Consider the following 72,089-nt stretch of genomic DNA (forward strand, 5'->3'; position numbering starts at 1 on the left):
TACATAAAGAGAAAATCTCATAATCTAGATCTACTCATTCTAACCAAAACAGGTTTAAGGCTGACAGTACTATTCAAACCAGGGGGTGAGTCACCCATCAATCTAATTATCCAGTTGTATTCTTTAATTTCTAATTTGTTATTGATATCACCACCTCTGGGTGAGGGTGAAACATGGTCTATAGCTTTAAATTTAAATACATGCTGTTCACCAAAACATAGCCTGTGTTTATATAAAGCATTAGTGTCCACACATCTTCGGATTTCAGACTTGTGTTCTGTGATCCTATCTTTAAGTTTACGCGTGGTTTTACCCACATAGAAAGAGTTGCATAATACACAGGTAGCAAGGTAAACCACGTGGGTGGTAACACAAGTAGCAGTTACATTGAACCTAAACAGCCTCTTACTGACTGGGTGTTCAAAGATACCTAAATGTTCATCATCAATGTCATCACAGAACGAGCAGTTATAACATTTTCGTGCCCATAATGCTGGATGGATGTGTTGTGATATTTGTAGGAAAATCTTTGTAACAGAGGACACTCTTGAGGGTTCTCATGTTACGATATGCAAAAATGGGACATTGCCCAGCATTGCTTTTAACTCTTCAGATGCCATCAAGATTAGCCAATTCTTATGGATAATACGTTTAATACATGGTGTTTTGTACTAAGCAAGTAACGTATCTTACTTTCATCTCATTCTGGATGGACACATTGGGCAAGCCAACAGCTTGTGTTTCTATGGCGTCATTTAACATAACAGGGCCACCCTCGACTTTCTTTCCTCTAGCACATTTAGTTTCTCATTATTTAAGGTGGTAGCATCATAACCACTGTTAGTGAAATCGGCTATCATCTCATTCAACTGTTAGAAGCTAGGATCTTCCGTGTTAAACCTACTGGCTCTATAAAATTGAGACCTGACAGTACCTCTAAAGACATGTGGCATGCATACTACTTGCATGAGTGTACCTTCCTGCACAGACTTCCTTTCTATGGAGGCTTGTTCTAAGTGTACCACCGTCAAAACTCAAGTTGATATCTAAAAATTAATAGTAATTTCAGATGAACACATTTTGAACTTCAAAAGATGAGATTGAATTGATGTACAGCATAAAATCATTCAAATCCTGTAACGTGCCCCCAAATCAAAAACAGTCGTCCACAAATCGTTGAAAGAACTTTACATTATCTTTATATGGATTCAAACCACTAAATAAATGTTTCCTTTCCACTGGTATAAAACTAGGTTGGCATAAGTATTGGCTACAAGTACCCATAGCCACACCTGTGAGCTGAAGATACAAGGATTCATTAAAAGGAAAACATTATTTCTCAACACCACATCCATGAGAGTGCATATTTTTTCAATTTTGTGGAAGTTGGGATCAGGACATGAGAGTAAGAATTCCCTCAACAAATCCAGGCCAATATCAGTTGGAATGACAGTAAACAAAGATACTATGTCTAGGGTTACCAAAAGGTACCTTCTTAGATGTAGAGACGCCTTCTCTATGTTATACCATTGCTTAAGCTTCTGAACAAAATCAATGGTGTCACGTAAGATAGAGTCACATTGACTAAGATATGGTTGAAGTTGATCATGCAAATAAACTGAAAGCGGCTCTGTTACCCAACCAGCACCTGAAACAATTGGCCTCATTGGTGGATCAGTGAGGGATTTGTGGATCTTAGGGATGCCATATAACTGTGGGGTAATTGGGCGCGATGCGGTCAAATAATTAAATAGATCTAAGTCTATGTCACCTTGGATCTGTAGGTCATAAATTACCATATTCACGTATGAGATACATTTTTAACATCCAAAGGGTGATTTCCTTAAATGCAGTGTCATCACTAAGTAAACTAGACATAGCCAAAAATATTTGTCTCTATTCATAAGCACAACTGCACCCCCTTATCAGCTTAATGACAATATTTATATTAGATTGCAAGTCTCTGTATGCTTAAACTCTTCATAGCTAAGGTTAAAACATTTTCTATCATTATATTTCTTAATATTTATATCAAACATTTGTCTCATTTCTGCTTCACATACATCATGGAACGCTTTAACAACAGGTACATTGACAGGGATGATGTATGTACTAAGGCCGTTGCAGCCTTGAGTCAACATCTGTGTATTGCCAAATAACAGTTTTAGATTTAACAGTCTCAGTAAACCTTTTCAGATCTGTCAGTGTCGAAACTAAATCATCTGCACATGTGGGGATGAAGTTCAAGCCCTTAGAGAACAGAATAGTGTGTCTCGGTAAAATGAAATCTGACAAGTTTAACGTACCTCTGTAAACTGCGGCTCATCTTGCCTGAGCCTAAAGGGCTATGCAGTTTTCTTTTGTTCATTCTATTTGGTGTTTCATTCCGTGTATTCAAGAATCTCTCGTGTTAATTACCGCTCTCTAACCGCTTCTGGATGGTCCAGACTGAAGCGTTTATTAGAAAAGTTTATTTTAGTCTGCTGCATCTGCGGCGTTTTTGTATGCATATGTATTCCCAGTAGTAGCACTAGCATGTCTGCCTGTGAGGCTCTCAGAGGAGCCGGCAATGCCTCCTGTTGGCGTTGAGGGCGTAGTGCGGACAGAACCATCAGCTCCGTGTACCAAGGGGTAGTTGACTTTAATTCGAGTCATTCTGAGTTAACTGAACACTACTCGAACCAAAATCATCAAGAGAGTCCAAGCCATCATCACGAACATGCACAGGGACAGTTACATCAGTTTTTCTGTATTTATGACTGTTGTCTCTAGGCCAAGAGAAAATGTTACTTCTTGTGAAATCATTTACATCTCGGAGAAGCTTACGCTTTTGGTAGCTTCCATCCTTGAATCAAGTAACTGCATTTTTTCCACCATGCTCATAATTACTAGATAGGCTCGTAAATGCAGGCATATTAACTAAGTCATTCTCCATTGACATAATCTCCTTCCTGAGATCATCTTCAATAGTCTGGAAGAAATCATTCATCAAATGCATGTAGTCTATTCCTAGTTTAATGTTTAGCTGTTGCCATTTCTTAAGTAACTCAGGGTAAGTGTTCCCATAGGAGGGCATTTTCAGGATTCTCAGCCCTCTGGGAACAATACCTTTGTTAATATAGGCAATAAAACTAAAGCGCTGCCATTGCAGCCGCTTAAACAAACTTGTTTTCCTCTCCAATAATTGCAAGGATTTGTTAAAATCCAAAATTACATCCTGGGCAGGTGCAGGTACATCCAGGTGCAGGTGGTGTTGAGAAATAATGTTTTCCTTTTTAATGAATCCTTGTATCTTCAGCTCACAGGTGTGGCTATGGGTACTTCGGTAGCCAATACTTATGCCAACCTAGTTTTATACCAGTGGGAAAGGAAACATTTATTTAGTGGTTTGAATCCATATAAAGATAATGTAAAGTTCTTTCAACGATTTGTGGACGACTGTTTTTTGATTTGGGGGGGCACGTTACAGGATTAGAATGATTTTATGCTGTACATCAATTCAGTCTCATCTTTTTTGAAGTTCAAAATGTGTTCATCTGAAATTACTATTAATTTTTTAGATATCAACTTGAGTCTTGACGGTGGTACACTTAGAACAAGCCTCCATAGAAAGGAAGTCTGTGCAGGAAGGTACACTCATGCAAGTAGTATGCATCGCCACATGTCTTTAGAGGTACTGTCAGGTCTCAATTTTATAGAGCCAGTAGGTTTAACACGGAAGATCCTAGCTTCTCCGAACAGTTGAATGAGATGATAGCCGATTTCACTAACAGTGGTTATGATGCTACCACCTTAAATAATGAGAAACTAAATGTGCTAGAGGAAAGAAAGTCGAGGGTGGCCCCTGTTATGTTAAATGACGCCATAGAAACACAAGCTGTTGGCTTGCCCAATGTGTCCATCCAGAATGAGATGAAAGTAAGATCGCTACTTTAGTACAAAAACACCATGTATTAAACGTATTATCCATAAGAATTGGCTAATCTTGATGGCATCTGAAGAGTTAAAAGCAATGCTGGGCAATGTCCCATTTTTTGCATATCGTAACATGAGAACCCTCAAGAGTGTCCTCTGTTACAAAGATTTTCCTACAAATATCACAACACATCCATCCAGCATTATGACGAAAATGTTATAACTGCTCGTGCTGTGATGACATTGATGATGAACATTTAGGTATCTTTGAACACCCAGTCAGTAAGAGGCTGTTTAGGTTCAATATAACTGCAACTTGTGTCACCACCCACGTGGTTTACCTTGCTACCTGTGTATTATGCAACTCTTTCTATGTGGGTAAAACCACGCGTAAACTTAAAGATAGGATCACAGAACACAAGTCTGAAATCCGAAGATGTGTGGACACTAATGCTTTATATAAACACAGGCTATGTTTTGGTGAACAGCATGTATTTAAATTTAAAGCTATAGACCATGTTTCACCCTCACCCAGAGGTGGTGATATCAATAACAAATTAGAAATTAAAGAATACAACTGGATAATTAGATTGATGGGTGACTCACCCCCTGGTTTGAATAGTACTGTCAGCCTTAAACCTGTTTTGGTCAGAATGAGTAGATCTAGATTATGAGATTTTCTCTTTATGTATATGATTGTACATGTGATTTTTAGGTTAAAACTTTGCTTTTTTAAAATATACATTCTTCCTTTTTAAAATATACATTCTTCCTTTTTAAATGTTTTTTGTTTTCATGTATGCATTATGCTGTTGCATTTTTTAGCTTTGCATATTTATTTATTTCTACATGTTTTCTTTTAATGATTGGGTCATGTGACCTCTTGGCTGCCGGTCATATGACTTTTTTAGACCTATATATACTCTGCATTTGCATTTGTATTTTCAGTATTGATAAAGGATTTTATCCGAAAGCTTTGCTCCTCACATTAAAGTGGTTTTTCTACTGAGAACGTTGTTTGTCTTGCTGGACCTCTTGGCATTTGTGTTTGGATATATTCTGGACACACCAGATTGTTTAGGCCAACACATACCCACGGTCAGTGCAGGGTTTAGAACATTCATTATTTTCCTAGCTGAGAGCATATTCCTTTAGCAGTTTAGTTGCTTAGTCTGTTTCTTGTACGAATTATTTATTTTATATCCAGACATGAGCGCTTTAGGCAATTGTTACATGCAGTATGGTACATAGTTATTTTCTACAATCACAGGACATTTGCCATTGTATCATTGATGGTCAGGATACACCTACCCAAACAGTGACTGTCCCTCACACAGTGGGTCAGGAGGTACCCTGTTTATGTCAGCGCCTTAATCACCCTATTTCCAAGTGCCACTATGTGAATGTGTACAATATATTCTCTCAATTATTCATGTGGGGAAACGTGCATCACGGGTAGGTGTTTGATCCTGGGTAGTAGGTTCTGCATGACTGTCTAGGGCTGGACAGTCTCGTGCACCACTACTGCACATTCAACTTGTGTCCAGATGTCTAAAGGACTGGACATCATGTCCTGATACCCAGTCTGATGTTTACACAGGCTACGTATCCCATGAGGGATATCCAAAAATTGAACTAGACTAATACCATCCATTCTTTTGGCTTTATGAAAATGTGATGGGGTTTTACATGCAAGGGATACATAGTTTGCAATCCTGAAACTGCCTAGGGTGACACTGCCTACTACATATGGGTAGTGGTCACTATGTGTAGATATGGCTGCGCCAAGCTAGTAGGCCGAGTATGGCTGGATTTGGTGGACGTTCAGGTATGGGGGCAGGTTGTGTGCTGTGGAGGGGATGATGGGTATTCAATTATGCATCCAGGTGTGTTGCATTTGAATGGGCCGGTTCCATCCAGACCATTCTGTGGGTATGTGCCGGTGACATTTCTGTACATTTGTATCGCACATTTTAATATTCATATGTTTGTGTGATTGTGTTCTACAGTATGGCCTGTCAGGTTGTATTGCAGATGTGTATACTTGTTCTTTGTGTTTCTTTCTGATTCACCCGCTGCTCCCTCATACACCTCCAGTTCACCTGTTCTGCATCCAACACAATCTCGCCTTTGTGGATTATACCATTACCCATCCCCCCCACACACATATTCCTGACACTCCATCCATCACTTCTTTGGTTGATGGCCCATGACACGGTCAGGGGAACACATTGCATACACTACATACGTCAGGTACCTGTATGGTTGTGTGGACTACCCTGGCATTTTTCACCTTCCACATGCTGTACATCATGCACATAGGTACACGGCCATACTTAACTTTCATGACATGGTTGGTACACCCAGGTAATACCCGTTCAACTGTGACACATCCTTACAAGTACGGCTTGGACCGCATATTGGCGGATTTTGGCCGACTGCTCTGACCATTTGTAGGGTGCCACCTTTTCATATGTCCAGGATGGGATATATTCCGGACACATATCTGATTTTACAGGACAACACATACCCATGGTCAGCACTACGGATAATACTTTTCCTTTCTGCCTACATGTTAGCTTATTGTTGTAGCAGTTTATATGCTCCTTCTGCTTCGTTTTCTTGCTTATTCTATTTCTTGTCACATGTGGTATGTTACATACGGACATACCTATTGTATGTGACTATTACATGCGTTGTGGGATATAATTTTGTCATACAGTCACTAGATATTTACATTTATCATGGTTTTGGTATGGACACATCTGCCCAGCCCAGCTGTGTACTATCACTCACAATGTGGGACAGCTGGTAACACTGACCATTGGGCTAGACGTAGCTATTGGCGGGGTGCTAACATGTTGCGTTTCACTTCCACTTGGTATAACTATCTACACTGCGTTAGAATACGGGCACACGGTTTTCAATGTCATTTGTTCGAGGGATGGAGACTCGATATTCCCTACCGTGCATTTGTGTTTGCTTCTTAATTTTGTGTTCGCAAGAACTGTCTTGCATGCTTTGCATACGTTTCCATATCCACGGACACTGACAGGTGTGATTACTATTGCAGGCAAATTGTTATATGCAAGCATTTTAGGTTGCACATCGACAGCTGGCATTTCCACACCTCCGTGTGGCACTTCGACATGCCCTATGCACTCGCGCTCATTTCCTATGCATGTGGCTGTGGTGACAGCGCGCCTTCATTAATATGCATTTGGCGCTACTGCGCTATCTACACACCGCACGATCGGCGCAAGCCTAACGCCGGCCTTGCGCCAAGCTTCATAAATCCCGGGCATTATTTATTTCACCCCTTTAGTTTGTAAAACATAACATTCCACAGCTAACCTGGTAAATATAACTGAAACTTAAATAAAACATTTTATTACTGTTAAACGTCTCCATTTATTTTATAAAATAATAAAATAAGTCTATAACTCTCTACAAGAAGCATAGTTCATCAGCAGTTTCATGCTTCCCAGCCCTTGATCCCTTAATGAATATTTACAACCTTTCTCTAAGTGTTAGTTAGCACAGAGTATTATTTATTTATTTAGTTATTTGCTTGCTTTTTTTAACCGGGAAAGTCCACTGGGTCAGCAGAACCCATTTTCAGTGGAGGCCCGGGGAGAAAAGCTCCACAGTGCAAAATGTAAATACAATAAAATTGCTAAGAAAACTGCAATTCAATGAAAAAAAAAACACAGTACAAGATGAGAATACAACGAAATTGCAATGAAAATACAACTCAGTAACAAGGAAATAATATATACAAGTGTTGAGATGAACCTGGAGTAGGAACATCATTGACCAATAGGGAGCCTATACAATCAGGTTTGGGTAACTATATACATGGCTAATTGTTACTATGACATCTATATACAGTGGTATATTCCATAAAACAAAAACACATGAAGACAATGATGTCAAGAAATACAAGTCTACATATTTTAGGGGAGCTTGGTGCAAGTACATTTCCAGCATGAACAGAAGTGGATAAGAAGGGAACCTTTGAAAAGGGAGGGGTTTGGAGTTGTTCTGATGGTTAGAGGCAAAGTATTCCAGGTTTTGGCTATAGAGTAAGAGTAGAGAAGTTGGCCGGGTGAGAGGTTAGGTTTGTGAACTTGTAAGAGCTTTTGGTTCTAAGGGTTCTATCTGGGTGGTAGTAGTGGAATGTAGAGCTAAGAGCAGGACAGTCTTGGGGTTAGAAGACTGTTCTGTGCACTGCGGTTAGTTGTAGATAGGAGAGGTAGTTAGGTAGTTCTAGCCAGTTCAGTGATTTTAAGGCAGTGCAGTGATGGGTGGTGTGTTTGGAGTTGGTTGCAAATTTGGCGATTTTGTTGTAGCATGCCTCGAGTTTAAGTTTAGAGGAGCTTTGGATGTTAGTAAGTAGAGGGGCACCATAGAGGAGACAGGGTAGTAGGTATGTAGAGGCTAAGGTTATTGTTATGGATGGGGTTAGGAAATGATTGTGCCTATAAAGGGTACCACGTTTACAGTGTGTTTTGCAAATGTTTTGTTGTATGTGAAGGTCGAATTTTATGTGTTCGTCAATAGTGACTCCGAGGAGTTTTGTGTGTGTATGATGACTTCTATTAATGATTTGTTAAGAAAGAAGCTGATGAATTCAATCTTGTTTAAGGGGGTTGTTTTCTTGGAGGTGAACAGAATGATTTTGGATTTGTTAGGGTTTAGAGCGAGGTGGTTGTTATGCATCCAGGATTCTGTGGAGGAAAAGGCATTTTGAGTTAGTACAAGTAAGTCGGAAAGAGAGTCAGCAGAGCAGATGATAGTGGAGTCATCTGCATACTGTATGACAGTTCCTTGAGACAGTGATGAGTGGAAGTTGTTTATGAATATGCTAAATAGGATTGGTTCAGGTATGGAGCCTTGGGGAATGTCGGTGGTGGTATCAAGGAGAGGCAAGATGGCATATTACCATCTGACCGCTTGTTGTCTTTCATGTAAGTAACTGGAGAACCAGTTTAGGTTGGGGAGTACACACCAATTTTAGAGAGTTGGGAGATTAGAAGAGGCTGATAAACAGTGTCAGAGGCTTTGGATAAGTCAAGAAAAAGATCTGAGACAATTTTTCTGTTATCACAGGCTCTGTTTACTGTATCCATAAAGAAGAGAAAGGCAGTGGTGGTACTATGTCCAGGTCTGAAGCTCTGAGCTAATAATGAACTGTTTCATGTAGAGTCCCTCAGCCTCTGTTTGCTTACTGTGCATCTCTGACAAGTCATGTAACCAGACTTTGCTCCTGTGTCACCTCTGAAAAAGGACACGTCCAGTGGGATTACTTGGTTAACAAATAAATTAAATAAGTAAATCCTACAGTTTTAAGCTTGCAATAATACTACCCTACCCAAAGGTTCCTTCTTCATTATATATTACTAATATCCCCATTGCTGTAACATTGCTATCCCTTGCCCACTAGCACAATTCCTGGAAAAAATAAATTGTGATTAACTGCTTGAACTTATCCAAAAGTATGATATATCTGCAGTCCAACAACATCATGGGTTTTTTACCTAAATGTAGGACATTAACAATAAACTTAATCACTTATCAAGCCATCTTTTTAGACCAAAAAAATGTGCATTTGAGACTGTAGGTCATATTGTACTACTAATTCAACTAAATGGCTGCAGGGACAGATCCAACACTAAGCATCTAGGTAGCAGCCCAGGGACAACTGCTGGCTGCTGGGGTTTGGAGGGCGGCTCACAACAGTAATGTAAAAAAGTACAGTTTTCTTGCTGCTCTTGCTGCTTTAAACTGTTACTCTCAGAACTGCATTTGTGTGCATGTGTCCTATTGCTTTAAAAACATCCAACCAGTTCATGCATGGACAACTGATTTCACAGCCAGGAATTTTGAACTTGCAGTTTGTAACTGCAGCAGTGTTATATAGACAAGCTACTATAGGAATGAGAAATCGAACAAATTACAGGACCGACTGCAGCAGCCTTATATGGACTACTGGAATGAGAAATCAGTTGGGAATTTAACTTGTAGAAGTATTATGGAACCTGGTGAACAATACGAGCAGTTTATGGATGGGAACTTGCAGGTACTCGTGAGAACGAATGTCACGGTGTGTGTGTGTGTGTGTGTGTGTGTGTGTGTGTGTGTGTGTGTGTGTGTGTGTGTGTGCCCTAAACAGATAGGGCAGTTTAATTAAGTGACTTGCTCAGACTCAAACCCTGTATCTTGGCTACAGGAATCAAAAACCTTAATCCTCTACATCAACTGCCAGACCCTTTGGTCTTGCTTAATGAAAAAAAAAAATATTCAAAAGTACACATTTAAAATACACTCTAACAAATGTTGCTGTATTAAACAAGAAATGCATTTAAAACAATCAGGAAGATGAATCACAGAACACATGCATTTACGCATGGTCCTAAAAATATATGCAGGGTGCCCTTGGTTTGAAAACAGCCCAGGAACCAAAGTACACTTAATCCAACACTGGCCAGGTGCATTTTCAACAAATGTGGGTTTCAATAGATTTTCAAAGTATCTGAGTTTCAATTTATTTTCAAGAATGTGAGCTTCAAAGGAAGAGAAGTTTACTGTTACTCATACCACATCTGGTTTCATGTGCAACTCTTTTGTTTTATTTAGCAAATGGCCATCAGTGCTATAAATTTTAAAATCAGTTTTAGTGGTGCAGCAGGTAAGCACACTTGCCTTTGGTACAGAAGGCTGGGAGTTCCAATCCCACACCAAGTAGATGGATTGCTGATACTACAGTGCTGTATAAGGGTGTGCTGCTCTCCTGAGTGTGTTTTCCTTTAGGTGACATGTCAAACTGAGGCCTCATCTGCCTGTTCTGGTGGTAGCTTGGGAGAATGTAAAAGATCTCACAGCATGTATTGAAAAGAGGAAGGGAAGTTCCCTGATGCCCTGGCTAAATTTCCCCCTAGTAATATAAGAACCACCTTGGGTCTCTCCTGAAAAGATGCTACTAGCTTAGTAGGACTAACCTGGTCAACAAAGTATATGTATATTAAAAGTTTGAAGTTAAATCCACATCTCTCTAACCATTTCAAAAGTAAAGAAAACAGTATGCATACTGACAGTTTTGAACAGTGTCTATGGTATCTGGGTGGAGAGAGGCAAGTAATGGGACACTGGGATGGCTGCAGGGGTGGGACTGGTCCATTACCCCTGAGTAGGGCCGGTTTTGATCATGATCTGGCTGTGAGTGGCTGTAGTCATTCTCAAGAAACTAGTCAATGGTTCTTCATCCACTTACTTAACAGAACATTTAGTATTATATGCAGCAGTGCACAATCTGAAATCACTATTACAAGGTCCCAAGAAAGATGATTTGGACAGCCCTCTAATGGTTCAAAGCATTATTCTAAACAAAGGTGTCTCCAAGGATCTATGTTTAATCTTTATTAACAACCTCCCTTGGGCATAACCACAGATCAACTGCTATACTACCAACTGTTATACTACCAAGCCTGGACTATACACTACATATAACAGCCCTGGCATCACCACAAAACATTGCTGCAGTACAATCTGCTGAAAACAAAACCCCCAGTCATGTAAATCTGTCACACAGTACAGGATACCACTGCCACAGCCTGGAAAAATAAGTGGCTTCCAGTGACAGCCGTGGCAATTTTACAAGCAGTTCACTGAAAGCTATTACCCTCTTCAATAAACAAAATTCAAATCAAAACAACAAACTAAAAAGATCATCCTTTGCCCTAGAGTAAGCAAAAACAGAGTCTTCTGAAATTGCTCCAGCTAGTTAAAACATCTCCCTCAAAAATACAAGGAAATGAACACCATAGTTCTGTTCTGGATAAAGTATATTTTTATTAATGTATTTATTTAATCTTTGTTGATCATGTATGTGAACTGTTCCTGAGGCCATTTTTAGCCAAAACCCAGGTGCAATAGTATTATTTTTTAGAAAAGAAAGTCAAGTGATTATACAAGATGGTCACAATTCTTATATCAGGAAGTACTTTCCTAGACTTAATAAAAAGCGTGTGGTTATATATGACTTCATTTCACTGTAGACTAAGCATGTAAATGTATAAAATAACAGCTAAAAGAAAACTACCTCAAGATGACCATAAGTTCCAGTTTTTGTGTATTAATTATTTAGACCAATGACCTTGGGGGATAATCGCATATTTCATTTGTTTTAAATTAATCATCTCATCTTAATGTTTATCTATGCATACTGTCTACTAATACATCTGTCAAACAACTTGTACAGTTTGTAAATAAACGTGCTTGTACATGTATCCATTAATGATTAGCTATCTGACTAGGATATACTTACAAAGTTTACAAAGTAAATGCAGCTATTGATGCTCTGCTGTTATTGGCATGTATGAATATATGTCTGCATTATAATAAAATACAGCATGCTGTGATGTACTACCCAGAAAACTGGCAAAGTCATGCTAGCGTGCCCTGAAGTAGACTAGCTATACATGCAAAGGCATGTGTGCGCTTGTATGCATCTGTGGGTATGACTGTTAGTATAGTGAAACTCTTAAAACAAAATGTTTATAAAAGGATCCTTTCTGTTCGTATATATATATATATATATATATATATATATATATATATCTATATATATATATATATATATATATCTATATCTATATGTATATATATATATATATATATATATATATATATATATATATATAGAGTTCACTTTTTAATTTTGAAATGCCATACTGTCGAGATTCATAAAATCGAACCCTGAATCTCGACATTATGAAATTTCAAAATCAAAAAGTTTATATAAAAAAAAACACATGTTAAACAAGCTTTTTGCAAGGGGGCAAGCCCCCCTGCACCCTCCACACCCCCTGCACCTTAAATATACTAACTCCGAGATCAATTCCGCACTGTCTAGCGATCCCCATTACTGTTCTCTTCGCTGTAGATTAATCTCAGAGTTAATATATTTAAGGCGCAGAGGGTGTGGGGGGTAGAAATATACTTGTATATTTATTATTTATTTATTTATTTATTTATTAACATTTGATTACCAGGAAAGTCCAATGAGGTAGAAGCCCATTTTTAGCATAGGCCTGGGGTGAAAAGCTCTTAATTATTTCAAAACATTTTAAGAGCAATAACTTTACAGTCTTCAGAAGTAAAACAAACACATCTACAGTTTAAATAATTATAACAAATTACATATAATGTAAAAACATTGGTTAAGAATTGTTACAACTTATATGACAATCATTTAATATTTAGAGAAATTTTAGACAGTTTGTATAGAAATTAAAGTTAAATTAGACTAATACAAACAGGAATTGCGATATGAAGTGAGGGAAAAACAGATTTATACTATATTTAGAAAGACAGGGAAGAGAATTTGATAGAAGTCAGGAAGTAAGTGAAGAAGGGAGAGTAAGGAGTTAATATGGAAAGAAAAGGTACTTGTTCATATTTAGGGATATAGTTTATCCTGGTTTTGAAAAAGAACAGAGCCAGATTTTAGATAGGAAATCTTTCAGAGTGATTTTGAAAGATGGAAGGGAGGGTATTGACCTGATGGATACAGGCAAGGAGTTCCAGGTCTTAACAACCTTGTATAAGTACAGACAATGCCCAGCAGATTTGATAGGTTTGTAGACAGATAGGAGTTTTTGGTCGCTGGATCACAATGACCTATTGGAAACAGAGTCATGTGGAATGTTTTTAGTGCTGGAGAAGCAGATGGATGCTGGATAGTTTTATAGGTGGTAAGAAGCTGTATATATGTTAGTTGATTAGGCAATTCTAACCAATTTAGGGTTTTTAGTGCTATGCAATGTTGAGTTCTGCAAGGGGTATTAGTTGCAAATTTAGCAACTTTGTTACAGCATTGTTCAAGTTTTTTTGTGAAGCCTGGAGGTTAATGAGGATGGGAGTGACATAAAGACGTATGTGGAAGAGATAATTAGTGTCAAATGTAGTTTTAGTTATGTCGGTCAAAAAGCTTTTGGTTCTGTAAAGCCTCCCTAGTTTTTGCTGAGTTTTTCTTATGCAATTTTGTACATGCAGGTCAAATGTAAAATTATCAGCCACTATAACTCCTAATAATTTGCTATGAGAGGTGATTTCAATGGTTGTATTATCAAGTGAAAGGTCTTTAAATTTGTTTTTTTTTTCATGACAGAGGGATTTGGGGCAAAAAGTAATAGTTTATTTTGGTAGTAGTTTGCTATATTTGTGTTAATATTCTGGGCCTCGGTAATGCTGTCCTAATCTCTTTGGTTTTAAAAATCTGCATTTGCAGTGTGCCAAACAACAAAGTGTTAAATATGTATTTAGAAAAAAATCCAAAATGTCTGAATAAGTCTGAGCTTGTGGATGAAACACTTAGCGCTAGTAAAGCTGTGTGTGTGTGTGTGTGTGTGTGTGTGTGTGTGTGTGTGTGTGTGTGTGTGTGTGTGTGTGTGTGTGTGTGTAGACAGAAAAATGTGTGTATGTGTGTGTGTGTGTGTGTGTGTGTGTGTGTGTAGACAGAAAAATGTGTGTGTGTGTGTGTGTGTGTGTGTGTGTGTGTGTGTGTGTGTGTGTGTGTGTGTGTGAATTATTTCTCAGTAATAGCAGTGTGAAATTAATGTTTTGCATTTTTATCCATTTTTTTGATGACACATGCATGCATATATTGCACTTTTTAGACCCTTGAATTTCTTTCTGTAACTTTTTGTGCATACTGGTATAGCACTATGCCTCTAAAACTGACTGACAACATCAGAGAGAGTAGTATACCTATAGAAATGAATAAAGTGGTACTAAAAATTCATTTTTGTTGTGTATGGTTGTACTGTACTCAGCTTATGATTTGCAAGATCAATGTGATCCACCCCCTTCAAATAAATAGCACTGCAAAATATAGCAAGGCTTCGTGGACATTAATGCATCCGGCTTTGTATCAGTTTTACTGTTAAGACCAGGGAAGGGAATTAAGACATTATACAAAAACTTTGATATTTTTTAGTTTAGTGATTTGGTAAGAACTATTAGGCACAAGAGCCTCTTTTCTGAATTAGTTTTAAGGTATTGTTCACCCATTAGGGTGCTGTGCATTTTTGCTGAATATACCATAATGCTACATAAGAAAAAAAAGAACTTTGCTGTATGGCTTTGTGAACTTCTTTCCCGCATACCTTTAATAACTGGCAGTGTAAAACTTGCCTTTTATCTTATTTACATTATGGAATATGTTTTTGAGTGGTCTGCTAGAATGTGGCTGTAAATAAAGTAATTTTATACATGGTTAAGCAATATGCACGATCAACTCAGTGTAGTTTAAACAGTTAGAAGTAAAAGGTAGATATCTATACCAGTTATAAAAAATGTGTTCACTGTAGTACACAAGCAAGAGCAAAAATGTTTGGATAATGGCCCACTCACATTATGCAGGAAGAGCATGGAGGCTTCTGGCACTGATTGTCTTTCCTGAGAGGAGGTGGGATCCTGGCATGCAAATTGTAATATGATACCTGTATGGCGCGGATAACTAGAAGCACTTCCGTGTTGTTCTTAGACATTTGTATAATAGATGTACCTTGGAATTTGTATAATAGCTGTACCTTGGAATGGGCTTATGTGTAGCTATTAGAATGTGCATTATCCATCCTCATCAGTGCAGCCATTAACGATACACACAGACTAAAATATCTAATAAATAAAGCATGCATAATCATCTTGTAATTCCTACAGCCATTAGAAAAGCCATCTGACCTCCATTCCAGGGGCACAGTGTAAGCTTCCTCTTTAAGTTAATAAATGAAGGATGCTGCCACACTTTATCCTGTCCCCCCTTACTTTAGGACATTATATTCTACCTCAACTTAAGAAGTGTTTGTGACTTTTCTCTAGTACAGGAGGGATTCAATAAGCCAGGGGTCTGCTATGTGTTCTTGAAACTGAAGCCACATGTGAATGACCTGCTCTTCACATGTTCCACCACTCTTTCTTGCTGCTACAGTACAGCCGTGAATACTGTCAGACTTAAAGTGTTCTTGCAGGGGAGAGATACACTGATTAAATTTTCTCTGAGTTAGTGCAGCTGGAGGGGTAGTTTACATAAGGGTTGGGGATGCATATCTCTTCTGTAAAAAAGCTATATCACCATATCAAGTTCATTAGTATATCCCAGTGGTCTGCTGGATGGTGCTAAGATCATCCATGGGTACTTTGGAAGTATTATATTTGACTTTGGGATGCTTAGGTGCATCTTAGACAATGTATTCTCTTTTAACAGTCTGCTACGTTAGATTTATAATCAGAGACATGTATTCACATGTCTTTCTATTATCATTTATGAGTCTTTAAAAAACATTTCTAGTGAAAAATGGCAACTATACCTTCCCAACTGGTATAATAACATTTTATATATTGGCTTTGTCTTTTATCGGTTTGTTAAATGCTGTATTTGCTCTTTATTTTTATTTTATTTTACATTTGATAATCGGGTGGATACATTGGTCCAAGGATGGAGTCACAACCCAAGCCAGAGACCGAGTAAAAAGAATTTACTGAAAGTTATATAAAGTTCCTTTGAAATATATGGATCAATAGACCAGTAGGACTGATTCACATCATTAGAGTACAAAAGTTAGAAATATGTTTTAAAGACAAATACAAGTATTTTTAGAATATATAATTTTATAACTGCCAAAGATTCTCAGAATATTTAAATGAATGAGCATATTTCAGCTTTACCAAATGAAATTCTGTTACAAATATGCCAGCTATTAACAACTACTGCAACTATTAACAGTGTAGCAGTTTGAAAGTTAGTATGAGCAGTAAAAAGGTAGGGCATGGGTATAGAGAGAGCGAGAGCAAGAGAGAGAGAGAGATGACTTTGTGAAAGCTGAGGCAGCGATGCTCACTAGGGTTACAGAACATGATAAACTGATATATTTTGTTAATCTGCTAGTTCTCTCCTCTTCTGCTCTTTTACTAGCTTGTTATTCTAGCATTTTACCAGACTTCTTGTAGCAATTATTGTAGCACACAAAAGTACTACCAGCACTAAATGTTCTACAAGGAAACAGCTCCAGTACTTATTATTAATGCCCACCCCTCCAGGCATATCTAAAGGTAAGTTCCCTGTGGTTTCTCCTATTAACCTGGTGAACTTGGGCATCCTGAGGCAATGTAGCAACTGCCTCACGTACACTGACAACCCTCTCCTCTTACCTCCCAACACTCAGACTTGCGAGAGATGCACTTCTATATCCAAAGTGGAAGCCACACACTCTTCAGCCAAGACTGGGATAGCTGGTCAAGAGGAGAAGGTCAACACTTGCACCACACCACATGGAACACATAGCCCTCCAGAACACACACCAGCACTGCCTTCACATAAAAACACAAACCACACACCAAACTTCATGGAGGCTCTCAATAAAAATCTATTGAAACAGCAGAGACCTCCAAGGCACAAATGCACTCAACCACCACAACACAACACTAATCAGGAGACACATAACTCTCCTAAACAGTGCGCCACTCAACCAAAGCTGCTAAGGCAAAACAGCATACCCAACACACTCTTCATAGGTGACTTGATAGTGTGGCACACTGATGTCCCACTCACTAGGCTGAATAAGGAGAAAGTAACAGTCAACTGCCTGTCAGGTGCCAGGATCCTCCACATACCCCACGCACTCAGGTCCCTCAACAACAGGTGCCAGTGTGACTCTGTCATTGTACATGTGGGTGTGAATGACCTGAGACGTACCACCCTGGACTACATGAAAAGAGAGCAGCATCCTACCATCACCCAGAATGATACCACAGTACAAGCAGAAAATGACTGATTTCAACAATTGCCTAAGTTTCTGGTGACATTCTAAGGGGATCCAGTATCTGTCTGCCTGGGATGACATGACTGATAGACCTCGATGCTTTGCCAGAGATGGCCTGCATCTGTCACCCCTTGGCTTCCAGATACTGGCCAAGGCTCTTGCCACCCCTATAGTGGCTTTTTTAGGTGGTATTCTAAAGACCAAATTGCCACCATAACAGCTACAAACAAATGCAATCTGAGGGTCATGCTGCTCAGTGCTAGAAGTCTAAATCTCAAAATGCACTCGCTCAAAGCACTCCTTAAAAATGGAGAACATCAACATTTGTGCTGTAGCAGAGACTTCGTTCAAGGCAGCAGAAAGCACCCCTGTACTACCAGGCTATAACTCATTCCACACCTTTTGGCCCTAGAACTTGGACCGAAGCTCTAAAGGTGATGGTGTTTCCATATTCATAAAGGATGCACACACCTCCAGACTGGTAGCCCAACATAATGCATCAGAGATACTTCAGGTGCAGCTAACATTTGGTAAGACAGCGATTCAGGTCGTAGCCTGCTATAGGTCCCCAACCATGTCCCTGGACTTACTATCCATATTCCTAAGCACCCTGGAGAATGTTAGGTTCCAACCTAACACACTCATACTGGGTGACTTCAACTACCCCTCCATTAACTGGGAAAATTACTCATGTACCAATACACTTGCCCAGCGTTTCATTTCATTAATTTCAATGCCCTGGAACAGCTCATTCTTACCCCCACTAGAGGTAGCAACATCCTTGACTGGGTCATTACTAGCATGGAGGACCATTGCTCTACACCAATACCTCCCTGGTTAGATCTGACCACAAACTAATCATCTTGGAAATCCACATCCCTCCCACCCCCCACCCCACCCTGCGAAGGTAACCACCATGAAAAACTTCTCCAAAGCTAACTTTGGGCTCCTAAAACAGAGGTAGCTAACTTCATGGCACCAATGCAAATGGAGAATAGTTGCATGACCACTGAATCATGCACCAATGCACTGTACGAACACGTACACAAATGCATGGATCTTGCTATACCCAACAGAACCAAGATGCTCTCCTCCAAAAAAAAGAAGACAATCTGGTGATCTCCTGCCATAGCAAACTCTACAACAGAAGGATGAAACTGATGTGGAATAAGGTGAAGTCCCAAGACTGGAAAAACTCCCTTATCAGCCACAATAAAAAGTTGAGATCCCTCATCAAATTTTCTAAAGCTAGCTATAAAAACAGAATTGCAGCAGATAGTAAAGACAACCACTAGGCCTTCTATAGTTATGTAAAGAATCTCTACAGCAATACCCAGATTTTCTCTGGCTACTGCACAATGGTACCTCCTATACCGAGCCAACAGATATTGCCAATATACTGGCAGACAGATTCAGTGCCAAATTTATCCCCCCCAAAGGACCAATCACAATACGAGTAGATTCCCAGACACCTAGTATTACTGCTGTACAGGTTAAAACAGCACTGTCCAAGGCCAAGAATACAGCTTCTGTGGGACCTGACAATATCCCTGACTGTGTTCTACATGAACTACAGAGTGAACTGGCACCTCACCTGTGAGCCCTGTTCAATCACAGCCTCACGTCAGGCTTTGTCCCTACCGAATGCCACACTGCTACAGTCATCCCTCTCCACAAAGGAGGAGTGACTACAGACCCTGGGAACCTTTGGCCCTTTAGCCTGATGAGTCTGATATGCAAAGCTATGGAATGCATCATCATGCACCTAATAAACAAGGATATAGGGAATCTCCAAACTCTGGATCCCACACAGTTTGGTTTTGTGAAGGGTAGATCATGCCTGTTCAACCTGGTTGACTTCTTTGAGTCAATCACCAGAGCTGTGGATGAAGGCAAGGTGGTTCATACAGCCTACCTTGATCTGGCCAAGGCCTTTGATACCATTCCCCAGTCAGGAATCATAGAAAAACTCACTAAGCTAGGCATCAACCTCTGTATCACTAGGTGAGTTGCAAACTGGCTCACAGATAGAACCCATAGTCTGAAAGTAGCTGACTCCATGTCAGACTGCTGACCAGTCACGAGTGGAGTCCCACAGGGTTCGGTCCTGGGTCCTCTCCTGTTTGGTCTCTACTTCTCTGAAGTCCAGGCCAACATGAAGGGACTCTGGCTGACAAAGTTTGCTGATGATTGTAAGTTGGGAGCTGCTATTAACTCCACAAGTGATGTTGACATCCTACAGAAAGGCCTCACTGAGAACAACGACTGGTGTCAGAAATGTGGCCTTACGCTCAATACCAAAAAATATGCCGTCATCCCCTTTGGGAAAAACCCAGTTCCCATGAATTACCACATTGATGGTAGCCCACTGAACACAGAAGGTGTTATAAGAGATCTGGGAACACAGATTGACAGCAACCCTCTTTGTGTGTGGTCAGAAAGTACTTCTAAGTGGCACAACTCATTACTAAGGGTTTTGCATCAGTCATTGTCTCCTTGTACTCAAATTTGCATACATAATTATGTAACCCCACCCACTCCAATGGAATTGTGGGATACCCGCTTTCAAACACAAACTGAAGAACAGACAACCAAAATATGGCACCAGAGTCCCCCTGCAGCCATGCCAATGTCTCATTACCTGGCTATTTTGTCCTATTTACCATAAACACTAATGTGTGCATACTGCTTTACTTCTACAATGATTATTTGGATTTTATTTTTATATTTTACAGCACAAAAATGCACAACCACTAAGACATCTGGTAAACAAAGCAATACTGTCTCACATCGACTTGGCATTAAAACTTCTCTGCCCTTGAAACTCACATTCATTGAAACAGCATTGAAACCCACACCACATCCAAAGAAAATGCATCTGACCAGTGGTGGATAAAGATTACCTTTGGGCTGCTTTCAAATCGTTGGCCCCTTGCACACAAAACAAGAAACATACGTGTTGTTTTCTTTGATACACCTTCCTGACTTTAATAAATGATATTCCTTGTATAATACAACACACTTGTTAAACAGAGAGCATTTTAAATTTATTGTTTTAACATTTTTCCAGTAGGCTGTACTGTAGGCAATGAAACAAAATGCATGAACCAATAATGACAAAACTGCCCAGTTCAGAACATTTCTATCATAAAAGTCTACTTTCACATCCACACTATAAATAGAATGACAGTAGTGTAAGCCATAGGCATGCACAGCTTCTCGCACTTATTTTCAATTTCATTTTTTTTTGGGGGGGCAAAAAGTCAAAAAACAGGGACACATTTTAAACATTGCTTGTATAATTTTGTAAAGTTGCTAGAATAAAATGTTGTGTTATCACCATGCATTTCACTGGCAAGTTTTGATCCCAGGTCCGTATACACTACAGTCAGAGCAACATGCCACTATGCCAAATCAGCAGCTTCCTGAAAAACAGGAAGACTGAAACTTAATGGCTATAATTTAGTGAATTCATTTCTCACTTATCACCATAGCTCTCAACCTCTTAGCACAAAAAGCCTGGACAAACAAAGCCAATAATGGGAGAATACAAATTCAGTTCTCACTTCTCACCATAGCTCTCAACAAAAAAACCTGAAAAGCTCACAAAGTGGTGTGTGCTAGGACTTACTGGGACACATTATTACATTGCTTCTGTATAATTTTGTAAAGTTGCTAGAATAAAATATGTTACCACCATGTATTTCACTAGCAAGTCTTGGGCCCTGGACCCTATGCACTACAGTTAAAGCAACATATTACAATGCCAAATCAGCAGCTTTCTAAAAAAAAAAAATATGAAGACTGAAACTTAATGGCTATCATATAGTGCATTAATTTCTCACCACAGCTCTCTTGTGTCTGAAAAAAACATCCCTATTGTCAGGCACAGTCAGTGGAATATAGACTTTGTTTGACACAGCCTCCTCCTCCATAGACAACCAACCTTCCTCAAGGCACTTTGTCTGGTGTTATAAGATATCATTGTCTCATCTTTAATGTAAACATACACAGAAAAAAAGTAAAAACAGAGATGCCTTCAACCACCTTTCATTTCACTGCACCTACCAATAAACCTCTGCTCTGTCTTACAGTTCTTTTGCCACATCTCCTGTTTTTCTTCAACCATCATCATCCTTTGTTTTTCTTTGCTTCTCTTACAATATTATTTTTCTATTTCTTTGCATAATGCTACTACTTGTCTATTATACATGCCCTTGATTTCTTTCCTCTGTTTGTCAGATGGCAATAATGTATGTCCTTCTGCTATTATCCTAATCCTCACACAGTCTTAATTCTTTTAGAGTTTCTTATATGACCAGCGAGAAACAACACTGATTAATTTAGCCTCTTTCTATATAAATTACTTAGTCTTTACTTCTACCAGTTTTACACATAATTCCACATTAGTGACTCTCTCCTCATTGTAATACCCCCAACATTCAGCAAATACAGTTTTCTTAGCACCTCCATTTGGGACTAAGTTACTGCGTAGTATTCTCAAAATGGAGACTCTCAGCTGCACATAAATGCTGGATTTGGTTGTCACAAAAGATGAAAAACAAACAGGAAACAACCCATTCCCAGTCACTAAACAATTTGCTCTCTATCTGTGTTCTCTTAGTTGTTATCTTTGGTCTTTTTTTAAATGTTAACACGTAATATAGGGAGAAAGAATGAGTTTTATTGACACACAATATATACCTATTGTGTGTGTGTGTGTGTGTGTGTGTGTGTGTCTCTCTCTCTCTCTCTCTCTCTCTCCCTCTCTCTATCAACCTCTTAGCATTAAAAAGCCTGGGCAAGGCTCACAAATGGTGGTGGCTGGGGACTTTTGGTTCTTTTTACCCTGTACCTAAGGTACAGGGTTTGAGCTTGAGTACCTCTAGCCACCAGGTATATTAATTGGGGGGAATATTTACACACACACACACACACACACACACACACACACGCACACACACACACACACACACACACACACACACACACACACACACACACACACACACAATGCTAAGTAGAAGTCGAGTGAATGGGAAGTGAACTCAAATCCCCGAGCATCTTCCACATAAAATCCCCCAGAGCGAGCTTCTCCTAAATAAAACCACATTAACTCCTGTTTGGCAGCGAGCCTCTTCTCTTCTAAATAAAACCACCACACTACTCGCATAACTCCTTTCCGGCTCTGGTGACTCCCGCTTGCAAAAGCATTTGAACCAGTGCCGGAAATATGTGCTACATATGTGCGTGGAGCATTCTGACAGGCTGGTGGTGGTATCACGCATGGGATGACGTCAGCACACGAAGCACGAAAGTTAAAAAAATAAAAATGCGAATACATCGGAAATGAAGGGGTGCCACTCAGGAATCGTGGCACCCCATTATTTGGACCCCAAAACTTGGTAAAAACTGAGGAATTCGGGACAGTTGACAGCCCTGCACCCCTGTATGGATTGTTCCCACAATTCTCATTTTTCGTAAATAAATTCCCCTACCCTTTTCTAAAGATCCCAATTTTATCTCTGTTACTTTATTAACTACCTCTAGTAATGTTGGTTTAAACTTTGATTTTTATTTTCTAGTAATTGCTTTTTTGGGTACCCACCATAATTAGACTCAGCAAGGCCTTCCTATGTCTAGGCAATAGGCATTTCTGATTCTGTATCATATCTCAGAAAAATAATTTCCCTAGTTACACCAATTTGCTCACCTAGCATCTCAGACAGAGCAGTCTGCAGGGAATTTTTAAAGTCTGCCAGCTCATTACACTCCCAGAAAACATGTTCCCCATTACCTATTTCTTCCTCATTATACCTTCAACATTTGCTGTCTACCTGAGGAAAAATTCCCTGGAGTCTACTTGGAGTATAATATATCTATGTAAACATTTCCAAGAGAAAATTCTAAATCTTCTAGTGTTTTGCTGCATATTTGGGAGACATACTTATATCCCCACATCGTTTCTTTGTCATTTGCTTATTCAGTCTCTCTTCCCAATCCTTTCTAACCTCCTCGATTGAGTCATAGTATCAAGCAATATTTTATACACTTTACTAATTATTTCTTTTTAACCGCAGTTTTTTTTCTTGATTCTACTAAAAACTCTAACAGTGGTGGTCTTTCTTTAAGACCCTCTCTATTTCATTCTTTTTGCCTATACTCTGATATCAATCCTTGACAGGGAAGGCAATCTCTAACCCGCAGTCCAAATAAATTCTTGGTGTCTTCCTATTCATTTACCTTTCCCTCTCTTGTTATTTGCTACCAATACCTTGGTTCCCTTGTCAGTTTTTCTCCAGTGAATTCCAGTCCCCCTCTTGCCTACTGTCTCTATCCCTAATTGCAGTCATCCCTATTGGCAGAATCTCCTTTCTCCATTCCCATGTTGAATTAATTTTTAGAATGCTTTCTTCTACTTTATGAATATAATATTCTCTGTGATTATTATTATTCTCCTTAAAGATCCAAAACTACAGATGTCATTGTTTTTTGAACTTTCCCCATTTCATCATCATCCCTTATCACTTTGAATTATATTTTTTCTGCTTGTGCTATGTACAGGAGCTCTGAAATACCTCTTCAAATCAGGTAATCCCAATCTGGCCTGTTCTGTTGGAAGAATCAGCTTATCTCACTTGACTCTTGCATTCTTCCTCTTCCAGATAAAATCCTTCAGCTCTTTATTAATTGCTATCCACAACTTTTCCTGTGTTAGATAAAAAGATTCCTGAACTGTGAGTAAGACTAAAGGGACTAAAACATTTTAACTGCTTGTATCTTACTATCCATATCTGTATAACAGAGCTTACAATATCTCAGTTTTTGTATTATCTTTTATTTAGTCTCTTCCAACATATCCTTAGCTGCCACAATGGAATCATTTTTAAACCATATTCCTAAATACTTTATGTTATCATGTCCCAATAAATATGGATATTGCTGAACCAATTTGAGTGTGGGTATATAATTTACTGCTATTGCCTTTGTTTTAGATCCATTAATTTTGTATCCTGAAAAGATCTGAAACTGTCTCAAAATATTCCACAACACTGTAATGTCCCTTTCTAGTGTTATCATTGATAAAATAATATTTGTCTGTAAACTAAGTCAGCTTTTCTTGACTACCATACCATTTATATCCTTGAATTTCTGAGTCCCTTAATTTCTTTGCTAATGGTTCTAAATATAATGCAAATAACAAAGGGGAAAGAGGACATCCCTGCCTGGTTCTTCTGTTCAAGCAGAAATTATCAGAGAGGACCCCACCCACTTTAATTTTCACCTCCGATCACTCATATATCCTCCTAATCAGCCTTATAATTTTGTCAGGGAATGCAAATGCTTCCATTGTGTTGCTCTTAAAGTCCCAGATTCCACTGTCAAATGCTTTCTCTGCATCAACACCCACCAACAACAGTGGTATTTTCTTGCATTCTGCTATCCTCTGGATCATCAGTGTTCTGTTAATGTTGTCAAATGTTTGCCTCCCTTCCACAATTCCACAAAACCACATTAATCCATATCTGTAAATTCTGGCATCACATTTGCCATTCTTTTAGCCATTATAGACAAAAACACTTTATAATCATGGTTTAGTATTGAAATAGGCCTGTATGAAGCTGAACCTGATGGATCCTTAATCTCTTTGGGTATTACAGCTACTACCACTTTCCTCCAGGATATTGGTACCTCCTCTTAAAATACTGTTAAATCAAGCCTTCCATATTTTTATCAGTTTTTTTCCCTCCTAGCTTCCAAACCTCCACAGGAATAGCATCTGTTCCTGGGGACTTTCCTGTAGATTGGTCATACATCGCCATTTTTATCTCATTTCCTCCTATCCTGTTAGTAACTGAGCCTCATGTACCTCTAATCTTGGCATACTTAATTGTTCCATAAACATTTCCATTTTGTACTTTTTCTTGATTTCCATATTTCTCTGCTTTTTTTAGACTTTCATAGAATTTCTGAAATATTTCTAATACCTGTACAGGATCTTTTGTTACCTTCCTTTTATAGGCTCCCTAAACTTGGTGACTGCTGTTTCTACTTTCTGTTCTCTAAGTTGTTGTGCTAAAAGTGTTTGTGCTGTAGACTTATTATCAAAAAACATTTGCTTAACAGCAATGTTTCTAAATGTATGCATATTATTGAGATAATCCCTTATTTTCATTTTCCTCTTCTTGTTCTGTGAGATTCCCCCTATTCTGCAATACTTTAACATTTGCCAGTCCCGCTAAATAATTCTTGTTACTTCTTCACCATATCTCACTTTCTTTTATTTATACTTTATATTTAAATTCCACTTTAATTTTATCCCACTCCCTAGCTATATTTTCAGAAGAAATTTCTATCTTTTCTAATAGCTGCTGAATAATTTCCACTACCCATTCTTTAAAATTTTCTGTTTTCAAAGATAGGTGGGAAAGTGCCAGTGTCTCATTTTTATTTCATTATCCTGTGTTTTTATTTTAGTTATTATTGGAACATGATCTGAACTAGTTATTGGGTGCGTATCAAGACCTTCAATTAAATGTGTATGTTCTTATGAAATGTAAATTCTGTCAAGCCTAGCCCAGTTTTTGTATTTTGGGGAATAGTATGTAAATTCACTCCGAAATCCTATTACTGAATTCACATCTCCCCTGCCAAATATTTTCATAAATTTCTTCAAAAGTCTACCCTTCTTTGTTATACTTTCCCTTCTGGGCCCCCAACACATCTTCACTGCTGTAAATCAAGTTCCAGTCCTCACCTATAAGTAATGTTACTTGCTGAAAGCTGATTATTTCACCCAGACTTTTCTTAAGCTCCATTTTAGCAGTTTTAGGTGGAATATAAATGCATGCCAGTGTAATCATCCTCCCATGCCACTCGTCCCTAAATATTACAAATCTACCATTATTTTTTTTACCCTCTGCTATCACTATTGGAGCTTCTCTTGCAATTAATATAAGTATTCCTCTTTTCCTTTATCCCAGGTATTCTGCTGAATAACCATCCTGAAAACCTTTTTTTATCAAACTCACATGTTCTATTCATTCCAAGTGTGTCTCCTGTAGCATAGCTATTTGCACTCTACATTTTAATATAGTTCACTACTCTTTCTTTTTTGTACTTATCTGTGACATTTAAAGGCATTACAGAAAACATAATTGTATTAAAATTGTATTATTCCCACCTTTTATGTAAAACAGCTTTTTTTTGTTAAATGTCTAGTTCCAGCTTTTGTATTACATGCATATACTGTCTGACAGGTTGAACTTTTATGCAGTTGTTTCTTGTCATATCCATTTGAGCCTACATCACATTTTACAAAACTGTTTGTTTTATTGAAAAGCCTTTAAAAAAAAACGAAAAACAAACAGACCCCCAATACCCCATAACACCTATAAACTAAATACTAACAATACAAAACTATGTACATCTTCAAATATTGTAGTTTTAATAGCAACATATGTCCAAAACTGGACACACTCTTATACTTGAGTTAACCTAAAATAAAGGTTATCCGTGCTAAGATGCACCATGCAGCTTGTGCTTGTACTAAGTGCTGTCTGGTTTTGTCTTATCTTTATAGCTCTCCAGCTGGGAAAATACCTGAATGCTTTCAGTGAACATTATCCCCTAGCCGATTTCTGTATTTTTACTACCCAATTTCTCTTTATCAGATTGTCTCCATGCAGATATGAGGACTAGAAACAGAATTGCTACTCTTCATACATTTATTTCTAGAAAAAAGCCTTATAATATTCAATATTCTTTTTCATTTTCTTGCTTTTCCTTAAAACTTGTTACTAGATCAAGCTAAGGGCCTTAATCCAGTCATTCCCCCATGCAAGAATAAGAAAAATCAAACTAATTTTTCTTTTGTCATGGTCTTTTACCCAGCCTTTTCTTGTTTTTTTTTTTTGTTTTTTTGTTACAGTGCATTGCCTACATTTTTTTAAAACTGAACGAGAAAAGAAGGGAGAAAGAAAAAAGAAAATAAAAACAGGAGCACCTGTTTACAGTAGTATCCCCATTACACTTAAAAATAACTGATAAAACTTAACTTTATGGCATGCAAAGAAAATCATACACTATAAAAATAGTACTATTAAGAAAAAAAAGTTTTACTTACAGTTAACTTTTTCTCTCCTCTTCCCCTCCCCTAAGTATTTTCCTTCATTAATGACATGAAGTAGGGCATATGCTTTAGAGTCACCCACAAGTCCAACAAAGTCCAATATTTTCATATTTTCTTGTTCTGTCATATTTCACAAATATAATTATTATTTTGTAATCCCACATTTGACAATTTCTAAGTTACTGGTTTTATTCCTGTTTTTCTCCATCTCCCAAATGCTGTCTCTGCTTCATTTCTAATGTACTCTCAGTTCTTCTAGTCATCTCTTATGCCCCCTTCCTTCTCTCCAACATTTTCTCTTGAAACATTGGAAAAGGTTTCACTGGCACAGTCTCTCTGTGGTTTTATTACTAGAAGAACAAGAGGCAGAATCTTCTTCTGTTTCACAGCTTACATTTTGTTGGACATACTTTTGTATTTCTTCATTAGCATGTACTTCATCAAAAAATGATTTAATCTCCACAGGGAAGAAGTTTTTGAAGATAGCTAGGTACAGCAATTTGAATTTCTTGCCTTCTTCTCAACATTCACTGAACAGTGGAATAAATATACTCCTATTCTACTTGGTATACAATTAGTAATCATTCTTCACAAACATTCTGCTGTCTCACACTTTTAGTACTTTGTCCTGCTGCAGTTTTGTCAGAATGAACTCCTTTTGCTGGTAGGGGTGCATCTGTACTATTAAAGTCTAGGTTGTTTTCTCACAGCCAGGTTTGGAGCATGCAAATGATGTGCCTTTTCAACTAACAAACCCTGCTATGAAATACCAGTCTAGCTGGTTATTTGTGCTTTCACAAAATGAATGCAGTCTGTTCCTTCCAGCTTGTCTAGTACATCTGAAAGTCTCCGGTTTTCCCTACTTGCCATGTACTCTAATGCTATTATTTTTTTGAAGCATCTCTTCTTAAGCAGTCTCATATTCAGCCAGCCTTTTCTTCATTTCGACCTCTAATTTTTGCATTTTTTTCACCTCATCTGAATATCTGTTTTAAGCTTCTTCCATTTTTTTCTGCCCTTTGTAGTTTGAGTTGATATACTCCATCAGTGTTTAGTTTATTTTAACCAGGTCTGTGTGCAGTTATCTTGTACTTTCCTCTAGGTTACTGGAAGCTGTGTCTGGAGGCTGCACTGCTTTTTGCTGAACAGCTGCAGAACTTTTCCCAGTCATTTTTTTTTCTCACCTTTTGTAGCTGATTTTCTTTCAGGTCTTCTGTATTTATTTGTTACTGGTGTCCAGGCTATGCACTTACTAGCCAGTTACTGATATTTACTCAGAAACACAAAAGTCTACTGGCCTTCTCTGCTGAGTTTCTGTTTTCACACTAAAGAACTAGAATTAAGCTGTTACTCAATGGATAGCCATCTTGGAAGTCCTTTCTGTTTGCCACTTAGCCCTGTTTTGCTTACATACTTGAAAAAAAATGAGTACAATTCAGTTTTCATAAATATGCATAACATGTTTGTGCATTGCTTTTCTTATACTAGCAAGTTTATTTCTTCAGGGTACATGACATTTTGCACCGATGTTCATTTCCTCTTGAATATTACATTTTACAAGAACAGACAGGTGCTATATTGAAATATTGCAATTTGAAGATAGGTGGAAGTGTTGGCTAAATATCAAGTGTGGTGGGATGGCAGAGTGTTTCCAGAAATGGTGATGGCAATTTTGTTCAGGCTGGGGGTAAATGATGAAAAGTATCCTGCACATAAACAGTGAAATAAGTCACACTACAGACTTGGGATTGGGTGGCAGTAGTAACAAGGCACAGCTACAGGACAATAAGGGAGGGTTCACAGTAGTAACACGGCACCCCTACAGGACAATAAGAAAGGGGTGGCTGTAGTAACAAGGCACCCCTATGGGACAAATAGGGAGGGGTGGCAGTAGTAACAAGGCACATCTACAGGTCAGTAAGGCAGGGTTGTCAGTAGTAACAAGGCACCCCTACAGGACAATAAGGCAGGGTTGGCAGTAGTAACAAGGCACCCTTACAGGGCAATAAGGCAGGATGGCAGTAGTAACAAGGCACCCCTATAAGACAATAAGGCAGGGGTGGCAGTAATAACAAGGCACCGCTACAGGACAATAATGGAGGGCTGGCAGTGGTAACAAGGCACTCCCTACAGAACAATAAGGGATGGGTGTCAGTAACAGCAAGGCTATTGAAAATCCTACTACAGCTTCCATGACAGAGGGACAGAGTTCCCCCACCAGAGCACTTACTGAGATACTCAAATATTCTTTGAGCAAACTGAAATATATATCATTGCAGGCATGGAATTTTACTGTTTAAGCAGCATAGATTTCCTCATTTTAATGATACATCTGAAGCAAATTACTTCAAGGCACAGATTCAATTACTCATTAAAACAACACTTCCTCTTCCTTTTACTGGGTTAAATAACATTTCAATTTTAGACCAACTCTGGCTGTATTGCTTTAGAAAAAGAAAAGCCTAGGTTAATAATGTGGACAAGAACACCCAAAACCCACATCCAAGTTAGCATTTACCCATGTCACTGCTTTCTTTGGAGTTCAGCACCAGTTTAAGTCCAGCTTTATCAGTTTGTAAGGGCATTTTCCTTTTGTTGATGCTCATGCTGGGCTATACTATTTTCTTTTTCAAATTGTTCTACTCTTCCCACTGCTATGTCAGACAGCTCTGCACCTGGGAGATGGTTTTCAGGAATGGGTCGGGTGGAGGGTCTGGCCAAAAGTCTTACAGATTATTTGGTCTTGCAGCGTTAATGATTTTCTGATATCTACAAAGTCAGATTCAGAAAGAGTGACATGCTCCTAGTCTGACACTGATTGTTAGGGCCCTATTCTGGACAATGATTGTTAGGCTCCTAGTCTGGACACTGATTGTTAGGCTCCTAGTCTGACACTGATTATTAGGGTCCTAGTCTGACACTGATAGTTAGGCTCCGAGTCTGGACACTGATTGTTAGTGTCCTAGTCTGACACTGATTGTTGGACTCCTAGTCTGGACACTGATTGTTAGGGTCCTAGTCTGACACTGATTGTTAGGCTTCTAGTCTGGGCACTGGTTGCAGAAGAGGCAGAGAAGACGTCATTTAGTAAGAATTATATTCCAAGTTTTAGCTACATTATTGAAATACAGACTGACCCAGCAGCCCTTTGTGGTTTGTAGATGGTAAGCAGTTGTTTATCATTTCACTAAAGGGGACAGTTTAGTAAATAGAATTAGAGTATGGGGCTACTTTCTGGACAGGAAAATAGGTATAGATGATTTTGTGGGTTAAGATGAGTTGGGTATGAGATAGGTGATGAGGAATTTCCAGCAATTTAAGTGTTTCTGCTGTTAAATAGTGGAGGGTCTGGTCAGTTTTTTTTTTATTGCAAGTATAAATGTTCTTATCTTTTTAAGCCCATTTTTTCCACCTGGCCTACTACTGGCCATCTGGCTGATCCCCACAATATCTATATTGCTATTTACAAGTACCCCTACAGCTCCTTTACTGACAATTCTAGTCTTATATGTTAGCTGGGTAAGCCCCCAGCAACTTGGGAAGTCAACCTTGCATCATAAACACGACAGCCGTAAAGTAAGAACCCAAAATGAAGTAGTGGAAGGGCGGGGTACAGTCAGTCTACCTATTCCCTAGGAGAAGTGACTTGCACCAGACATTATGCCAATACCACTTGTGCAGTTGCTGGCTTGAAAGAATCCTGTTCTTTTCTAGATATATATAGGCAATGTGCAATTTCTCAACTCTCACATAGGATACTAAAGCACAATGTGGGTATCATAATCCTACTCCCTCTCAGGTCAGCCATTCCAGTGGTCCAGTGCTGTTCCCAAACTTGAGTCTTTGGAGGTGCTCTGCCACTGAACTATAGGGTCATGTGATGCATCATAAAATGTGGATGATGTGACCAGACATGTCAACATGTTAAATCTATTTTCTTGTTTTTTTGACCAAAACTAACCCATGACCTTCCCTAGAAGCTTCCTTAATAGCACCATTACCTCTGATAAGTTTGAAATTGCAATACATACTTTTGTGCAGTGCGTAAGAATGCATGAGGCTTTTGCATAATATTATATTCAGTTTGTATATAATATATGTATATACTGCATTTTGTCTGTATATAATGTCACATATTTATTGTGTTTTCCCCTGGCTGAGAGTGAAATGGGTCTGATGGAATCAGTGCTCTACCCTGGTTAACAAAGTGAAAATAAATAATGATGATTGCTTTCTCTTTATTAGATTCTTCTTTAAGCACTTCTGATAACAACATATGGCACTGATACTTGACTGAAGTTACACAGATGTATCATTTGTTGCTGTTCAACTTTAAGCATTTTGATCTCAGCCTATCCTGTAGCGTTATTAGATGTTGATAATGTTCTAGCTTTCTGTACTCCACACTAACCTTTCATTACGGATATTTACTATCCATCTAGCCCTTCTACTATATTAGCCACAGCATTCTATAAGACGTCTAGAGCCAACAAGATTCCAAATGGCAACCTCAGAAGTCTTTTTATGCTAAGTGATATAATAAATATGCACAGCTTGGAACCGGTTTCCTCTGGCTTAAATTGTCAAAACCCTCAGCAGCACGCATAGAGAAATACTTAGCACTCATTGTTGCAACTGCTAATTTTATAGCCTGGGCTGGATAACAATAAATAAATAAAAAAAACTAAAACTCAACTGAAAAAGCACCTTACAGAGGAAAGCAAATGCAAATGTAACAAAGATCCAGGCTAAACCTTTAGGAGCTCAGTATGATCTTTCACTTATTCATGTACGGACTCTTAAAGCCCTTGATTTCTAGTAAAGAATAAATACCTTGCGTAGGGTAAATTGTTTTTCATTATGCTTTAAATATTCCTTTTAGGATGGAAACCATTTCTCTGAAAGGTTGAAAATATTATATACTTAATGCAATTAGAAGAACCACTGCACAACGAATGTCTTTTGTTTTTATTAGCACATTCGTTCACAATCAGATACAACTCAAAACACTAAATCCACAGCGTCTCCTTCTTAGACAGGTTTCTGTATAGATTTATAGATAGCCATTAGTGGTTGCAGGAAAGTCATTTCCAGTCAAAACCTGAAGAAATGGTACAGAAACACTCTGGAAGTCAATTGGCGTGCAAAACAAAAATAAATAAACGTAATAGCAAGATCTGGAATCCTCTCAAACTCTTAAAATGATTACATCCGACAATATTCAGATATCACAAGTTCTTCTAGATGAATACCTTGGTCTTAAATTTGACCCATCCCTCTCCTACAGCCCCCCCCAATGAAATGATAATATTTCCTTATATGCCATAGCAAACCACGTTATGCTTGAAAATCATAATGTTCTAGACGTTACCATGTTGATCTCTAGATCTGAATATGCTCTTTCCATTTTTGTTCTCTTTTTAAAATGCAGTATGCAAACCACATTAAATAATGCAAGCACATTCATCAGTCTTACACCCAGAAATGTTCACCCCCACACTTTACTACAAAAGCCTAATGGTTACTAGTAAATTCACAAACCACCACTCTGCCCCCATCCCCAGCACTTAAACTAGTAATATGAGAAGTACTACCCATCTACAAAACTAAATTTGGAATAAAAACTTCAATAAAATTGAAATTGCACCAAACTGTTTTTGCTGCAGGATTGCTTTACACCCACTTTCCACAGACCTCCCCCTTAACCTCACTATCAGTGAAAAACAATATAGTAAAATTGTACTTGCTAGCTGGAACCACCTCTCCCCTAACAAAGGAAAGATTCCTGAGCTCACCAAATTTAAACACAGCTCATCTCAAGCAAGCTTTCCCCTGCACTTCTTTTAAAAACATTATTTTACTTTTATTTTAACTTTTTGATGACCAGGTATGTCCACTGGATACAATTGTTCCATTTCAGGGATAACCCAGGAGTGTTATCTGGTTAGGTGACTTGCTCAGATGAAATAAAATGAAGATTTCAAACAATGTACTAAGACAACAGGAGCAAAAATTTTAAGAATTTATTTAAATAATGTTGAATGCTTTTGTCTTATACATTAAAAGACTTCATCAAAACACAATATAAATTCAGTGTCCATGTCATATAATTCATCTAATCATAATACAAAATGGATTTACACATCTTCCCAGCCGAACAGACAACCACAAAGCATTCTATAGCTATGTCAAGAATCTCGATGGCAACACCCAGATCTCCTCTGAGTTACAGCACAGTGGCACGGAAATTACAGAACAACTGATATTGCCAACATCCTGGCAGATAGGTTCAGTGCTAACTTTACCCCCTCAGCCCCCTAAAGGGCCCATATCTGTACAGGAAGAATGCAGAGTCCCTGTAATCACAGCAACGCAGGTAAAGGCTGCACTCTCTAAAGCCAAAAACACAGCATCCATGGGACTGGACAACATCCCAGGCTGTGTTTTACACGAACTTCAGAACAAACTGGCTCCCCACTTAAGCACCATGTTCAGTAATAGCCTCTCATCAGGCTTTGTGCCCACTGAATGGCGCACAGCAACAGTTATCCCACTCCACAAAGGGGGAGCCACCACTGATCCCGGGAACTATCGACCTATTAGCCTGACGAGCCTGGTCTGCAAGGCTATGGAATGTATCATCATGGAACTCATAAACAAAGACAATGGTAACCTCCAAACTCTGGATCCCACCCAGTTCAGGTTTGGGAAAGGCAGATCATGCCTCCTGAACCTGATCGACTTCTTTGAGGCAGGCACCAAAGCCGTAGATGAGGGTAAGATGGTTCACACAGCCTATCTTGACCTCGCCAAGGCTTTCAACACCATCCCCCATTCTGGAATTATAGCTAAACTCACTAAACTAGATATAAATCCCTATGTCACAAGATGGGTTGCCAACTGGCTCACTGACAAAACCCACACTATAAAAGTTGCAGAGTCCAAATCTGACCTCAAAGCAGTGACAAGTGGAGTACATCAGGGTTCCGTCCTGGGACCTCTCCTGTTTGGTATCTACTTCTCTGAAGTACATGCTAACACAGAAGGCCTCTGGCTAACGAAGTTCACAGATGACTGCAAACTAGGAGCCATAGTCAAGTCCTCAAATAATGTGGACATCCTACAGAACGGCCTCGCTGAGACAGATGCCTGGTGTCAGAGCCATGGCCTCAAGCTCAATGCTAAAAAGTGCAGAGTCATCCCCTTTGGTAAAAACTCTGTACCCATGAACTACCACATAGGCAGCAATCTATTTAACACCAAATGTGTGAGAAGAGACCTTGGGATCCAGGTGGATAGTAGTCTCTCTTTGATAGTCATATCGCCACAGTAGTCAGGTTCTCATCCAAGAAAAGAGGTCATTGTTCCTACTTGACACTCATTAGACCCATTATAGAGCACAATGACAAGACATCTGTAGCAGCTGGAAAGGCTACAGAAGTACCTTACAAAGAGGATTACTGGCCTCAAACAAATGCCCTACACTGACCGTCTCAAAAAACTCCAGCTTTACTGAGGTGATCTCATATGAAGCTATGTCAAACCCAGAGCTGTTGGACATGCTTCACCTAAAGAAATCTCAATCCCTAGGGACCTAAACCTTGTCACCACAATAAACAAGACATGCTGGAGGGATAGATTCCTGTTCCAGAGACTTCCCATACTCTGGAACAGACTACCCATCTATATCAAGCAAAGTTCTTCATTAGCACTTCAAGAAAAATCTTGATGAGTAGATGGGACAATGGCACAGGAAAATAACTAACCTATAGCCTAGTACCTACCTATGAACCTATTAAACTCATAAAGGCATATAATGCCTTAAAGTGTATCTAACAAATTAAATTCATCTATTAAATCATTCAGATGCATAAATAAATGGAAAATACAAATACACTCAAAAATATTAAACACATTTGATAAATATATACCCCAGGCTTGCAGGCTTGCTGCTTGCATTTTTAAAACACTCATAACTGAAATATTACCATTTAAGCCAGGTGGAAACCAGCATCTAGTTTCAATTATCAGTAGAGTCCTCTGTACTCTATTCTAGTCTCCAAGGGTCCCCTTCCCCCTGCTATTAAAAGGTATTTACATTTGTTTAAACATTATGTTCAATATCATACATATGCTCATATTTTAGACCACCCCTTTACTGTTACAGTTATATTGGCCACTAGATTTTCATACCAAATTCCTTGCCATCAAACAGACCTATCCAAATCCACTCAGATGTTGACGCTGATGACAGGCCCACCATCTGAATGTACTATTCTCCTATTACCATAATTATATTTCTCAAGAGAAATGTTTTCTATAATCATTTTTATATTATGATCTCTTTTGTTAATAAATTGTGGTTTATCAGGGATAAAAATTGTTTATCTCAGGAAAAAAGTTAACATATTCCAATGTTTAATAATGATACATTCAATATTCCATGCATTACTATTAGAATTAAATGCAAATGCATTAGAAAATCAATCCATATTATTTTTCATTGGCCCACAGAAGAACACCCCTCTCCTAGAGCTGGCTTACATTTGGTTCCCCACCCCTTAGTAATCACTTTCATTATTCCCATAACCAAATCCCTGAGGTAACCCCTCTCAATAAACATTTCACTTAAATGATTATTCACTTCCAAGAACTGCCAGTTGTTAGATGTCATCTGTGCCACCTTTACCATCTGCTTTTTAATAATATTTTTCTTTTGGTGAAATGGATGATCACTAGAACAATGTAGATAAGAGCTGGGGAATGTTTCTTTAAGATAAATAGTCAAATTAAAAACATGCAAATTTTTGTCCTTGTATAACTTAATATCTAAGTAATTGATAGAATCCCTGGAAATAGGATATGTACATTTAAAAAAAAATGGAATTGCATCCTGGATATATTTTATAAAATCCATTAAATTATCCAATGAGTTGTTCCACAATATACACATATTATCAAGATACCACGTTTACATATTACAGAAGAATGAATAGTGGGAATTAAAATATTTTCCTATAGAACCATATTCACATATATTGGGGTGGAAGATTTCCCCACAGGAACTTCCTTAGCTTGCTTAAAAATTCTTCATTAAAAAAGAAAAAAATTAGTATTCAAGAATTGAATCATCCTATATTCTTACCAGACTGTATCCACCAACTGCCTGTATCTCAGCATCATCATAGCTCCATCTCCTTTCAACTACTTTAGTTCTGTTTCAGCTGCTGTTTTACAACCATTCAAGCTGCTGCCACACTCTCACCTCCCTCTGCATAATTCCATGTTTCCCAATCTTTTTACTATTTCTCTTCACCACATTATCCCCATTCAGACAAGAACTACCACTGTCCCATCCACTCCTACTTCCTTGTCTCCATAGGAAGACAGCTTAATAGCATTACTCCTTTACAGAACTCCAAACTATTCCTAACCAGTGGCTGTATTCACCCAAACAGTGATGTTCATTCTATATCTAACCATGCACATTCCCCTAATACTGCATTTCAAAATTGTATCTCAACAACATTACCCATTTACCAACAAAGCCTTAAATAATGAGTCTTAACATTCACAGCATACACAACAAAACTTTCACTACTACATATGTGGATCGCACAAAACTCACCTGATATATGTGCATTAACAGAAACCTAGCTAAAGCCATCAACCTCAAATGAAAAAAAATCTTACCTACAGGTTACAGTATGCTTTGACTTAACCTTCCCATCAAACAAACAGGTAGTTTGGCTATTCTATACTCAAATCATCGTCACATTGACTTTAGTAATTCCAAAATGCTAGTATCTACATTAAAACTCAACAACCATGAAAGCATATGCACAATTGCCCTTTGTATTTCACCTAATCAAACCAGCAATATACCAGTAACTGAGGACATCTTATTGTGGGCTTATAAAAATTTTCCCTATGAAAATATCATTTTAGATGACACACATATTAACTTGTCCACCTGTAACCCAACCCCCTGTCCTGCTGAATCAAATAGCTTTGCCACCTTAAAAACTTTATAAAAGTAATTATTACCCCTACCAGATTGAACAAATCATCAGGAACACAAACCATCATTGAATGGATCTTAACAAAAAAACCCAACAACATTGCACAATCTGGAGTGCATAAGGGGCCATGTCCTCACTTATGCATCCAAAGCCATTTAAACCTAAACTAATACCGTTTAACCATATAAGGAACCTTTCTGTGTTAAATACTGAAAAATTCAAAGCAATCTTGCTACTCTACAACTGGAATACCCTAAAAACTCCCCCTCTTGATGACAGTGCATTACATTTCAGTCATACATTTCTTCTTCTTTCAGCTTTCCCCAATTAGGGGCCGCCACAGCGGATCATCTGTCTGCTCATGACTGGCAGTGAAGTGTTACAGTGTCGAGTTGCCAGCCCGGCGCCCAACCTTCCACAGAAGGCACACACATGCACACACTCACACCTAAGGCCAATTTAGAGTGTCCAATCCACATACTGCATGTCTTTGGGAGGAAACCGGAGTACCCAGAGGAAACCCACGTGACCAGATGGAGGACATGCAGACTCCGCACAGAAGGCACCCCAGCCGAGAATCGAACTGGAGAACCTCTTGCTGTGAGGCAGCAACGCTAACCACTGCACCACCATGGCTGCACTCAGTCATACATTTCTAAAATCCTAAATTCACATGTTCTACTCAGACAGAAGTAGTAAATTCTTACCCAGCCTCTTGGCTATCTGTATGTAGCAAACAACTTATGAAATAAAGAGATATACCTTGAATTTCAGGAAAACTAGTAAAGCATCACCTTTCTTCAATGCTATTGAATCTAGAAAAATACTACCAATGCCCAAGTCATTTTTGATAAGAAAAAAAAATAACTCACTAACCACCAAAACCTCCATTCTGTCTCACCCAAATAATTCTGATCTGGCCTATCTCAGCTAATTAACACTGGCAAAATTTTCCCAAACTTTCATCATTTCATCAGTTCCTCCACTTCCATAACAAACTCTGAGCCTTCCTCCACTCATTCCATTATCCAGCAGCAAACTCCTCCCCCAAATTTCTATATCATACATTCTATCCAAAACTTCTAAAATACATGCATATCACTCCAAACTCAAGCCCATCACACTAGCTTCTGATAATCTCCCCCTGAATACTTCAACATTGCCACTACCATTGCCTACCCCGTATTTTTTATTAATAGATCCATACAAGACTCTCAATTCTCTCAATGATAGAAACACTGTTACATCTTATCTCTTAATCAAGGTGGTTTATCTATTGATATGAATAATTTTAAGCCTATTGCTATCCTTTCTCCACTGTCCAAAATCCTTAAAAAAATTATGGATTCACAATTTCTTCAGTATTTACTCTCTAGTAACCTTCTGTGTCCATCACAACTTTATTTTGCCAGATCACAGTAACTCCACTGCACTTCTATCTTATCTTGCATACCACCCACCTTCACAGAAATAACAACAGCTCTTTGCTGTCTACAATCTTTCTTGATCTCTTGAACACTTTTGATACTGTCTCTCATCTTAAACTTCCATGTATAGGCCTCACAGACTTCTTCCTCCACTGGTTAATTTCTTTTTTCTCCAACAAGACTCATTGGTTACACATAGTCCACCTCCTCTCCTCTCCTCTCCTCTCTTGTCACCAGTAGAATCCCACAAGAGGCCATATTAGATTTCATCCTATTTAACATTTTTATCAATGATCTATCTTTACAATGTAGTAACTTTATGTCCTTCAGTATCTGCACTGACAAAACTTTTCAATATCTTCAGTCAGTCACCCAACATTTCTTCTAATCAGTAGATACTTGGCTGAATAACTATAACCTTTTTCTTAATGCCCCCACAAAAAAAAAATTAAATTAATCCCAGAGGCCCTGCAAAATTCTCTTTCTTCTCCTCAAATAGTACTTTTAATGAACTACTTAACCAAACCAAATGTCTTGGACTAACTCTAGCTACATATCTGAAATCCAATCTCCACATTCAACCTTCAGGCTTTAACTGATAACAAAATAGCAAATGTTGCTTCCAACTCTACTCCAGAGACTCACCAATGTAAAGTAATCAGATAAATGAATTAGCTTGAATTCTCTAATCTCCTTAAACTCTATCAACTGAAGTAATCTCACAAAATTATACACTGTCCCAACAAATGCCTCTGACTCTCTTCTCTAATGTCATGGTACTCTCCTCTCCATGCTCTTACATCCTTTGAGAAACTCAGCTTCTCCAGCAGTTCTCATGGGGTGTCCTTTACTCCTCCCAAGTAGCCAAGCTATGGAACTCTCTACCACCACCCCTTTGGAAACCACAAAGTCCCACCAATTAAAGACACAACTACAATCTTATCTCTTCACCATCTGTGTATGTAATTTTTCTCATCGCCTGGAGATGTATCACTTTATTTCCTAAATTTCTTCTGTCCACCTCTCTACATAACCCAATCTGCTATATCTGCTGAGTTGCCAAAATGCTCATATCTCCCTGTTTTATTCCAAACACTTTTCTCTACATCCAAAACACAGTTGCTCCCGCCAAGCATATCAACTTCCTCCTACTTTCCTTTATACTTGTCTCACTTCTCCCCTATAATACATTTTATAGTCACACTACTCCAGTTGTTCATACATTTGTATTATATAATTCTAATTTTGTCCACATAATTGTCTATGTAAATTCTGTGAAACAGTAATTGTGTTCAATCTTGGAGATTTTCTCCCTAGGAAAACTGCTTTGCCCAGTCGGACTTTCCCTGTAAACAAAAATAAATAAATAGGCATCTTGCATGTGTTCCATGCTCGGTTAAGTCCCTCTCCACTGCCTATTCTAGTAGTCCATCCATGGGTATACAGCCCTGTTTGTGAGAAAAGTACTTTTGGAGATCCTGGGAGTAGCTAGTTTGTACAGTCTGATGCTACATTCTCCTTCTGTCCTTCTTATTCATTATGACCCAACCATATCTCCCTGGTGTGATATTCTGCACCAGTATCATGTCCCCCTGTTTCTCCTGGAATTCAGTAAGATGAGAATAATTTCCTCCATCATTTGTTCCTGTTATTTCCCCTCCCCTATGGATCATTTTAGTAACTTTCTACTGCATTCCTTCCTGTAGCCTGATGCCCATTTCCTTGTATGACCTTCAGAGCCAGTACTCAGGGTGTGGTCTGACAAAGATCCCATAGAGTGCAAGCATTACCTGTCTGCATCTGAAATCTCTCCTGATGATAAATCCTAGCATTCTGTTTGTTATTTTCCTTGATTTCTCACACTCTTCCTGATGTTTCAGTCCGGGGGTGATCAAGACACTTAGATCCCTGTTTTAGCTCTGTTGTCTGCAGGTCCACTCCTCCCAGCTCACAGACCACACCAGTGGTTTTGGGGCCCAAGTACAGTATGTTGCCCACTTATTCGTCTTTTCATATCCCTCTCTTGACATTTATCCCATCTTCCTCTGCTGTAGGGATCTTTGGATCATCAGCAAGAAGGCTGAGTCTGTTCTCTCTTACCTTGGATATATCTGAGAGAAAGTTTTTTCAACCAATACACAAAACTGTGATCAGACTATCACATCAATTTTTTTTGCATAAAAGTAGGAAGTATTTGTCGATAAAGCACCATTTCTGAAACATTGTATACATATTTGTCCTGTATGACATTTCAACAAAAGCTATGATTCTGAATTTTTTCACAATCAGCCAAAGATTCATTTCACATATTGCAACCATCATGATATAATTACATCAGAACTAGAAACGAGTTACATAACAGTGATTTGCACAAAGATATATTTTGTCATTCATTTCCAGCATATTGGCAGCTTTATTCTGGTAAAACTCTAATCTAATGAGACAGCATCAAAGTGAAAGAACTATCCTGGTAACACCACCTCATAATAACTGGGAATTTCACTCAACTAACTTAGGTGACTGAAGTGTACATTTTTTATAAAAAGATTAATTAAACTCCAGTCATTAGAAGCCTCTGTTAGTAAAATTATGAGATTAGATTAATGAAATTATAAGTTTACATTATGTGTCAGTTTCTGACATATTCAAATTATGGAGACTATAGAGTGAATAACTTCAGATGACCAAAGGTAATTTACAGAGAGATAATCAGCTCTGTACATAATATGCAAAGGCTAAAGGTACTCTCTGATGGTTGAAATAGAGTTGCCATCTTTTCAGATGGCCAGAGTTGGACAATTGTGGTACAAACATCAGATTTTGCCGGCCAAAAAATTCCCATGGCCAGTACAAGGGACAGAACTTCACCTTTTTGCCTAAATAAAAGCTTATTCTTGTAGCATTTTGGTTGCTTATTCTGCTTCTTATAACATTTAGGTGTTTCAGATACAGAATAACTGTTTTATGCAACTGTTACATAAAATATAGGAAATAATTTTGCCCTAATATTTCAGGACAGTTGCCATTCTTACAATATTTTTGCAGGACACAACTGCCCAAAGAGGGACTGTCCCTCGCAAAGTGGGACAGGTAGTAACCCTAGGTTGAAATAGCATGCTCAGAGAAAATGCAAAATCCCAGATGTTGCATCAAGCACACTTAATGGAACATGCAAACAGAAAATACAAAAACCCACTTGCTGGAACTCACAGCTTTAAAATGGCACATACCAACAGAACAGAAAATAAATTAAACCCAGGTCCTGCAACTCGTAGGCTTGAAGTGGCATATGCACATAGAAAGTACATTAACCCAGATGCTGACTCAATAACTAAAAGTGTTTTCTTCTTACAATGTGATCGCAATCAATAGAAAGGAGAGGGCGAAATACCACTGTAACAAGCTTTTCAAGAGGATGATTGATTTACTGTGTTCTCTGATGTTTTTGTTGACATTGCATTCCTTTCGGCAGGGTCTGCAAAATTAAATTGATTTAAATCCTGCTGCATATCACTAAGTGTACCTTAGGCTCTGTATTTACAGTTGATAAAAGTGTATCTTAGACAGATAACACATTTTAAACATTAGCCCCTCCCCCCGACAGACAGACACACACACACACACACACACACACACACACACACACACACACACACACACACACACACACACACACAAAACTACTTTTAATGTGACCCTGGTTGAATAAAAAGTCTTCCTTTCATTCTGTGCTTTCAGTCAGAACATAGGGTACATACATTTATTATATCTTAGTGCAAAGCTAGCTAATGTTTCTTTAGTTACTGAAGCATGCAGAAAGTGAATATTATCCCAGATGGGTAGATTTAATACAAAAATTGCCTTCTTATTTTCTTATTCTGTGACGCATTTCAGTGTTTGTGCAACTCTGATGACATTACAAATACATACTTCATGTAATCCCCTTTATAATTTACATATTGACTGCTGTTTTAGTGATTAGACAATGTAAGATTAGGGTTACTACTTGTCGTTATTTTTGTTCTTCAGTTTTATATGCAAGGTTTGAGACCACATTAGTCTGATGTGTAATACCAACACTTCTTTCACTAAACTATTGCCATATTATAGCATTGTTAGATAAATGAAAAAATAGCAGATAATATAGGCTTAAAACAGTGTACAGGCTGGTTGTATAAAAATGATGCAAGGCAGAGGCCTAATGCTATAGCTGTTCTTATGTTACAAAATCACGTGACAATTCATTAGTGACCATTGGCTGTCATTGGTCACTAGGATAAGTAAAATGCCAGTCCAGAAGAGGTTTATCAAAGCCTAAAGAAGACATAAGGACAATGGAACTTGGCTTGCTTAAGTTATGCACTGTGTTATATAATAATTCTTGGATCTAGGTAAACACAGATATGTTGATAAACTGAGAAATATAACTACTGAGTAAGTCTGATATGCTGCCACCTCACACTGTCTTCCTTCATGCACTTGTCACCCCTTTTATACGTCACTGTTCTCTACTAACCATGTGTTAAAAAACTTTACAGTATAACGACTTTCAAGAAAGTCTTTTGCCATTTCAGAACTGACCTTTCATCTTGTTATTATTCATTTGTAGCAGACAACTACCCCCCCACTGAGAAGGAAATCTGACCTTAAAATATTTGTCCTAGTTCCTTGGTCAGTTCTCCTGCTATTCATGTCCTGTTCCAGACCCAGGCTGCAGTATAATTGCATATAAATGGCTTCCTCTGGTGTGGTTGGCTGGTGAGATATTCTGCTTGGTACATCATAATACAGGCATATGCAGAATTTGTGGGGAAGAACTTGGTGTACAATATGACCAGATAAGCAGCAATAACCAGACCCTTTAGTGGAATAATAATAACTACAGTTGTCGTTAGGTAATAGCTTTACATTTGCTAATTTATACAGGAATTTAAGTCGCCAGTAACAAGTTTCATTTGATTTATATTTGGTTAAATTAACAGGACTCCCTCATCAGGAGTTCAAAAAATAAACAAGAAATCAAAGCACATTTGTTTCTGTGTGAATGCCTGAAATAGTGCAGACAAAGAAGTGACCTAAATAAAACAAGGACTTTAAGCTAGCTTCCTATTTACTTCTGCTTACTGCTCTTACGAAGGATGCATGCACTTTCCCTAAATAAGCAGATGCTGTTGTTTTAATCATGGCTACTGCCGATGTTGAACGTCAGCTGGACAGTTTGTTGTTCCTGTACAGACTGCAGCAGGAGGTCTGCATACTTCAGGCTCTCTTCACTTGTTTTGGTTAAATTTTTAGTCTATGCTTTCCTGCTGTGATGGGTTAATACAAATAAATCTCCAGACAGACAGTTATTCCTGTTTTTTTCTGGCTGGTGGAGGGGGCTTAATTGCTTTCAAAAATAAACTATCTCTGCATGGACTCTGTCAGTCTGTTGAGGAAGCAATGAGAGTGTCGCATGATAAACAGTAAAGGGGAAGTAAACAGACCTCTGTATCACAGTAGTAGCCCCATAAATATGCTTCCCTGCAAGGATGAAGTATTAATGTTGTTGGGTAGATGCTATAATGACAGAAAACTTGCTGCTGTTGTGCAAACTCTTCTGTGTAGGGTTTAGTGATGACAGTGTTATAACATCTGCCTGTGAGTACATTGTTTTCCAAGGGTTAACAGGTGTATATGACATCTTCTCTGTCATTTCTCTAATACATGAAAGCTTGCATATTATTAGACTGCTTAGTCTATTTTATAGTAGAAAGTATAGTAAACAGTTTTACCGTAATTCAGAGTTTTCAAGAGAAGAAATGAATGCAAAAGGCATTAAAATTTAGAAAGTGTAAAACATCACAGAGGGAGGTGAATATAATAACAGATATATAGCAGGGAAATCAGGACAAAAATAGAGGAAACAGCAGGGAGTGGAAAGAGATGAGATGAAAGACACCAGTGTCTAGCACAGTTTACAAAAACATGGAAACAATACTTTCACTGTGTCCATGTAGAGGCTGCTTAAGACAGAGGCTCATCTGATAGTATTATTTATTCAGTAATCACTTTAGCCTTAAAGTGGGAGTAACTAAACTGTAAAATGTGTGGGGGTAGAGCGGGTGGGAGTCAGACAATAGATTTAGGCTTGGGAAGGTGAAATTCATACATATGTTGGTCATAGGAATTTTGCACTTCATGAATAAAATATTGTCAGTACCTTGAAGAAATAATTATCTTTCCTGTGTAATGACAGGATATCAGAATTTGATATAGTAGGGGGAATGCATAGCAGAAACAGATTACATTTCATGGATAAGTAAGTATTTGCTTCACTGGAGTGTTGACGTCTTGGATAATTGCATTTGCTGACTCTTTAGGTTAAAAGGGCTGGATTTATTAACATTCAGCAATGTACTATGCAAATGTCTGAGAAACACAGTTGGTAATCTCATATTGTACAACATGCCTTTTTGTAAATTGGTACAAAAACAGCAAGCACAAGGTGAAAACATATGAACATGCACCACAATGTCAAAACAGAGTGGAGTGTGCTATGGGCTATGTTCTTTAATGTGCCACGGGCTGTGCTGTTTAATGTGCTATGGGCTGTGTTGTTTACTGTATAATGGGCAGTCCTATTTAATGTGCCATGGGCTGTGTTGTTTACTGTACTATGGTCAGTGCTTTTTACTGTGTCATGGGCTGTGCTGTTTATTGTGCCATGGACTGTGCTGTTTAATGAGCCATGGGCTGTGTTATTTACTGTGCCATGGGCAGTGTTGTTTACTGTACCATGGGCTGTGCTATTTAATGTGCCATGGACTGTGCTGTTTAAAGTGCCATGGCCTGTGCTGTTTCATGTGCCATGTGCCACGGGCTGTGCTGTTTAATGTGCCATGGGCAATGCTATTTACTGTGCCTTCGGCTGTGCTGTTTACTGTGCCATGGCTTGTGCTGTTTAATGTGCCATGTGCCATGGGCTGTGCTGTTTAATGAGCCATGGGCTGTGCTGTTTAATGTACCATGGGCTGTGTTATTTACTGTGCCATGGCCAGTGCTGTTTAATGTGCCATGGGCTATGTTGTTTACTGTACTATGGACAGTGCTGTTTACTATGCCATGGGCTGTGCTGTTTATTGTGCCATGGACTGTGCTGTTTAATGTGCCATGGCCTGTGCTGTTTAATGGTTCATGAGCTGTGCTGGTTAAAGAGCCATGGGCTCTCCTGTTTAATATAACATGGGCTATGTTATTTACTGTACCATGGGCAGTGCTGTTTAATGTGCTATGGGCTGTGTTGTTTACTGTACCATGGGCTGTGCTATTTAATGTGCCCTGGACTGTGCTGTATAATGTGCCATGTGCCATGGGCTATGCTCTTTAATGAGCCATGGGCTGTGCTGTTTAATGTACCATGGGCTGTGTTATTTGCTGTGCCATGGGCAGTGGTGTTTAATGTGCCATGGGGTGTGTTGCTTACTGTACCATGGGCTGTGCTATTTAATGTGCCATGGACTGTGCTGTTTAATGTGCATGGGCAATGCTGTTTACTGTGCAATTGGTTCTACTGTTTACTGTGCCATAGACTGTGCTGTTTAAAGTGCCATGGCTTGTGCTGTTTAATGTGCCATGTGCCATGGGCTGTGCTGTTTAATGAGCCATGTGCCATGGGCTGTGCTGTTTAATGAGCCATGGGCTGTGGTGTTTAATGTACCATGGGCTGTGCTATTTACTGTGCCATGGGCATTGCTGTTCAATATGCCATGGGCTGTGTTGTTTATGGTGCCATGGGCAGTGCTGTTTAATGTGCCATGGGCTGTGGTGTTTACTGTGCCACAGGCTGTGTTTACTGTATCATGGGCAGTGCTGTTTAATGTGCCATGGGCTGTGTTGTTTACTGTATCAGGGCAGTGCTGTTTAATGTACCATAGGTAGTGCTGTGTACTGTGCCATAGGCTGTGCTGTTTATTATGCCATGGACTGTGCTGTTTAAAGTGTCATGTGCTGTGCTGTTTAGTGAATCATGGGCTTTGCTGTTTAGTGTACCATGGGCTGTGTTATTTACTGTGCCATGGGTAGTGCTATTTAATGTGCCATTGGCTGTGTTGTTTACTGTACCATGGGCTGTGCTATCTAATGTGCCATGGGCTTGGCTGTTTAATGAAGCCATGCTTTGCTACCCATTGATGCACGCTAGTGCAGTACGTAAGTTAAAGAAAAGCAGTAGGCAGCAGATGACACAGAAGTACAACCTTTTCTGTTAGAGATGGCCAACAGTCCTTCCTCCATGGCTTCTTCCTAGTGGCCAAAGTTCTTGTGGCCCCTGTAGTAGTTTTTTCAGGCCAAGTACTGGACATTACAAATCTTAATCCTGACTATACCAAGGTTGCCATTCTCAGTACCAGAAATCTTAACAACAAACTGCCTAATCCTGAGGCTCTCTTACATCTAGAAGACATCCATGTCTGTGCTGGAATTGACACTTGGCTTCAGTGTAAAGACAGCACTCCTTCCTTAGCCTGGATTCAGTGCTTACCATGCCCCCTTAATTCTTTGATTCATAACCTTTATGAATGCTGTGTTTATCAGTTCTCTAGTGTATTACCTATCATGAAAAGCCAAGACTATCTTCTACAGCATTCTATAAACTCAGAACCACATTTTGAATTCATTAAAACTGTTTTAAATTGAAATTGAACCTATGAGATGGCCTATTTATTATGTAACGCATTTCTGTCAGCCTCCTTCCTGAATGTTTTATAACGCTACTCCTCATTTACTAAAAACACTTCAAAATCTAAAACAACTATAACTATGAGCTATAATTATAAACAAACACTACATTTAGGGTCATTGTTATCGACAGAAAATAAAAATTCCATCAGGGAATACCAAATTAAAAATTAATCATGAATGAAGCTGTGACGCTTGGGGAGAGATGGGCGAAGGCTGCCAGCCTAGTCAAATAGAATTTGATATATAATTCTGGCATTTGTAAATAAATGTAAAATACAGGTATGTTTTCTTGAGTGTAAACGAATACTGTGAAATGTGGAACTGCAAAATATGTGACAACATTGCACTCTACTGGCCCAGTGAAGCATGTTGTGACCCTTTCATGTTAGAATTTGGCTCCAGTGCATCTGGATGAAGGTTTCATGCCCATTGTTTTAAAGTTAAAGTTTATGATGAGAATTTAGATGTGGAATGTGCTTTATTGCTCTGGTTTCTGCTAGAGTTAATATGTGAAATGCCTTTTATTGTTGTAAGTTTCTGAGCAGGTGTTAGATTGCTAAATAATGCAGTTTGTTTGCCTGGGAAAATCTAAGTGTCAACATGATGTAATTTGGGAGGGACCCAGCAGACATGTTTGTTAGTAATGTTTAAATACTGTTTCTCACAAGAGACGAGAAAGCATTTTGATCTTGGATATCTAACTCAGCACTCTGCCTTATGCTCACATGTAAGCTTTAGCTCTGTGATTTCTTGTAGGAATAGTTAAAGCTAGTAAATATTAATTAGGTATTTTTCTTTGAAACCAGACCTGTCCTACTGTATTATTTTAAGTTTCTGTGTGATCTCTGAACTCTTAGATATCTCTGTGGTGTAGTAGTTTTGTCTTGTGTTTTAATTATTTATTATTAAATATTTTAAAAACCTTTACCTGTGGCTGGTTTGTGTAGAGATAAGCTCTAGAGTACATTGCATATTTATAGAGTTTATTGTAACAGGCCACTCTAATAAGCCTTTGACTGTATAGTCACATTACCAATTGAATAATAATATTGCACAGTAATAATTGGACACCCTTTTAAGGGCCTTTTAGTAGCTGATAATATTAGCTGGATGGTGGCAGGGATTACTACCATATGGTCTGGGTAAAGTGGCACAGCTGGTGAATCTGTGTCAGCCTTTCCCAGGAGTGTCTGTGAAGTTGTATAAATACTTATCTCAAAGTGTGTGTGTGTTGTGTTAGCTACTTGGGCAGGGACACGAAGCACTGGTTGGACCGAGAGGGTACTGGAGGTTATAGCTTGCCCAGCTAGGCTGAGACCTGGTCCCTATAGCTGTGCCAGTGGAGAGTCTTATTGGGGACCTGGTGAGCAAAGGTGCAACCAACCCCAGACTGACTGTGATCTCTGTGTGCACTTAAGGGAAATTGTACTTTACTGTGTGTATTAGTTATCTTTTCCTCTCTTCTAGGAGACAACCTCCCTTGTGTTAGTGGTGAGGATTGAGGAGCCTTGATTGCTGGGTCAGGGTGTGGTCATCACAGAAGCACTTGGATGTTTTGGCAGATTGAAACCCTTCTATCTTTTATGAACATTACTTTTCTTCATTAACGGTGACTACTTTGCATGAATAGGAGCTAGAACAGCTGCTATTCTAGTGCCTTGAAGTTGTTTGTGGGCTATACCATCAAACAAAAAATATGTTTAAGTACAGTGTCCATTAATTTGACCAGTTAATTCCTTATCTCCTGAATTGCTTACTGACAAATGCTTTACTAGACTTACTGTCATGGCATCTAGACCGTGATCATGTCAAATGGAAGTGTGCAAATCCTTTACATTAGTAGTGATTAATGCATCATCCTGCTCAAAACTAAAAGTGTCTAAGCACTGGATAAAATAACCAGTGTCATGTAGTTAAGCTGGGAAGATACATGCCATGATTATAGAACTTCTCCTATTGGCAACAAAAAAGAATCCTTTATTGGAAAATATTTTAGTCAGCCCTGCAGTGTGCAAACTGTAAGGATACTGGCTTTACTAGCTTCAAGGCACAAAAAAGTTTACCTAACAAGTTAAGCATTCAGTAACACTTTTGGTCGTTAGACCTTCTCGGTTAATTAGTCTGCCAATAGCTACTGTGAAACAGTACTTAGAATAAAACTACTGAACCAAACAGTATGATAAGTAAAATAAAGTTTGACTATTATACAGCATTATATACTGCTTTTACTACTGAACCAAACAGTATGATAAGTAAAATAAAGTTTGACTATTATATAGCATTATATACTGCTTTTACTACTGTCCTAGAATATGAAGAGAAAGCAGCATGACAAATAGTTGATTCATAATCATTTGATGATGTCACAGTCTGATTAAAATTAAAGTTATATTACTCCACATGATCAACAGCCACTTTTGTAGCTCTGTGTATGGTTTGTGTTGACTTGGGTAACATAGGATCATAGGAGGGTACTACATTATCAACCCGGAGGTCATTTCAAGCCTAGCCATGTCATCTGAAAGTATTACCATAGATACTCTAGTCAATACCCAGGATTGTGTTTAGTAATGCCAGCCAGTGCCCAGGAGGGTTGTAGGCACAACCCCAGGCATGAATTTACGGTGCCCCACCCACTCATCGAGGTTCCTTTTGAACAGTGTCATAGAGGTAATACCATGCATGAATCAGTGGTTAGTAACAATAACAGCATTTTTGAGGGTGGGTGAGCAAATATAGGGTGGTATCTTTGTTATAGACATAGAAGTGTTAGCTGATCAGTGTCACTGGGAAAGGCAACAATCAAATGATGCCACAGGGACTGAGAGGGCAGGGAAGTTAAGTTTGCAAGTCATAAAAGGAGATACATTGCCATATTTTATTATGGGGAAAAATGTGGCGGCAGTCCTATCAGTCATGAAGTTGCAATGTTTACACTGCTTAACTATAACTCGACTTGATGACTTCTGCTTCATTATTTCTCACAGAACAAAAAATATGAATAGTAAAGACAACTAGACATGTTCAATATTGTAGAAAAAGAAAGAGCAACCAGCAAAAGCCACAAAATACTAAAAAAGAAAAAAAAAAGCTGGCTAGGCAGAGAGATAGGTGAGCAAACAAATTTAATAAACAAACTGGTTTAAGTTTATGGTGTTGGATGTATATCTATGAGACTGAGAGGAGGTGATGTAAGAACACTAACAGAATGTGTGGAGATTAAATGGATGCATCTACTTAGGGCAAATGAACGCAAGGGGTTAAATGATGTCATCTCCATTAAGCCAATTTTGAGATCACGTGATCTCAGACATTAAGGTATATAAGTGCACTAGAATGTGATGGTTTTAATAGATATGATGAAATACCCATGTTTATGAAAGTGCTTATATACATTTTGTTTTGTATTTTATAGTTTTTACGTGGTTTATTAAATTTGTTTGCACACCTATCTCTCTGCCTAGACAACTAGACATGTACTGTACTCATTCAGATAAGAGATAAACAATAAGCAGTCTTCAGTGACAGTTTGTGGCACTCAGGGGCATTAAGCAGTGTGTGCTTACCCCTATAGCTTCAATTTTTAAGTAAAATTTTTAAGTCTGCACCTTAGTATGCTATGGCTCCCATCTGGGTCAGCAGTTCCATGGGGCATATTCAAGCACTGTGGTCACTAAAAATCTGTCATTTGCCAGAATTTAACACTGTGGTTTTATAGGAATAAAACATTTAATGTTTGCCATCAGTTAGCAGTACAATACTCTGGGTAAGCTTTTAAAAATGAGTGTAGGAATAACAAAACAGTGAAAAGTTCTAGTATTGGAAGGTTAATGTGATACACATGAAGGTTGAGATAAAAGACAGCTATGCGATAGGAAGCAGTATAGGCATAAACATGAAGTGCTTTTCATGAATGAAAGGCTGCAGCATGGTCTAGGTGAGAGGGAGCAATTCATCTTAGGGGGTGAAATCATGTGCCACCTGAATAGCTTTTATTTAACTACCCAGTCCAAGCATTAGCCCACTTCACAGCTGTAATAATGTTGTCTTCATTATGCTCACTGTGGATTATACAGTCTATTTGCAGGCTAATTTATGTAGACAGACATGGGATTTCTATAAGTAGTGCAATGGGAGGGGCAGTTTCAGGGAAATGAAGATGGCAGACACACTGGGCTGCTTTATTAACTAGTGTGTTTTTAGGTCACAGTTCAATGAGATAAAGTACAGCCTGAGCAAAATGAGAGGGGGGGGGCTACAATATTTAAAGCTGGACAAAGAGAGGACACAACTTAATGAACTGAGTGAGGCTTATAACATAAGGCTATGATGAAAAAGGAGCAAAATATTGGAGAGTTACAAAACAACATTTAAACTTCAATATGTGAAACAAGTAGGGATAGGGTGTAAGCAGAGGGCAGCACAAACTCACCTTAGTACCAAGAAGGCATATGCTAGTAGTAACCAACACTTAAGTTATATAAAGTGTGAGATCTTGTAAGTTGTGCATGGATAATGTTTTCAAATGTGTAGGAATGTAGCCTAAAACCTCACATGCTCTTCAGTCAGATAATTAGGAAATGTAAAATAAAGAAATATTATTTTATTTTACAAATGCAAAATAAAATAAATAAATAAATAAATGAATTGTATTAGATAGCTAATTACCAGTTTGTCCTTGTATAAAGTGTTGCATGCAAGAGGCAAACCAGCATATAAGTTCCTCAGTTAGAGGTTCAGTGGGGCAAAACAGAAGCTTTACACAAATGTCCATGGTTCATGGCTTATTGTGTATCTGGCCTGAGACCAACAAAGGTGAAGTTTATTGGTTGGCCACTGAAGATGAAGGGAAGCAAGGCAATTGCCATGGCAGCAAATGGGAGAAATCAGAAGAAGCTAAAAACTGAGCTAGAAGGGAAAACAGTGAAACAACTTAATTGTTTCAAGTACCAGGGAGGTAGAATGATAGTCTAAATAAGGAGGTCAAAACGAGGTTCAGAAGGGATATAACCAAATTGTATAGATTGTCAGGGGTAGTATATGACAGAATTAAGCCAAAAAAGCTGAAAAGTATGATCTACAAAACAGTGGTGTGACCAGTACTACTGTATGGTAAGAAGCATGAACAGTGAAGGCAGAGCAGTTAAGGAAGCTAGAAGTCATGGAGATGAAGTATCTGAGATGGTTGGAAGGACATTTATTGTGGGACAGATGAAGAAATGAACACATCACAGCAGAAGCCAAAGTAGCTCCAATTGCAGAGAAACTCAAAGAGAACCGATTATGGTAGTCTGAGCATGAGACAGTCATGTATGACCATGGAAGAAGGCAGGAGAGTGGTACTGAATCGAGAAAGATGGAAACATTTGATGTGGAACTCTAAGCCCATGCAGAAACAATTGTTAATTATGATGATGATGATGATGATGATGATGATGGAAGGCCTGACAGGGCTTACAGCTATAGTTACAAGAGGAATAGGAAGAGCATTTCATTGGAGAGGCTGGTTTTGTTTTGGGATTGCTAGCATGCACTGCAAATTATTATACAAAGGTACTTACTATTCACAGTGTGTGAACACTATACAAAGGTGAGTAGGCTTTTTTGGGGGAAAGACAATAAACCTGTGTTGTTAAATTAAGTAGTACCTCTAGTGAGTTTCAAGGCTTACAAAAAGTATTAACAGTATTATAAGTATGTTATTCATAAAAAAACTGCATATCAGACATGCACTAAATTATTAGACAGTTAACAACTATGAACATTATATAGGAAGGCAGTGCATGAACCTGAATCGAGAATATTGATTAGTTCAGAATAGCTGTAAAAAGATTCAGGCAAACAGGTTTGTTCATGAAATTGGTGTTTATAATTTCTAGTAATAAAAATATATTAATTTATTCAGCAAGTGAGAGAGAGAGAGAGAGAGAGCAAAACCAATAAGACATCTTAGATAATACAGTAATTGCTCTTATCTCCCTAACACTGTAGATACAGGTGGACCACCAGTGTGAGAGAGGGACATGGTTAAGTCACTCTATAACAGATAATATAGCTATATAGTTACAGTATTTTCTATAATGGTTTATTGCTAATGAATAATAATATTATGAGTGACAGCCAGTCATCTTTGGGGGTGGCTCACTTGGAGGTTGGGCGGTGACAGCCAGTCATCTTTGGGAGAGGCTCACCTGGAGGTTAGGGGGTGCCTGTGCCTTCATTGGCTGGACAGAATTAGAGATTAGTGAGGCATCAAATTAAGTCTTTAGTAAGTAAAGAATGCCCCAAACCTTCAATACTAGTAAGCAAATAATTTACTTAGTAAACTAAGAAAGCGCAATAAATATAAGCTTGTGAGTGGAAAGTCATAGAAAAACAACTAAGGTTCGCTGCATCTATCTGACCCTAACAAGGACAATAAAACACCATTCTTAGAGAACACACTTCTTGATCTATGCTATAACAAGAAACATCTGCATAATGGACACTGTTTTTATTCATAAGCATGCAGTGCATATTACATGTTTACTTTGTTCCTAGGTATATGTGCAAACCTCTCTACTTGCTCTATACATGCTGTTTGATAATAAATGGCAGTTTGTCTGTACATAGTTTGGTTTGGTGTCTAATTATATTGAATTCTATTTAGAAATCATTTGAACAGTCAACATTTTTTTTGTCATTGCAAAATCTGATGCCATGTGATTCAGAGACAAGACTGACAGTGACGGTGTGGTAATGTGAATACATTTTGCAAATGTGCACTTAGCACATATTATGCAGGATATAGTGTTAATAAAGTTGATATTAAAGCTATGCTTGAGTTGTTGGTAGATCAGGTTGATAGATTCCACAGCACCTATTGAAAAGAGTAGGGGTTCTTAATTTAAAACATTATTTCCAATGCTATTTACAAACACACATTTACAGTGTATACTGTGTACAATTTCCATTCCATTCTGTTATTGCCATGCAATCATACATATCTTACTTTTCATTACTGTGTTAAAGGTCTATGTTAATTACCCTTATTTGACCCCCATTCCTTTTTCTGCAAACACCATCTAATTTTTCTTACATTTACTGCTAGTCTCCATTTACCATTACCCATGATTTCATTTATCCTTTAATTCCAAAAGGTCCACACAACGTAAAATAATATTTTATCTATTTTACTAACATATTTCTTATTTTAATGGCTATAATATCCATGTATAATCATACCAATGTTTATTTCATTTACCTCCTTTATAGTTTCAAAGAACTTTCCTTCACATAATTTTTTCCAAAATTCCAAAATTTTGCAACTCTTATACATTGTAAGAAAACATGTTCTATACTTTCTTCTTTGCCACAATATATACAAACTTTTTTATTGATTTTTTTATATGACATCTTTCCTTTTACAGGTAATTTATCAATCACTAATCTCCATAAACAGTCTTGACATTCTATTATAGTTTTAACTTTTTCATTTGTTAGCACAGCACAAGGGTTAACATAATAATACTGTATCATGATATTTTTATACCCCATTTGCCACTCATTTTTAATTTTATCAATTTTTATTTTTCATAAAAGATTTTTTTCTTGATAACATCTCATTTCTTCATTTGTATATTATTTTCCTGTCTTGAGATTTTCTAACAAATCCCAGTGCTGCTCATATTTGTACTTTAGTAAATTTACTATGACCTTCTCATCTTTATTATCTGTCCAAAACAAAATTTTTAGAAATTCAAAGAAGCATATAACAGTGGTGTTTATTAATCCGAAAGCTCCATCTTCTTTATCCATATATTTGACTCCTCTCTTCACTGGAGTCAATATCAAACCCCATATAAAAGAAAAAAAATACTTGTAGTATTTATTTTTCTTAGATTATTGGCAGAATATTGGCACTTTCTAAATATGCAGTCTTTCCAAGTATAACTACATTAAATAAACCTTTTTATCAGATGATACTTTGTATGTTTTCTAAAGACAACAACGCTCATTTATTTAATCCATTATCCTATTTCATTGTTCCTCACTTACATTTTACCTCCAAATCTTATTCCTAGCAAAGAGCTTTCTTTCATCAAAAAAAGATACTCCTCCTGTCTTTACTATATCACCAAGTCTTTTGCTTTATTCTTTTTTAAAGTCAAGCCTGTTATGTTTAAACATTGATATAAATAACATATAACTCCTTTCTTCCAGATTTTGTTTCTCATAATCAACGTAATATCATCTGCATAAATAAACATAACTGAAATTTTTATCCCTTCATTAGTAATATAAGTAGGAACTTTCATATGCAAATTTACATCTCTAATACATTCATAACTTATTCCAATAATATGCTACTCATAGGGCATGCATGACATATGCCATTCTTTATATCTATTTCTTTGCTTAACCATCCATTCACTAAAATTCTTACTTTATTTTTGTTGTGTGCAGAACAACGTGCATTCTTAATTCTTTCACTAATGTTGTACTCTTCCATAATTGTCCACAAAAGTATCAAATGATAACTCTTCCATAATTGTCCACAAAAGTATCAAATGATTTATTTAAATCTTGTATCATAATCTTTATTTCATCAGTCTTGTTTATAATATCATCCATCCACAAATTCCCTTGCTATTTATAGCAGTTTCTTACATGGTTTTCCCTTTAAATTATAAATACTCTTTCATAATATATTTCATTTTACTTTCCATTGTCTTCTGAATTATTTTCATAAGAATCCTATATTCTGACTTGTTCAATACTATAGATCTCCAATTTTCAATTTTAGTTTTGTCTTCTTTTTTTTAATACAAATGTAAATATACCATTGCATAAATCTTTATACATAAAACCTTCATTTAACCACTCATTCATAACTTTTACAAACTGTTTTTTTCTGTCAATCCATGAAATTCTTATAAAATTGGTATCCTATTCCATCTGGTCCTGAAACTGACTATAAGCTAACTTTTCCAATTATCTTAGCTAATTCATGTAAGGAACTCTTGTTTTCCAATTTTTTACTTTCTTGTTCTATTGATTTTTGAACATGCCCTTCTTTTTTGTACTTTAATTTTAGCTTGAAACGTTTTCTTTACATATTTTATTCCAATATTCATAATTTGTTCCTGCCACCTTCTTACCGCTCCTCGATCACCTTTCATTTCTGTTATTATGCTAGTCTTCTATTTAACTATGCTACTCAAATAATCTGATACCTCTTCTCTTTTGCATTGTAAGTAATATCTTTCCTTAAATAATTAATTTTCTTTTGATTCTTTTCATAAGTTCACCATTGTATTACATAATATTGTCTATCATTAATTTACAAATCCTTTAAGCATCTATACACATTATTTTATAATTATTTTTTTGCTTTTCTTATATTTGACTACCGCTTTAAAAACTTTTTTATATTTTTCTTTAAAAGTTAGTTACCACATGGGCCAGTTATTATAACATACTATAGCGGAAATGTAACCTTTCCATAATTTCATACTTATTTTCTTTCCGTTTTCATCCCATAATTTCTCATTCATTTTAGTCCTTTTTCCCAATTTGACACATTCCTTATTTTTCTTTATCTCTGTCCAATTGTCTGAATGATCTGAAAAGCTTGTTACAAGTGTCTCTCCCTCAGTTATGTTTAAAACTTGTGATACAATAAAATAATCTGCTTCAGTCTTATATATACCTCAACTATATTTCCATAAAATATTATTCCAAATCTTAAGTGCCACATTTTATAACTTTAAGAATTTTCTTATCATTTCCTCTCTTCTTTTTTCATCTCAAATCACAATTAAAATCACCTGTTGATATTATATTCATAGTAATTACTACACAATCCAGAATTTTATGAAATATAGTTTCTCATCCTTTGCTAACATAGCCATACAATGCTATAATTCTATATAGCTGATTATGTCATGTGAGATCTACAATAGTTAATCTTCCCATCATTATCTATGTTAAATTCAATATCCTCATTGACTTCCTACAAAGTGAATCTATACCAGAACATAGTTCTTATCCAAGGTTCCGTACTGCATCTCCTCCCCAAAGTTTCTTTGTTTGTAATCTCTCTTTTTGTGTAAAAAATCTTACATCTTCCAATATTATTACATCAACATCACACTTACAACATCAATTTAGGATCCCTATTATTTTATTTACATTTTAATACTATTTACATTTACTGAAAGAAGTCTAAAAATGTCATTATGTCTGTATTGTAGCTTACCAGAAATTATGTAAATTTGAAGTATTTATGTAATTTGCATTATCCATTTCCTTTCTTTTTCTCTTTTATGCGTATCCCTTTAAACTTTCCTTTTCTGTCTCTTACTCTTTTGCCAATCAAATTCTGATTATCTTTCACTATTTTCCAGTTTATATCTTCCTCATCACTTATTTCAGAATTTTCTTCTATAATATCTTCTGTTTTGTGTTTCTGTTTATCCTTAACTTTATGCTTACCCTGATATTGCTTCCCTACTTCCTCTTTATCTTTTATTAGGATTGTTTCTTCTCTTCATATACCATCCTCGCTTTTGTTTTCTTCTTCTTCATCCTTTTTCTCTAAATTACAATCCATCCATAAATACTCAATTTTGTTACACTTGTATCATTTCAATTCACACTTTTCTGCATCATGACTTATTTCTCCAGAAATATAACATTTCCTCTTATTACAATTACTTATCAAATTATCATCTTTTCCACATGGAAAACACATGCTTTAGGTTGTCCCCAGTGTTTTACATCACCCCCTATTATACTGTACATTTATCATACTAGGGACTGGACACTCAAAATTCACCATAGGTGTGAGTGTGCATGTGAGTGTGTGGAAATACAAGGACTACGGAATTAAAATCTGGAGACCAAGTGTTATTCTTTTGTCATCCCTTCACAGAACTAATAAATTACCACCCCATAGCTATTCTCTCTCCACTCTCCAAAATACTAGAGAGATGCAAACACTCTCAGGTCTCAGACTACCTCCTTACTAACAACCTCCTTTCCAATACTCAGCATGGTTTCCGACCAAACCAGAGCACCACCACTGCCTTACTCTCCTTTACTAACACTATCCTTCAGCATAAAAACAATGGCTATCTCTCCTCTGCTACTTCCCTAGACCTATCTAAAGCATTTGCCATGGTCCCACACAAACATATTATCTCTGTCCTCAATAACCTATCCTTCTCACAATCAGTCACCAACTGGTTTCAGAGTTACCTGTCTGACTGCCAACAATCAGTGGTATGGCAGAATGACATATCACCCCAACTACCTGTCTCCATAGGGGTTCCCTAAGGATCCATCCTTGGACCCCTACTCTTTTCTGTTTTCACAAATAATCTAGCCTCTGCCACCACACATGGCACACTCATAGAATACGCAGATGACTCGACCATCATCTGCTCAGCCCAGTCCCTACCCAAACTGCAAAAAGTCACACAGGAAGCCTTTTCCTCTGTTGAAACTTGGTTATCCGATGCCCAATTAATACTCAACCCAAACAAAACTAAACTACTCATCTTCCAACCCACCAAACATACTCAAAACAACTCTCACTTTAACATCACAGCAAAAGACAACACCACTATATACCCAACTGAACACACCAAATTGCTAGGAGTGGAAATAGACAATAAACTAAAATTTGACATTCACATATCCATGACCATAAAAAAAGTCCACAAAAAACTAGGAGCGTTATACAGAAATAAGCATCTTCTCACCAAAGCAGCAAAGATTTCAATAGCAAATACCCACCTTATCTCCACCCTACTTTATGCCTCTCCAATATATACCAACCTAAGGCAATGCGATCTAAACAAGCTAGAGACCTGCTACAACATAATTGCCAAATTCGCCACAGGGGCATCCTACCGTAGTCACCACTGTCTCTCACTTGCTGAACTGGGCTGGCTTGAACTCCCTCACCTCCTTCAATGGTATCAACTCTCACTCACCCACAAACTAGTAAACCATCCACTAAATGTCCAATCCCTCCAGAATCTACTCCAACCCTATCACACCACCAGACCACTAAGATCCAGCAACAAAAATCACTTGCAGATCACTAAAGTCAATAACTCTGCTGGTGAAGCACTATTCTCTTGCACCGTAGCCAAATTATGGAACTCCCTTCCACCCACAATTACCTCTGTACCATCATGCACCCACTTCAAAACTTTACTAAAAGCGCACCTAAAAACATGCTGGGTATGCCCTTGCAACTCCCATTCTAATATCACCCACCCCATCCAACCACTACCTTTCTTTCCACTCCCCTAACTACCTTGATTATAGCAAGCTCAGATGCTCATAAGCCTAGTACTTATACAGCAGGAACGTCTTATTTTAACATTTGTTAATGTCTGTTATGTACTTCACAGATAAAGATTCTAGTTGTCTACTGATGTACTATGTTCTTCATCTGTAAATATGTTATAAGTAATTGCTATGTAAATTGTTAATCATTATGTAATCCAATGTAACTACTGTCTGTTTATTTTAACTGTGGAGCTTTTCTCCCCGGGCCTCCACTGAAAATGGACCTACGTCCAGTCGGACACTCCAAGATCAACAAATATCAATAAATAAATAAATAATAAATAAATAAATAATCAACAGAGTGCAAAGTTTTGGCTAAATGGTGGGATCTATCTGGAATAACAGAAAAAAAATCAGGTAAACTCAAAAATGGACAAATAAGTAAAAAAAAAAGACCAGAACAGGTATGACATGTCAACATTTTGAAACTCTGGAAGGAAATAAGAACTTCGGTGGTTAACGTAACAGCAGAGGTTAGAGAATCTGGTAAAGACAGAAAAAAATAGCATTTATCCCTGCAGTTCAGATAGACAGTACACTGTCCAAGCCACAGAAACAGGAAATAAAAGAATTTATGTTGTAGAACAAGGAAGTGCTTTTAGAACTGCCTGGCAGAACAAATCTGATTCAATGCCAGATTGAAGCTAGTCTAGGAAAAAAGGTTAACTTAAAATACCACCAAATACCAGCGTCACAGATAAAGGCAGTATACCTAGAAGTAAGAAAAATGCTTCCGAAAGGGTAACTGAAGAGTCCAAAAGTGAAACTGCCCCATAGAGGTAGTCACAAAACCATATAGAATAATCAGATTGTTTAATAATTTTATGAAGCTGAACAGCTTTTCAGAAATTTGACTGATATCCTATGCCTATTGTTTATGGGTTAATAGAGTGATTAGGGAAGGCAAGATTCTCAACCACATTAGACCTGATGAAAGGTTACTATCAAATCCCTCTGCCAGATCAGGGTAAAGAAAAGACAACCTTTTCAGTATGAGATGAATAATTCCAATATATTCCAATATAACTATCTTTCATTCTTTTCAGCTACACGGGTTCTCAGCAACTTTTGAAACATTAATAGCTAGAGTCTCAATCCCTCTTACCAAAGACAATGTTACTATATGTTCTGAAGCATGGAAGCTATATCTGTCTAAGGTGCAGGTTACACGAGATTCCTTGATGCAAGCGGGCAAAAGGAACTGAAATACCCCCCAACTATGCCAGGCATTGTAGAGATTAAATATCTTAGGTATGTTATAGGAAAATAAATAGTTAAATTCAAAATAGAAAAGGTCGAAGCATTAAGAAAATAGTCCGTCACAGAAACAAAAAAACAGGTAAAGGCATTTTTGTGTAAGTGGGATACTATTACAAATTTTTACACCACTTTGCCATGATAGTATGCCCCCTTTCAGATCAAACAAAGGGGAAGGTGCCCCTCAGAATTTGGTGGATGGAAGAGGCAGAAATCACCTTTAGGAAATTTAAGAAAATCCTGGATTCAGTTTAGTTTCTCCTAAATCAAGTAACCATTTGCAGTTTTTATTTATGTATCCAAAGTAGGCTTAGGAGCAATTTTCACAAAATCTTTGAATGAAGAGGACCATCCCATATATTTCCTCAGCTGCAGACTGAGCAAAGCAGATGCTAGGTATTCTGTAATAGAAAGGGAAAGGCAAAACATAAAGTGTGCTCTTGGCAAAGCAGATGCTAGGTATTCTGTAATAGAAAGGGAATGGCAAAACATAAAGTGTGCTCTTGGTTCATTAAAGTCCTATTTTTAGAGAGGGAATGCACCTTAGTGACGGACCCCAGTATGTTTGTATCAACAATACAATTGAAATACATAGCTCTGTATGTTGGCCCTATTTATTTATTTATTTATGTATTTATTTCTATCTGTTTACTGGGGTAGTGCACTGATCGATACTTGTTTTTAAACAAGAAACATTTTTATTAAATTATTATGTATGACATAGGCAAGCACACATTTATATAAATGAAAACAAACCATACTGACATAATTTTAGTTGCAGACTTTATATATCACAAACCATGTTGACATAATTATAGTTGCAAACATTATACATAACTCATAATCTATCAAGTCATTGTCAGTCATTACATAGCTCAATCTAATCCTGCCTTCTTTTAAACCTCGTTCCACCTCTGCATGTATTGTTCCCACAATTCCCATTTTTTCCTATGTAATTTGCTGCTACCCTTTTTCTAAGGATCCCAATTCCAGTTGTTTTATCTCTGTTACTATATTCACTACTTCTTGTAAAGTTGGTTTAGACTTTGATTTCCATCATCTAATAATTGATTTTTGGCAGCCACCATAATTAGACTCAACAAGGCTTTACTATGTGTTGGGAATTCCGACTCTGTAGCATAGCTCAAAAAAATAATTTCCTTAGTTGCACCAATTTGGTCACCCAGTATCTCTGACAGAGCAGTCTGCAGGGCATATTTAAAGTCTATAAAAACAAAAAGCGGCACAAACGTGGAACCAAGTACCACTAAAAGACAAAACACTGCCTTCAGAACACCAGTTAGCAGAAGTAAGTAGTCCGTAGGTGCAGTTCTCTGCTCAATAATCAAAATAAAACTAGTACGTTTAAAAGAGCTAAACTGTTGTGTTTTATTTGCTGTGATTTATTAAAGAATTTAGGATTACATCTATGGACTACTTATTTCCGCTAACTAGTGTTCTGAAGGCAGTGTTTTGTGTTTAATCTTTAAACTCTGCAAAGTCATTTCATTCCCAGAAAATATGTTCCCATTTACTTCTTTCTTCCCCATCACACCTCCAAAGTTTACTGTCCACTTGAGGCAAAATTGTTTAGCATTCACTTGGGGTATAAAAATACCTATGTAAACACTTCCAAGCAAAGATCCTAAATCTTCTAGACTTTGTTGCATATTTTGGAGACATACATATAACCCCATTAATTATTTGTGAATTACTTATCCAATCTCTTTTCCCAATCCTTTCTAACCTCCCTTGACTGATTCTTATAGTTATCATACAATATTTTGTATGCGCTACTCTTAATTCCTTTTTTAATAGCAGCTTCTGTTTTAGATTCCACTAAAAACGCTACCAGTGCTGGTTTTTCATTTAGGATTCCCCCACATTTTTTTCTCTTGGCCTATACTCTGATATCAATCCTTGAGAGGGAAGGTAATTTCAATCTTGCAGTAGTAAATTATTGTCCTCTCCCATTCTATTACCATTCCCTCTGTAATTATTTGTTTACAATACTGTGGTTCTTTTACTAGTTTTCTCCAATAAATGTCAGGCCTCTGTTGCCTGTTGTTTGTATCCCTAATTGCAGTCATCCCTATCAGTAGAACCTCCTTTCTCCATTTCCATGTTGGCTTAGTTTTAGAATACTTTCTGCTACCTTATAAATATAATATTCTGCATGGTTATTGTTATTCTCCTTAAGGATCTGCATTCAAAATCCCAGTCTCTCCTTGTTTCTTGAGCTCCCCCCATTTCATCATCATTTCTTTCCACTTTGAATTATAGGATTATGCTTGTGATATATATAGGACAATCAACTGTGTAGCTCTGAAATACGTCTTCAACTCGAGTAATACAAATCTGCCTTATTCAACTGGAAGAGTCAGCTTATCACACCTGACTCTTGCCATCTTCCCCTCCTGGATAAAACCTTTAGACTTTTATTAATTGCTATCCACAACTTCTCCTTTGGTTGATAAAAAAAGGCCTGACCTATTTATACAACTAAAGGGACTATGACATTTTAACTTCTTGTATGTTGCTATCCATATCCATATAACAGAGCTTCCGATTTCTCAGTTTTTGTATTATCTTTTGTTTAGTCTCTTCTCACATATCCTTAGCTGACACACCAAAATCCTTTTTAATCCATACTGCTAAGTACTTCATTTTATCATGTCACCCTAAATATGGATATTGTTGAACCAGTTTGTGTGTAGGTACATAATTTACAGCTATTGCCTTTGTTTTAGCTTCATTAATTCTGCATCCCAAAAAGATTTGGAACTGCCTCAAAGTGTTCCACAGCACTATAATGTCCTTTTCTGGTTTTACCAGGTATAAAATAATATCATCTGCAAATAAAGCCAGCTTTTTTTGACTACCATACCAATTACATAATTGAATTTCTCAGTCTTTTATTTTCTTTGCCAATGGTTCTAAATATATTACAAATAAGAAAGGAGAAAGAGGACACCCCTACTCAAACAGAAGTTATCAGAGAAGATCCCACCCACTTTAATTTTCACCTCCGATCCCTCATATATCCTCCTAATCAACCTTAGAATTTTATCAGGGAATACAAATGCTTCTATTGCCCTGCTCATAAACTCCCAGTTTACTCTGTCAAATGCTTCTTCTGTATCAAGACCCACCAAAAACAATGGTATTTTCTTACATTCAGCTTCCCTCTGGATCATCAATGTTCTGCTAATGTTGTCAAATATTTGCCTCCCCTCCACATAACAATATTGATCCATGTCTATCAATGTTGGCATCACGTTTGCCATTCATTTAGCCATTATAGACATAAATACCTTATAATCATGGTTTAGGATTGAAATAGGCCTGTATAAAGCTGGATCTGATGGTCATTACCCTCTTTAGGTATTATAGCCACCGCCTCTTTCTTTCAGGAAGTCGATGCTTCTCCTCCTGTTAAAATCCTGTTAAAAAAGCCCTGCAGAACTTTATCAGTTTTTTTCCCTCCTAGCTTCCAAACTTCCACAGGAATGTCATCTTTTCCTTGTGACTTTCCTGTTGATTGGTTATACAGCACCATTTTTATCTCATCTCCTCCTATCCTAACTAGTAGTAATTGAGCCTCATCTACATCTCTCCTTGGCATATTTAATTCTTCCATAAACATTTCCATTTCCACCTTTTCTTGATCTCCATATTTCTCTGCTTTATACAGCCTTTCAAAAAATGTCCAAAACATTTCTAGTACCTGTACAAGATTGGTTGTTATCTTCCTTGTTAGGGGCTGCCTAAGTTTGGTAACAACCTTTTCTACTTTCTGTTGCCTGCATCATTACACTAAATGTTTTTGTGCTCTGGCATTATTATCAAAAAGCAGTCACTTAGCGGTATTTCTAAACTCATGCATATTATCAAGGTAATCCTTTATTTTCTTCTTTGCACCCTGCAATTGCTCTTCTTCTTGTTCTGTGAGATTCCCCCTATTCTGAAATACTTTAACATTTGTTAGTCCCTCTAAATAATTCTTGCTGCTTCTTAACCATATCTCTCTTTCTTTTATTTCCACCCTATTTTTAAAATCCACTTTAATTTTATTCCGCTCCATATTTATATTTTCAGAAGAACTTTCTCTCTTCTCTAATAACACCTGAATAATTTCCACTACCCATTCCTTAAATTCCTCTCTTTTCAAAAGATAGGTGGGAAAGCGCCAGTGTCTCATTTTCATTTCGTTACCCTGAATTTTTATTTTAGTTATTATTGGTGTGTGATCTGAAATAATATGCATATCAAAACTCCCAATTAAATGCACATGTTCCTGAGAGATGTAAGTTCTGTCTAGCTTAGCCCAGTTTTTGTATCTTGGGGAATAATGTGTAAATTCACTTCAAACTCTTACTATACTGAGTTCATATCTTCCACACCAGATATTTTCATAAATGTTTTCAAAAATGTACCCTCTTTTGTTATATTTTCCCTTCTGGGCCCCCAGACACGTCTTCCCTGTTGTAAATCAAATTCCATTCCCCACCTATATATAATATTTCCTGCTGAAAACTGATTATTTCTCCCAGAATTTTCTTAAGCTCCATTATTACAGTTGTAGGTAGGTGGAATATAAATACATAAATAATTTATAAATAATATATAAATAATGATTTAAATTAATAAATATGTTAGTAGGTTTTAATTAACTTAACTAGTAGTAGTTATAATTCATGGTATGTGTGTTTTAGGCATTTTGGTTTAGGCTGTGAGGATATGTATATGCATTGGTTGGTGTTGATCAACTGTTTTAATTAGTAGGGCGGAGCAGCTGACTGATGTTCAAGTTATATACTGTGTTTTGAACATTTAATTCTATCTGAAGAAGTAGCTATCCAGCCAGACGAAAAGCGCTTTATGGAATAAAAAGTTTGCATTACTTCCTTGCAAGTTCATGGATTTATTTCTTTTGTGGAGCATTAGTCGTTTTGTTGCTGTTTTTCCTGGTTTGTCTTTGAAATTGATGAGTCTGCGAATGTTTTGCCTACTGCATCAGCAGGGGAGGAAATTACAATTTTGACTTCTCTAGTCTTGAAGCCGTCTAAGCAGATAGATCTTTTATCTGCTAGAGTTGACTCATTATCTGAGAAGCCACCACTACCACCAACTGGATGTACACCTGCCTCACAGCCCAACTCACTTAGCCAACTGCCTACCGTAAGTGTGGATCCTCTTTTAAACTTGACTATTCATTCTACACCTTTGGGGAATTCTAATGACATTCACCGTGATAACATTTTAGTACAAGAACTGTTGCGACTTATGGAATCCCCACCCACTAGTTTAAACTCTTGGTTAGAATGGTTACCGTCATTACAGCAAACTACTACTAGTGGAACTTTGGGTGATTCGGCTGCAGAAAATACGTGAAAAGAGAACATTACTGATAAACTAAAGCAGTTGGATGCGAAACTGCTTAAATATAAAAAAACTTCAGTTAGAGCTTGCCTATTTCAAAGAATGTGTTAGTGAGGGTATAGTACCTAAGGGTCTCCATGTTTGGCAATACCCCACTGGCCTTATAGTTGGTTCAGACTTTCACAAAAACTTGATTAAAATGTTTAACAACCATGGAATTGAATTTTTAGGGCTAATTAGTAAACATTACCAAATCATGGTGGATGGTTTACTACAAGAAGCTTCTGTTATAGATGAAGAAATCAAGAAGGAATGTGACTTTCATAGATACAAATATGACTATGAAAGGTCATTTACGAGTATTGACCAGCATATAGAGAAGCTAAAAAGTTGTTGTGTCTTTCGGCTTTTCCCGGTTGGGGTCGCCACAGCGGAACTCTGGTCTGCTAATGATTGGCAGTAGATTTTTATGTGCCGAGTTGCCGGCCCTGACGCACAACCTTCAATGAAGGTACTCCCATTCATGCATGTCTCCACACAGAAGACGCTTTAGCTGAGAATTGAACAGGACAACATCTTACTGTGAGGCAACAATGCTACCGCAGCACCACCGCAGTAGAAGCTAAAAAGTACAAAGCTTAAAAAAAATTAAACCGGGACAGAGAAGAGTATGCAAAAGGTTTTGCCTACCCTGCTCCACCATTGTCACAATCTGGCACACAAACTTTGGCATTCAAGAAGTTACTGCAGTGGTAGTTGTGAATGAAATGGCTCTACCTGTTCAAGGATCAAATCGGAGTGAAGAAGGTTGGACATATGTATCCACAAAAAAGAAGAGTAATGTTTTTAACAAAAACACTAATAATAATTACATGAACAGTGGAGCAGCTTATAGAAGGAAGACTAACTTTGTGGGCCAACAGCTTGGTTGTAACAACGGTTTATTACAGTTCACACCAGAAACAATAGAGAGTGAAGCACTGGAAAGTCAGTCTTCAGAACTAAATGGACTAAAACACACAGTAGTATGTAACACGCAAGGCGACTTTAATATCTTTAATTATTCTGACTTTAAAGTGGATTTGGTGTTGGCTGATTTGCTAGCAAAAGGGCTTACTTTTGTCCCCACAGTAAAAACTAACATAGCTGAATTAATGACAGATTTTAAATTGTTTATAAGAAAACTTAACTTTGAAGTTTTGTTTGGGGAGGGGCAACACACAGTAACACAATTTTATGTATCTAGTACTTTCTGCCCTCAATTACAACCTACTATAGCTTTGTTTGAAAAAGTGTGTATATTAGATTTTTTTAATCAAGTAACTACAAACAAAAATAATAATAAAAAAGTTGTACTTTGAAATTCAACATAATTAGAGAAGAAAAGGAAGCTTTACCTGTGCTTCAGCAAGCCCGTGTGAGAACAATGAAACCGGACAAAGGGGATGGTTTAGTGATACTAGATTTGGATGAATATATTAAGAAAATGGAAGAAATTTTAGCAACTGAAACATACATTGAAGTACCCAAGAATGAGTTAAATATAGCTTATGCTAGAATTCATTCTACGTTTGATGAGTTGTTTATTGAAGCAAGGATAGATGTAGGAATTGCTAATTTTCTTGACACACCAGCACCAAGAATACCTACTATCTTTGGAGTTCCAAAGATTCACAAGTGTATCACTAACCCCCCTATGAGACCACTAGTGGATGCTATGCTAGAGCCAGCATTACTTATGCTTGCTCAAAATTTATTGACCATATACTTAAAAAATATGTAACTCAAGAAAGCCAAATTTGCAAGGATTCCTGGACCTTTTTGGCCAACTTGAACAACTTAGAATACAGGGATGATTTTAATTTCCTTACAATTGATGTGAGGGACTTCTATTCTTCCATCCCACACAATGAAGGTATAGAATGGGTAGGCTTACTGCTACACAGGATGGGGGCCCCCCAAAGCGAAGTAAAACTAATAGAAGAGTTGTTGGACATTGTTTTGTCCAACAACTTTATTACTTTCAACAATAGATACTTTTTACAAAAGATAGGGGTTGCTATGGGCTCCCCCTGTGGTAGCAGTTTTGCCAACCTAGTTATGTCATTTTGGGAACAGGAACACATTTTTGGAGTAACTCACATTATGGAACAGATTAGTTTCTATACTCGCTTCTTGGATGATATATTTATTTTATTTAAAGGAAACGAAAATGAAGCCTTGTCCTTGGTTAACCAGTTGAATAATACTACTGATTTTTTTAAATTTACACAGTGTTTTAACAGTGATAGAATATCTTACCTTGATATAGATCTAAGAAAGGACAGAATAAACAGATGCTTGAAAGCTAGTATATTTAGAAAGGAAACATATTCCAATACATTCCTTCATTATAGTAGTTGCCACCCATCATTTCAAAAACGTTCTGTAGTAAAAAGGCAGTTAGTAAGGGTGGCCCGAATGGTCTCAGATGAACAGGACTTTTTGGAGAAATGTAACAAACTAGTAGGTATGTTTAAAAAGAGGGGCTACCCAGATGTATTATTGGATGAAATATGTCAAGAGGTAATAAAAAAGAGAATTTTAGGTATTTATAGACCTATTTTATTCCCTATACCTTCTAATATAGGTTTAGATAGTGTTATTGACCAAAAGGGCACTTTATTGGATGAGTTACCTAGTAAACCTGTGGATCCATGTAGTTTTATTCTCACATTTTATATGGATAGTTATTAATTTGTAAACATAATACGAAAGAATTGGGAATTTATAAAAACAGACCTACCTACTGTTAAAGAACTACATGATTTTCCTAAGGTAGTCTTTAAGAAAGGTAGGAATTTGAAGAATCTGTTAGAAATTTATAAACCTATTAATTTTAATACAAAACATGGGGGCATGTATAAATGTCATACGTGCTCATATTGTAGACACATAGAGGTAGGGACAAACTTCTCTATCACAGGGGTTGGATATACTACTAAACATAGGTTTGACTGCAATTCAAAAGGAGTGGTCTACCTTGCTAAGTGTTATAGCTGCCCTGCCTTCTATATCGGAAAGACTGATAGAAGTTTGAGGGACAGAGTATATGAACATTTGTACAGCATTAGAAACAACAAATCAGACAACGCCTTAGTTAGACACACTCACTCTTTTACTAATCATGGTTTTATGTTTAGAGCTATAGAATGTGTAACCTCGGATGCTAGAGGTGGCCCAGTACTATTGTTACTTGAAAAAATGGAATTGTTTTGGCAATTACATACCTTTGCATGCACTATCCAGGTCTTAATGAGATGTATTCTATCAAATGTATTTTAAAACTTAAAAGTCTTTTAAGATAATTATAGTTATATATTTTTAGAGTAGTTTTTCTAAAAAAATGTTTAGAGCGGAAATGTGTATTATTTTACATAGTACACATTTCATGAATTTTATATGTTATGCATATTATTTTACTAAGTAGAGTTGTCCCAGGAGGAGTGATGTATGAGTTTTGCATTATTAGGTTAATTGCTTCAGTTTGTTTAATTTATATGGTATTTGAGTATGGATATTATTAAAGTCAGAAACTCATTTATAGATACTTTTTTCTGACTTCTACATTTTTTGTATAGTATATTAAGTATTTTATAAGTTTTTAGAATGTTTTTAGAATATTTATAAATATATAAATAATGATTTAAATTAATAAATATGTTAGTAGGTTTTAATTAACTTAACTAGTAATAGTTATAATTCATGGTATGTGTATTTTAGGCATTTTGGTTTAGGCTGTGAGGGTATGTATATGCATTGGTTGGTGTTGATCAGCTGTTTTAATTAGTAGTGTGGATCAGCTGACTGATGTTCAAGTTATATACTGTGTTTTGAACATTTAATTGTATCTGAAGAAGTCCAGCTATCCAGCCAGAGGAAAAGCGCTTTTTGGAATAAAAAATTTGCATTTCTTCCTTGCAAGTTCGTGGATTTATTTCTTTTGTGGAGAATATAAATACATGCCAGTATAATCCTCTTCCCTTATCAGTAGCCCCTTATTATTACAAATCTACCATTATTATCTTTTTTATCCTCTTCTATCACTATTGGAGCTCCTCTTGCAAATAATATAAGTAGTCCTCTTTTCCTTTGTCACAGGTACTCTGCTGAATGATTGTCCTGAAAACCTTTCTTTATCAAATTAACATGTTCAGTTCTTTCCAAATTTTCTCCTGCAGCATAGCTGTTTGCATGCTATATTTTAAAATATGCTTCACTACTCTTTCTTTTTTGTATACATCTGTGAGACCATTAGCATTTAAATATAATAGCACAAGGCTCATTATGTTACAAAGTTATTATTCCCATCTTTTATTTGTAACAGTTTTTTTGTTACATATCTAGTTTCAGCTTTTGTGTTACATGCACACACTGTTTGGCAGATTGACCTCTTATGTAGCTGTTTCTTCTCATATCCATTTGAGCTTATGACACATCTTACAAAACTTTTTGTTTTATTGAAAGCCCTCAAAAATACACTCCCATATACACCCCAAACCCTGTTAACGTAATATTAACACCCAAGACTATGGACATCTTCAAATATTGAAGTTTTACCTTCCTAATAGGAACAGTTGTCCCACACCAACAGCCACACTCACAGACTTGGGTTAACCTAAAGGAAAGCTATCCATGCTAAGATTCATTGTACAGCCTGTGCTTCTACTAAGTTCTCTCTGGGTTTGCCTAATCTTTATTGCTCTCCTATAGTGAAAAAAACACTTTTTATTTGCCCTTTATCAGATTGTCTCCATGGAGACATAATAACCAGATACTAGTTATTTATTTATTTATTTGCTAGAGGAGAGCTGTATCTATTCAATGTTCTTTTTCTTTCTTTTCTTTCTCCTAAAACTTGTCACCAGATAAAGGCAAGAACCTTAATTCAGTCATTCTCCTATGCAAAAATGAGAAAAAGCACATATTTTTTCTTGTATAATACTTTTTTTAATTTTTTATATTACAGTTCTTATACTTCTTAAAACTAAACAAGGAGAAAGAGAAAAGAAGGAAAAAAAACAAA

The sequence above is a fragment of the Protopterus annectens genome, chromosome 7.part0, assembly GCF_019279795.1.
Source record: "Protopterus annectens isolate FY-2018-M chromosome 7.part0, PAN1.0, whole genome shotgun sequence".
Classification (NCBI taxonomy): Eukaryota; Metazoa; Chordata; order Ceratodontiformes; family Protopteridae; genus Protopterus; species Protopterus annectens.